The sequence below is a fragment of the Lottia gigantea genome, assembly GCF_000327385.1.
Source record: "Lottia gigantea unplaced genomic scaffold LOTGIsca_64, whole genome shotgun sequence".
NCBI lineage: Eukaryota > Metazoa > Mollusca > Gastropoda > Lottiidae > Lottia > Lottia gigantea.
Genome location: NW_008710179.1, coordinates 1,270,735 through 1,342,823, shown reverse-complemented (window position 1 = coordinate 1,342,823; position 72,089 = coordinate 1,270,735). Strand labels below are relative to the sequence as shown.

General features: G+C 34.7%; 9 protein-coding genes across 9 annotated transcripts in view; 6 read left to right on the top strand and 3 right to left on the bottom strand.

Moving 5' to 3' along the window:
* Positions 1 to 8,172: 8,172 nt before the first annotated feature.
* On the top strand, positions 8,173 to 8,863 carry LOTGIDRAFT_195161 (hypothetical protein; the record flags this gene model as incomplete). Its single annotated transcript, XM_009064719.1, has 2 exons — positions 8,173 to 8,537; positions 8,720 to 8,863. Coding segments are annotated over 2 exons (509 nt in total), but the record flags the coding sequence as incomplete, so codon positions are not given.
* A 14,062-nt stretch (positions 8,864 to 22,925) lies between these two features.
* LOTGIDRAFT_129256 (hypothetical protein) lies at positions 22,926 to 24,933 on the bottom strand (the record flags this gene model as incomplete). The annotated part of the gene is made up of 5 exons (XM_009064718.1): positions 22,926 to 23,156; positions 23,399 to 23,625; positions 23,764 to 24,000; positions 24,473 to 24,619; positions 24,819 to 24,933. Coding segments are annotated over 5 exons (957 nt in total), but the record flags the coding sequence as incomplete, so codon positions are not given.
* Positions 24,934 to 30,474: 5,541 nt separating this feature from the next.
* On the top strand, positions 30,475 to 33,062 carry LOTGIDRAFT_220728 (hypothetical protein). The gene is made up of 6 exons (XM_009064717.1): positions 30,475 to 30,548; positions 30,924 to 31,049; positions 31,303 to 31,495; positions 31,845 to 32,044; positions 32,281 to 32,507; positions 32,794 to 33,062. The coding sequence occupies exons 1-6, from the start codon at positions 30,488 to 30,490 to the stop codon at positions 33,022 to 33,024; spliced, it is 1,038 nt and encodes a 345-aa protein (XP_009062965.1). The 5' UTR covers positions 30,475 to 30,487; the 3' UTR covers positions 33,025 to 33,062.
* Positions 33,063 to 35,385: 2,323 nt separating this feature from the next.
* LOTGIDRAFT_235459 (hypothetical protein) lies at positions 35,386 to 40,231 on the top strand (the record flags this gene model as incomplete). The annotated part of the gene is made up of 9 exons (XM_009064716.1): positions 35,386 to 35,518; positions 35,934 to 36,136; positions 36,541 to 36,698; positions 37,084 to 37,157; positions 37,615 to 37,663; positions 38,027 to 38,092; positions 38,695 to 38,822; positions 39,292 to 39,447; positions 39,642 to 40,231. 9 exons carry the CDS (start codon positions 35,386 to 35,388, stop codon positions 40,229 to 40,231), a joined length of 1,557 nt encoding a protein of 518 aa, XP_009062964.1.
* A 1,133-nt stretch (positions 40,232 to 41,364) lies between these two features.
* LOTGIDRAFT_167242 (hypothetical protein) lies at positions 41,365 to 44,166 on the top strand (the record flags this gene model as incomplete). The annotated part of the gene is made up of 5 exons (XM_009064715.1): positions 41,365 to 41,471; positions 42,043 to 42,643; positions 43,112 to 43,210; positions 43,665 to 43,833; positions 44,075 to 44,166. 5 exons carry the CDS (start codon positions 41,365 to 41,367, stop codon positions 44,164 to 44,166), a joined length of 1,068 nt encoding a protein of 355 aa, XP_009062963.1.
* Positions 44,167 to 44,329: 163 nt separating this feature from the next.
* Positions 44,330 to 45,326, top strand: LOTGIDRAFT_167241 (hypothetical protein; the record flags this gene model as incomplete). Its single annotated transcript, XM_009064714.1, has 4 exons — positions 44,330 to 44,462; positions 44,522 to 44,621; positions 44,856 to 44,950; positions 45,199 to 45,326. The coding sequence occupies 4 exons, from the start codon at positions 44,330 to 44,332 to the stop codon at positions 45,324 to 45,326; spliced, it is 456 nt and encodes a 151-aa protein (XP_009062962.1).
* Positions 45,327 to 47,544: 2,218 nt separating this feature from the next.
* Positions 47,545 to 49,506, bottom strand: LOTGIDRAFT_129214 (hypothetical protein; the record flags this gene model as incomplete). Its single annotated transcript, XM_009064713.1, has 1 exon — positions 47,545 to 49,506. One exon carries the CDS (start codon positions 49,504 to 49,506, stop codon positions 47,545 to 47,547), a length of 1,962 nt encoding a protein of 653 aa, XP_009062961.1.
* A 1,506-nt stretch (positions 49,507 to 51,012) lies between these two features.
* LOTGIDRAFT_129374 (hypothetical protein) lies at positions 51,013 to 51,639 on the top strand (the record flags this gene model as incomplete). Its single annotated transcript, XM_009064712.1, has 1 exon — positions 51,013 to 51,639. A coding segment is annotated over one exon (627 nt), but the record flags the coding sequence as incomplete, so codon positions are not given.
* An 18,402-nt stretch (positions 51,640 to 70,041) lies between these two features.
* Positions 70,042 to 72,089, bottom strand: part of LOTGIDRAFT_235458 (hypothetical protein) — a gene marked incomplete at its 5' end in the record, with an annotated part of 5,183 nt that continues 3,135 nt past the window's right edge. Inside the window, one exon of the mRNA XM_009064711.1 lies at positions 70,042 to 70,456. Coding sequence (XP_009062959.1) covers positions 70,206 to 70,456 — 251 coding nt within the window. The 3' untranslated portion in view covers positions 70,042 to 70,205. The remainder of the gene's footprint in view (positions 70,457 to 72,089) is intronic.

Here is a 72,089-nt window from a genome sequence, read left to right as displayed (position 1 = left end):
AGTATCGCCGTATCCATATAGTTTGTATCCCGGAAACCAACCGTCCGTAATTAGATGTAGCCCGGATAGTACGGACGCTCAAGTTTATCAACATCATCAACAGAGTAAGCAAGTTCATCAATTGCTAAAGCGTACTTCTCTTACACAATCACAATCTGCGACACAGTATCCTCAACAACAGTCATTGCATAATCAAAAGGTTCAATCTCCAAAAGGGCCGGCACGCAATAATAAAGTAGATACACTGCACGCTAACCATCCACATCATAATAGAAATCAGAATTTTCCACACTCGGTTCATAGCAAAGCAATGTCTCTGCCAGGTACAAGTCGAAGTCAACAAGTTACACATCCACCACATTTGGAATCAAAACCAGGTCATGCTGAATTCCGATCTTCAAACAGCAAAACAAGTTCACCCCAAACCAAATTCGAACCACACATGCAACTTTATCCAAGTTACGAAAAACAGTCATTCACGGGACCATTGCCTTCAAATATCAATCCAAATAGGGCCAACTCTGCTAGCACATCCAACATTTACAAAACTCATGTGAAGCCGCCTGAAATAATGGGCATTCCGTCCACAGATACAGAAAAACAAATAATAAACACTATAAAGTCAGTTCGTAACGACGAGAAACCAAAGACTAACGAACCAAAGAACTCTATGGGAGATACAACCCCAAAAGTTACAGAAACAGATTTGGAACAAAGTGACAAGTATATGGAACCATTATCTATTGCCATTCCTTTCGCAAAGGACTCCAATGAAAAATCTCAAAAGGTAATAAGATCAAGTGACGAAAAAATAATTGCTCCTGCCCCGCCAAAGGTGTTGTCTCGGAAGCAAATGATCATGAATGCTGTCATTAAGGATGAAAACCTTAAGAAATATGCAACACCAATGCGAAAACCTAAAGCTGGAAGCGAGTTCAAAGCTCCGAGAAGTTCCCCAGCTAGTCCTCCTTCACCGAAGATGCCGATTCTAAGTCCCCAACAAAAGTCACTACCTTCTGTATCGCCTCTTCACAGCGATCCTCCAACTTTAGATCTGTTAGAAAATCCAGGAAAACAAAGACTGAAAGGGCGAATATCACATACAATTCCGAAACGACCTTTAGACAAAGTGAAAGCTCCGATCGTAAAGATTCCAACAGAAAATCAAGAAACTGTACCTAATATTGTTAAAGAGGAGCTTAAAGATACATCTTATCCGAGACCAGAGGCGCTTCGCCGTAATTCTCTACCAGAAAAAACCTGGATGTACAACAAAAATATTCCTGTGGCAAACGTAGCTCCTTTTGTACATTCGGAAGTCAAAGAGGAGAAATTCCCAGTCGTTCCAAATTCACAACCGACCGTGCCTGGTAGCAACGACCAATCTGATAAAAATAACGTACTCTCATCTCAGGAGGACGAACAGAAAGCAAATACAACAACTGCTGATACATCGTCACCTGTTAATAATGCCAAAAAGAAAGAAAGGTCATCTTTGGAGAAAGTTGTGGTTAAGGCTAAACTGAAAAACATATCCACTCGAAAGAAACTGGCGCTGGAAAAAGTGAAGAATAACATTGCGTCAATGGAGGACTTAGAGGACTCGAAAATATTATCTAAAATAGACCCAAATAGTGCTAGGGTTTCGCGGAAATCCAAGTCAGAAAAGAAAGTGAAAAGTGAACTCCCTGATGGACCATCTCTTGAAGAGGATGTTGCCGCAATCGACGATGCTGAAGCTGCTGGGAATTTAATGACTGATCCTGCTCTTTTAGACCGAGAAGAACGAGCTTTACGAGTAAGTACCTTTAACTCCCCATTGAAAACAATAGCTGTCTGGTTGCAAAATGCAATATTAAGCAAGGGTTTCAAAATTTTTGTGTCTTCCCTTCCGCTTATGATAGCTAATTGGGTACCAAATCACAATGTGACAAAGATACGGTTACGAAAAACCGAAAGATGTTGGCATCATGGCTCTAGACAGTTATCTAACATTTTTTCATGTAAAATATTTGCCTGTTTCCTGTTAATTGTTTTTGAAAATTTTTTCCAGAGAGCTATAGACCAATTCAATAAGATGGAGACTGGAACTAAGTACCCAACTAGTGCTACAACAGTACGACGGCAATCCAATACAAATAAACGAGTGAGTAAACAATTTATAATGGATTGGATATTTATGTTTAAGAAATGTCAATAATAAAACTATTATTCTTATAACATGAAAATAGATCGGCGGCTTAACTATTGTTTTGTTTGATCTTAAGTAAGGTCAACGTGTTTTGTTGTTTTAAGATCTTAAAACAAGTATGTTAAGAAAATAAGGTTCTACGGTTTTGGTCATTAGTTATCGACCTTCAAGAAAGCTTGATAAATTAGACGTTCATATAATTCTGGATTTTATTTTTGGCAGTTTACTGTGGTGCTATTTCAAATGACTCTTTGTGAACCAAACGTCGTATTCGAAAAGATTAGAATTTCAGAAGTAATACGAAAAATAGTAGGGGGAGGGAAGCTTTTTAAATTGCTATACGCGCGTACGGCATAAGAGTATAAGCTTTAATAAATGTTAACGACCAATTTATAACCGCTAATTGAACTATGTCGCAAATTGATCGTATCCTTACATGCCTTCGTGTCAACAGGTACATGCCTATGTGTGATAAATATAACCAAAACGGTATACGATTATCGATTAAACAGGAACTAGAAAAAGAAAAAGAACTGTAAGCGCACTGATCCGGACCGGAACCTCGCCTAGTTTTATTGAGAGTCTCGTACCACAGACTACAACAGACACTCGCTCCTTTTATTATCATACCACGCCCTTAAAAAAAATCCCACTTGACTACCTACTCTTCTCTGGATTTTTGCATTGAATTGGGTGTATAGTGTTCTCAACGTTGTATCAATTTACATTTTCATCATTGGGCGTTTTTAAATGTAACAATGATCATATTACGTAATATGACTACCAAACATGGATTATGCGTAATTATTAAGTTTCGCAATGGAAAAATTAGTCATCTCAGTCTTAAAAAAAATTGTTTTTTTAAAACGACCTAGCAATAAAAAAAAGTAAAAAAGATGTTGATATTTTACATAATAACATGATTTGTTAGAAAAGACAAGACTTATATGTTATTGAGCTAAACTTAAATGGCAAGTCTTAACGATTACTACTAGTTGAAATCAATATTATGTTTTTATATACGATGTACATATTATAATTTGATGACACATTTCAACACGCGAAATAAATAAGAAAGATTAAATATCATGCTGATAGATACAGCTTACGTAATTGTCTAGCTAATAGTTTTATCTTGAGTCATTGATGTCATTTTTATGCCTAAAAATAAACTTGCGAAAGGAGGAGCTGACGCTCAACACGTATACATCCACCATGGTATTAACTGAAACTGTTGATAAGACGTTGTCTATGGTTTCTTACGACATTAATTGACAATGTTCGAAGCGAACTTATTTTGACAGGCCTACATTCCATTTTTGGTCACATATACAGCAACCTTTCAAAGTGGTACCGAGGTGTGTCTTCCAGACCAGGTGTCTGGTGTGGTGTACTAATCGAAGAAGCTAATCGTGTCCATGTCATTTCTAAACAGTACCAGGTGTATTCTATTATTCCATTTTCCACTGTGTCGATAATCAAGCCCCATACACCATCATAGTCGTATATTGGCGCCTTTAATTTATTTTCTTGGACATTTCCGTGTGACTTTCCTTTCGATACACAGCTATGACACACCTATGACGTAATTCGCATTGAGGGCTATATCAATACACGTTATTCAAGCTATTTTCGATGAAAAACATCTATATTGGGATTCAAACTGTAGGCTAATTTCGTGTTATTCTCTTACCCTCCAGTCTTGTTTACTTCAAATGCTATGTTCAGCTGTAACTGATTGGGCGGTAATGTTATCCAATTATTCACAGTTCGTGGTTAGGTTTTTTATATGCACAATCGTGATTCGTATCATAATAAAAGTCAAAAACATTTTATGCTTTTGTATACCGCTCATATCACAGCGTACATTGTCATATCGGCTTCGTTTGTGTTCCATTTAAAAAAAATAGGCAGAATTTCAGAATGTCCGTTCTCAATAGCTAAACCCAAAAATGCTATCACATTGCCCTGCTTTCAGAATAGCTATCACACTATCGTCATTGTTATCATGAACCGATCCTTTTCGACACGCTTTAATTGGTTAAAAATAGCATTATTGAACGTGACTGTTGTAGAAAACGTGTTAGATCACAATAAGGACGAATATTATGAGAAACAAAATCGAAATTGTAATCTAATTTTTTACTTAAATTCCATACTGACGAATTTTGAAAAACAAAATCATTTTATTCCACTGTTTAATTTTAGGCTCAAGAGTTAAAGAAACGGGCAATCAACAGAAATACAAATTCAGGTTCGTATATTATATAGACGTCATCTTTTCAGTCTATTTCAGATTGTTTTTAAGCAGAAATTTTGAATGGTTTGTTTTGGTTAATCAATTATCCTAACATTTTCTATGCTGTTAAAAATTCATATGGATGTATATCGTCATGTTAATCCGCTCACAATTGATTGAGTTTTAGAATTTAATCTGATCTTGATTGATTGGTTGTTCACGATGAACTGTTCTTGTGGTAATCCCTTTGACTTGGTCGGTGACTTTGAGACGCGAAAGATACATCTCCGATACAGAAGCTTACATGATTAAGTCGATGCAGCAGTTTAAATGTTTCATTATCAGCTGCAAGAGTTGATTTTCACAATTAACATCTGTTTCCTGTCCCGGTTCAACTGCTGAAATTTAGATTTTCAAACATTTTCAGGTCAATATTATATTTCTGTAATTATTATTGCTGATATCCTGACGTCATTAATAATAACTTTGTTAGATGCATTCTTTACATTGTTTTTGATTATTTGCATCCAACATATCTGTAAGCTATGTGTGTTAATTTGTGTAAATATTCATCTGCTTTGACAAGTTCCTTCCTGCAATAGACAAGCTGTGGTTGTTGTAAATCTCAATAGATTCGAAAGTCGTTATTGATGTCATATAATGACAGATCTTTTTAGATTTACTCATATCGATTTTTGGTTACACGAGAACCTATTTCCTTATTTCAGGTCGAAACAAGAGTTGTCATATGAAAGGAAGATCCGGACTAAGATCTCGAGGCTTTATCGATTTCAAGCCGGAAGTTTTAAAGTCGAGAACTAGGCCGACTGGTAAGAATTCTGAACATTTTTATGACACTAGTAACGTCATTTTGCCTGCAGGGTTCAAAAATATTTGTTGACATTATTTGAGAATAATTCACCACGTAGGCAGGTTCCCAACGTTGTCTGATTGCCTTATTTATAAATTAACGTACATAAAGTACAGGTCGTAATTATATTTTCGACTTGCAGTTTCTTTTGGCTTTGTAATTCGTTTTGAAATAAAAAGTTCAACATTTATACTGTTAGCCGATATTTTATGTTCTTGACACACTAGACACGCCCAGCATCTTATAAATAAAATACAAACCGTTAACTATTTATCACAATTCAGTTACGATTTTCGAACTTTCAATAATATTGGGGTTCGTTTGAGTGTCAATGTTTTTAACACAATGGCGGGCTATGAAATATTGAAATACATTTCTGAAACTGTAATTTATAAATAATTATCGTATAACGTATCAACTTATTTCAATTACCAAACATTTCCGTAGTGTTTGGGCGTTGATTCTGTGAATATAAGACCAAAGCCTAATGATACCAACCGCAAAACTAAACCCGAAATCCAAAACTACATATGTAGCATGTATCAAAAGCTTTGAAAAAAGTCATAAATTGGGTCAATATTAGGAAAACGTATAAACCAAATAACGTACGATATCCACTAACTTCTCTAACATGCATGAAACCTTTTTCCATACTTCAATGATTTATTTATATCTAAAAATTATTAATTATATATTTGATTGTCAGTATCAAATTGGTCATGGAAATGGAACTAATGTATACAATTTTGATAAAATGATAATGAAATCTATCAGGCGAAATATTATAGAATTATGATGTACTTATTACGAACGCCTATAGACGTAATAGTGTTAGTACACAAATTAGTCGTGGTATACCTATCGTTTAAATTGATACTTTTATTGATTGAATCTAGTCTTAATATGGTACTTATATACAATGGTAACCAGGAAAATTTAAGATGGCCATTCCCTCTAATCCCCCATGTAGGCCTAAATCCATTTCCGATTGCAAGTTTTTTTTAATGTAATGTGAATTTGCATAATTCTTGATAATTTCGCCCACCAGTAAGATAAGCAAAATAGGTCGAATCCGTCATATCACTTCATCAAAACGTTTGGTGAAAACATGATATTGTGCCGCGTAGGCTGTTCATGGGCGTAGTCATATTGTCACAGTAACCTTAATTCACCACTTTATATCTGCTCGAGGACACCACCATACAGATGTATTTAAAGGGACAGTGTGCAAAATTTTGAAAAACGTCGTTAAATATACATGAAAATATGTAATGTACTTCTATGAATCTACTTGATCAAACTGAATTTTTCTTACAAACAGAGTGTACTAATAAGTAAGCATCTCAAACTGGTTTTGTACATTATAAAGACTCGATATCTTTAATTGAAACCTTTAGGATACGTACAAGACATATTTATCTACATTTAAGCGTTTATTTTGTTTAAATCCAAACAGTAGTTTTTTTTAAAACTTAACAAATTTAAAAAGTTTAGGTAAACCTTTTTAAACAGATTTGGCGTTAAGAAATTAACGGAAGGATTTTTTAAGTTAAATCTTTAAGATAAGATCTCAGGATTTTGGTGTATAGTTTTCACAAATATTTTCCGACCAACGAAAAGAAAGAAAAAACAGATAGCCCCTTTAAAATGGTTCTCTTATCTTTAATCCATTTATGTTCGAATCTGGCATTTTGACTGCAAGCAATCTGTAATAAATCAATGGGTCTTTAAAAAGTCATGAAATGAAAGCTTATGTCACTATGACATATTTTGCATAACATTTGCATACCCTGGTTGCAAGTGATACATGAGTGGGTAGCGAACGTGTGATTGTCCATACAGCTTAGCTATATACCCTCTACAAGTAAACAAGGTAGATATAATTTCACGGGTATGAATGCAACTATGATTTAAAATAAAAAATCTAACATTATTTATGGCGATAAGAAGTATAATGCGAAGTAAGGTATCTGATAACGGTTTCTGATAAGCACGACTTTAAATTTTACACACCCTATAAAGGTCAAGGTCTTTGTGAGATTTTGTGATAATCATAAATAGACTTGTCAAAATGGTTCACTGTCTTCCCGACACGTTGCAAAACTGCTGTTACAAACTAATCATGTTCGAACTGACTATATATCGATTTTTTCTGTCATTTTGCACAAAAAATGTTCATTAACAACATTCAACAATAAGTTTTTGATAATGAAAATTTTGCATACTACCTCTTTAAGGCTTTGACCCAGCAATGCCATATTCTTCATTTTCATTGATAAATAGGTCAATTTGGATAATCCAACGTTCACGAGCACGATTCCGCGGATGTCGTCAGTCTGATAGTCCGTAACTGTGAAACCCGATTGCCAGTGGTCAAATTGAGTAATCAAGTACCACAAAGTAGATTAGTAGTCTTTAATGACGAGAATATCGACCAGACTGATCAATGATGAAATGTCGTCCAACTGACTCACACAACCTTGGTGAATTCAGGTGATTGTTGTCAGATATCTTCTGTATCAATATTGCCAACAAAATATAAATTGCAATTGTATAATCATACACATCGTATTTTATTTGGGCAACAGTTTGTTTACCCCTGTGACAAATAACGCATCATCAAAAGAAGATATTTTTACACTGACATATTACTGCGGAAGTAAAAACTGGCACACATCAAGCATCAATGTATATGACGTATGATGTAAGCACAATGATTTTCATGGAACAGTCAGTGCTTTCCAGAGACCTAATGGTCTGGTTATTCTCACCCTTTCATGAATTTAATAATATCTTATCATGTAATTCCGGGTTTAGTCTCACAAACTTACTATTTTCCAGATGAGAAACAGATAAGAAAGAAGGTGTCGTCGTCTTCAAAAAATCACAGGAGTCGATCTCGACCTCGTCACGATTCGGACTTCGAATTCGATAATGCCGAACTCGACTTCCTCGATGATGACGATGACGACGAATATGATGATGATGATGATGAAGATGCAACTGAATACGAATACGACAGTGACGAACTCTCTCAGGATCGAGTGCTACGTCAGAGAGTTTCTTTAAGAACCAGAAAGAGACCAGCTAGACATGTTGATTCTGATGACACGGATACTGAGTTAGACTTGCAAGATGAGGTGGCGGTCAACCACAGTGATAAGTCAGGAAGAACACGGAGACAGCAAAAGGCAAATTCCAGAACAGGGACAAGAACCGATGCTGCCCAAAGTGAGGTAAGTTTGGATGTGCCATTTACAAAATAAATACGTTTATGCATGTGAAATTAAGGAATTTTTGACAATCTGAAAAGACCTAGACTCTCAAAGCTTGTGCCTTGTTATTGGCTAGAATAGAAAGCTTTCGATGCTTCCCTCTAATCCACTCAATCCCAATCTGTAAAATTTGTATTTGACAGGAAACCACTGATGATGACTTTGATGCAGCTTTTTTCCGCCACGAAGAGTCTTCGTTATTGATACCAGCTGAGGTCAAGAAGATTACCATAAATAAAACCACGGGAGAAACTGGGCTACATAAAGCCGTTCGCCTCAATTATCTGGTCAGTTTCATCATTTACGTAAATATTTGTGACTAGCATATCCAATTGTTATAATGCGTACTAACCGATTTCTCATCATTGACAGAAGATTTGAATCAGATAAATTCTTTTAAGAACTTGGGGGTTTTAGAGATTTTAGAGAATGCTTTGGCATCCTCTATCCCGATTTGCCACTTGGCATATTTGGTTCCTATGAGACAGATCGTTAACCGTAGACGTCAAATCACGCAGTCTGAATATATTTGGTTGCGGCCAAACAGAACGTTATTGTCTAGTTATGTGAACGTTATAAGTTATTACTTTACACGTGTACAAGGAAATGCTTTTATGGAAGAATTATTTCGAGGGGGTGAACCCGTTGAATACATATACCACCTGTTTTATGATCTGTCTCTCATCGTCTTGAAAATAGTGATGAAATATCTCAGCCTGTGGTATTTACATTACGTGCCTGTGTACACATTGGGATTATTATCGACACAGGGTCAATGGCATACCCGTTATTTATCCAACCTGCCATAATGAGAGAATTTATTTTTATCAATTTATACCGACCGTTAGATTAAAGTGACTTCATAAGTAAGTTGAAGCTTCTATTCCTGAAGGAAATGGGTCAGACCTCCCCATGGGATTGCTCGATGTACTGATATGTAATTACTAAGAACGAATTGTATTAGTTCGTTTGTGTATATTGCTCTAGAGAAATGGTTTTATATCTGGGTTCAAATGTCCACTTTTTAAATATTTCATCGTATTTCGATTGATGATAACAGGCTGTTATTACTCAGAATTTCACACGGTGCAATGTGCACACTTCAAACAAGCGGACTAGTTCAGCCTGTTACCGAAATTAAGTAGAGCATGGACTGAATGAAGTAAATAATTGATAGTGTTTGATTGCAATTTTAAATTCATATTTTAATGATAAATCAAAATAATTGATTTTTGATTATTGAAATATAATGCAACACGTATATCACAGTATCGCAGACAACGTTTCTGAAACATTTATCACCCACCAATAATCCTTCCGGTTAAATATTCTGATGAAGAAATAAAAATAATCCATTGAAATCCTCAAAGAACAGATACAAGAGATCAATGTTTCCAATCAAAGACCAATTTAACAATGCGATGTACATCTAGATTTAGCAGCGCTGTTTTTTCGGATTGCTTTATTCAGATCTTATAAAGCACTATTGGGGCAAAAGTCATCATTACCCTAGTTCTATAAGCAAGACAGACGCCAGGTTCATCACAGCTTAAGTACTCTCAGTCGGATCCCTTGTGAAAAATAATGTTTGCTATCCATCTCCTACATCATCACTTAGAAACAAGCATTGCCAATATTAGTAACGAACAGCAATGGAGGTCTTCTTTTTCGATTATTGTTTATTTATTAAAACCAGACTTCGCTATTGAGAGACTGAAAGACTGAAATATCTGATATATTAATATTGATTATATAGGCTGCTTAAATTTGTCAATATAATCTATCGATATCAGTTAGCATGAGAGGTATCATAATTATTTAAAATATAGGTCACATTAAAAAAATCATTGATATATTGAACGAATTGACATTGACGAAACCCTCACAACGAAAATATTGAGCTATTGCGATGAAATGGTTGGTCGGAGGTTCAGCTCCAACAGATAGACGGCCAGATCCAAATATAGTTGGAGAGTAGACCATCAGCAACTAATCTGGTGCCAATTGAGATTTTTCAGTCATCGATTAAAGCCAGGGATTGACGTATTGGTAGCACTTGTTAAAAATCCAGTTCTCAGCTCTCAGATTCGGCTATCCGAAAAAACACCCTTCCCATCCCTTGACTGTTTTATCATCCCATATAATTCATCAATATCACATGGATGTCCGTTTCTATCGATTATCGACTAAGGTATAAACCACACAGTATCTCAAATAGTCATCAATAAATTCGTATGACTGTAATTAAAAATGTATTTATTCCAAAGATCCATAGATAAATACCACAGAATCATCAAAACATTTATTCATTTTATGAACTTTTTCAGGAAGCCGTTATATACTATTTAAAGAGCGGTACATTAGATGTGAATGTAAAAGACAATGCAGGGTATTCTCCCTTGCACGAAGCCTGCAGTACTGGAAATTTGCCTGTAGCAAAGATATTATTGAGACACGGCGCTGATGTTAACAGTTCGTCGGTGGATGGCATAAGGTAAGAATAGCTTTCAAGTTTGCCGGAAACGGAGACGTGAAGACGATATGCGATAGTGAGGCTTGGCTACTGTCGAAGGAGAGTCGAATCAACTTGACAGATTATTTATGATGAAGAAAGAAAAATGGATGACGTTGACGTTACCTTGTGGTAAGAAATCTTGATCTCGGAAGTCAATTTTCCCGGCATTATTACCATGTCATGTCATGTGTCTTGTATGAAATAACTGGCGTGTAACGTCCTGTTTATTGGTTGTGTGGAACATTTTTTAACATTTGACCTTAAAAGATTTGCTGTTTTTAAAGCCATTTCTTCCACGTTGTCAGATAAGATTGATAATTTCTTCTGTTTGATCCACCTCGTTATGTCAATGTGGGTTATATTTGGACTTAAAGAGCATTTATAACTAATAGTTTTCGACATCTAACGCTTCTTTAAACCAAACAGGACGTTAAATTTATTCAAATAAAACCACCTACTATGTTGACACACCACTTTCTATTTAGATCTTCTTGTCGTCATCGCATGAAGTTCCCTGTGAGCAATTTAACCCCATTGCTTATAAACGCCCCCGCTCTGTTTCATTAAAAAAAAAACCTTGGTCAATACGTGTACCATTTCCCCACAAATACACCACAGTTTTTGACACTTGCATTGTAAGTAAAAAATATTCAACTTAAACCAAATACAGTGAACTCATATAACCAACGCAATATTATCGAAATAACGAAATACTTATGGTGCACGTGAAAAATACCCGTGGTTACTTAAACGTGCTTAATATTACCATATATTTATTTATATATGATACATAAATCCATACAGTCCACCTCGTTTTTATTAGTCAAAAGGATGCAAAGCTGGAAAAGCAGCAAAATAACGGCTACTTTCTTCACTAAATTTTGTATGAATAGAAATTATGTCAGGAATTGAAATTAACCAATATCCAAACTACTCCGTAGATTTCTTTTGACACACTGAAACTTTCATAATGATAAACTTTATATATTTTTATGAAAAAAACCTCTATGAACTGAATAGATTGTGTAAAATATTGCCATATTCATATATCATATTCAGAGCATCCTTCATCGAGTATACAAATGGTGTCTATTCTGTTTAGAAATTGTTTTGACATAAGTCTTTCCACGGTTTTTAAAAAATTTAATATGCATGTATTCACAACAAAAAACGAATAAATGAAGCCTAGCAATTTTGTTAACGTAAAGTGGCTATAGGCTATATTTGGAAAGTTCTCTATAGTTTGAAAGAAGGGTAAAAAAATTGAAGATTGTGGTGAGAATGTTTTTTAATAAGCTTACTCCCAATATTTTGGTTATAAATACCACTCTTTATCAGATTTTTTGAAATATTAATCTTAGAGGTTTACAGTCTTTCAAGTAAAGGGGTGCTCAAGTACACACTGGCGCGACATGCCATTAATTACACCTCACTAGATCTGTCGCAGTTTAATCGCGCAATTGACAGACTACTCTCAAATGGATGTCTACACGAGCCATTTAGGATCAAAACGCACTTTTACAAGACAAATGTCCACAGCGGCTAACGCGAAACATCGCACCACCACGAAACACTCACCAGAACGTAATTTAACGCGAAATGATCGTGACACCCGAATTTGCAGAGTTTTTTGGTAATGTAAGGATAAGTAGACCACGTGATGAACAATATTGCTCTCTGATTGGATATGTCAGTTTTGCCGCCCAGTGATATTTCGCCGCGACCATGGAAATATCGCATGAATGTTTTTCGCGATCGCACCGCACCGCAGCAAATGCGTGACCTCTTGACTTTTATCATTTCAGACTAACATAGCTTTACAACCACATTGTACTAAAACATCTTTGCAACGACATGAAAATTTGGTTTGAGATTTGTTTTCGACACTAATTCCAACTTTTGATATTCATACACTTTCACAGTTTCGGGTGTCGTATAGTACCTGATTTTGCCATACTTTTTTTTATTTCGGCTTAAGATCGATAATCATGGTGTGCGTTCTTTTCAACATTCATTGCAATACTGCTTCTGAAAATCAACCAGCTGCAGGTGATATTCCGCTCTGTAGCATCATGTCATTTTATGTCCGCTTCATTCTAACCGTTGATTCCACAGATAATTACCATTCTTATCTTGCCACAAAATTAAATGGGAATTTTATCGATCTGAAACTTGGTCGATTAGTCGATGTACTCGTGTCGATGTCATTTAGTAGTGTTTTTGTACTTAAACACAGTCCGTTGTGGTGATATAAAATAATTAAAAGTTTCAACTGATAGATTAGTTTACACTATGTGTCACTGAAATCTTATATTATGTGTTAGAAGATTATTTTGAGATATTTAAATATAAAACGGGCACAATATATATGATCTGATACTTGCGAATCCATTGCTAATGCTAATGATTAAGGGAATTAAAAAAGTTTTTTAGTGTTTATTTGTGTATGCGTAACACTTATAGCTTCAATTTGCACCATGTGAATTTTTTGTCAACTCTTCTGAAACGTCTCTATAATTCCCGAAAGTTTGATTAAATTACAAGAATATAACCATAAATTCCAATGAGCATGATTTGAAGTATTCTATTATGTGGTCTATCTAAAAACCCTCGACGATTTGTTACGCGCATTCGCTAAATCACACAATCTATAATGGATACATCTTGCAACTTGTAATAACCAACATAAGTACTAATTTCATATTGACCCGTACGCTTGCGTTAATAGTATAATTCTGTTCCAAACAAGATTTTGAACAACGGACCTCAAACGATGTTATTGATCTCGTTCTCTGACGACCGAGATGACCTACTTAGAAGCATGTAAAAAGAATCGTTAATAATGGCGATAGATAAAGAACACTGGCACGACGCCAAGTGAATTTCTATTAAGTTAAAGGGGAAATTCTGTAACGTCTACGGCGGTAATTTATTGCTGAAGAATGTTTTTGAATACAGATTTTGGTACTGACCTCTTGCACTTGGTTGCTTTTACACCCACGTTGCGTGTAATTGACTGATTTCCCGACCAGTAACATTTCGGGAATTTTTTGTGTCACTGATTTTAACTCGTATCGCAATTCAGATTGTGAGGAGATAACATTTTCAAATATTTTTTGGGGTGATGAAGGTGTTACCACAACTGACTTAAAGAAGCAATAAGCTTTTTTGTAGGTCGAAAATTCTATGACAACTACACACCAAAAATCCATAACATATCTGAAAGTTTTAATTTAAAAATATTCAGCCGTTATTTTTTTTTACTCAAAACTATTATGAAATATTACGTAAGTTCGTTACGCTTTTTGGTAGGTGTAAGAAAGATATTGTACGGATTTATGCAAAATAAACGCCTAATTGTAGAGAAATATGTCTCCTACTTATTCTGAAGGTTTCAACTAATAATATCGAGCCATTATAAAGGCAAACACCTAAGCTAGGTCAAACTGCTCAATTAATTACCAGTACGCCCCGTTTTTAATTAAACCTTATAAAACAAATTCAGTTTGATCGAGTAGATACATAGACGTAAATAGCATTTTTTAGAAATATATCAGGTATGATTTATGACGTTTTTGAAAATGAAAATTTTGCAAACTGCCCCTTTAAAGCCAGAACCAATTAAAATTTGGAATCCGCCCTTGTTTTTCTGAATAACCAATGAAGTGTCTAATAGCATTTGTATAAGTAAAATCCAATTGAAGGCAATAATGCCTTTGACAAAGTCGAACACCATATGGTAGAAATGCGTCATATGTAGTTCAGTGATTTAATTTTAGGATACGGTTACTCAAAATAGCTCGAAATCTTACTAATTGTCCTTTAAAACTCGCATGTAGTTAGAGCAAAATGCGATTAGTTTTTTACTTTTTGTTAGATAGATCTACCCACTGGGTTCAAAACCTAACCAGCTGTTAGCCATTTATCTGTAAAGTTATTCTTGTGACGCAGCTGCATTAAGTCAAACATTGGTGATTTAGTTCAGGGCTATAGTGACGTTGTTTGTTTATTTGATGACCTTTTTTTTTCAATCATAAGGTAATTGCATAAGTGGAATCAGATTCCCATCCTTGCTCTGACAAAATTGTGATGACACATGTGTTCTAGGTCATTACAGTAATAAACCAATCAATACTGTCATAAACACACGATTTGAACAGGAAACATTAACTTGTATTGTCAGCTTTCTAGTAACATTAAATCACTATTGGGTCACAATGTTCCCGAACAAGATAAAAAAGAAGAATGTCAGATCATTGTAACCTGCAGAAAAAACACAGAACGAAATATCTTGATAACAAAATTGACCTAAGTCGAACTTCCGGTTTAGTTGTTGTATATGTACGATCTTTGCCAAATCTAAGGAAATGTCCAATATTCAATTATTAATCTTTAAATTTCAGACCTCTTCACGATGCCGTCAGGAGTGACCATATAGAGGTAGTTCGACTGTTATTAGCTTTTGGTGCAGATCCAACAATTCCAGATGGCAGTGGAAAGAGTCTAGTGGAAATCTCCGAACTACCTGGAATGATCCGCTTCTTGGAAGGTATGCCATCATTTTTCAGTGTGAGATGCAGCTTTAATAAACGGGATCATCATTTTCTGTTTATCTTAACAGAATCTCCGAGTCTTTACTATCGACATAAAAGTCGTGATACTTCTTTAGGTGTCCTCAATTCCTCGTCCATCGGAAGCAAAGCGGGGTGAATATTTAGTTAAAATGTCGTGCATGTATCGTAAAACAGGAGTTTAAAATGCAAAAGATAGGAAGAAATCCGTTATTGACCAAAGCTCGTTTACGGTTGTCTTGCTCTCGGGCCAATAATAAAACCATCATGTAGCCATGGATTCTGGAACGGATACTTAACTTTCAATAAATACTTGGGTTGATCTGATCATGAACACTAGCCATCCTCTTAATAGGATGAGAATAATTACAACCATTGTCTATATCATTAATTGACGTAAATGGGAAGGTGAAACACATCAATTGTCTGGAGAAAGTAAATTATGTGATATAATTCTTGTCTAACTTATGAGTTCGCTACAGTTTACAGACAGATTTTACGTCAATAGACGATACAAAGGACTACGACATTTTTCTTTACTCGTCTTAACTTAATATGGCAGCTGAAGTCTGGGGCAATCAGCCCTCCGTTCATTGAGTACATATACCACATTGATTAAGGCAGGATCGTCGTTAGAAGAAGACCAGGTACTCCTTACAAAGTCTTCCATCAAACCATGCCTTTATTTCATAAGACGTTCTATCTATTTATAATTTTATTCTCAGTAGAATCGAGTCTTCATCGCATTCAAGACGTTCCGACGATAAAAACGAAATGCCGATTTTATTGGCGCCTCTTAAGAGAATTGTGATTTACAGAATTAAATTGTTGATCTTGATAAATTGAGTTTTCTTGAATCACGACTGGTCGTGCTTTTATTCCATTTGGTAGCTTGTTCGTTGAGGAAGCGATAAAATCTGTCAAATTAAGTCAAACAACGGTATCGACCGCTTTTAGATGGAAGGTATACGATCTTCTTAAAGATTCTTAAATGTCGATAGAAGGTTTTTGTTGAAGCTCATGTGGTGGCCATGTAATGTGTATGAAAATTGGAAACCCACAAAGTGGTGGTACAATGACAATTGAATGATTTTAGCCTGCAACCTGTGAGATCATTTATTGAAATACATGTATTAGAAAAATATCTGAAAAGTAGGATCAAACGCAGACATTTGCTTCATTTCTACATCAGCATGAAATTGACTTTGAAAGTCTAAAGTATAATGTCATGCTGGGTGTTCGGATAAAAGTGCTATGCATTATTTAAAAGTACGTCTGATTATTCAGTGGATGTATTCCTTAGAGTGATATGACATTATCGATTTCTTACTGGTATAAGTCAATGAACCCTTCATTTCGCCATTTGACATTAAGATTTTCAATTACAGTGACACTATATTTGAATTCGTTGAATGACGTTATAACGACTTCCGACGCCAATCACGGAATGGAAATTCTATGGCTATTTCTTTCTCGAGTTCATCTTGAAATATATTTCAGTTTCTTTTATGACGTAAATGTAAGGTTGTGGTGCGGATTAGTTCACAAGCTTCATTCTGATGCAATACTGAATTTAAAAGACTTGCGACATCACCCTACAATTTTACAAAATCCTTAAGAAGATAAAAAAGACTAATGACACTTTTGGTGATAGAAATGATGAATATAAAAATCAGCATCAGGAGCAAATAGAAGAGGAACTGAATAGTTCACTCAAAGTGAAAAACGTTCAAATAGTATCAAACGTATAATCTTTGAAAAAGATCTCTTTCTACATAGGTTTGACGACCCCATGATTGGAATCAATGTTCCAGAAAAACACGTGGAACAACTGAAATAGCTGATGTGTTATTTTTTGCTCGAAGATTAAAAAAATGTCTGAGTTCATTATTAAGAGACTTCGAATACTTTCTGGTGCATATCTGTCTGTTGTTATTTAAGAATTAAATAGATCGTCATATCTCAACTCTATTGGGAGAAATAATATAATGGTATGCGTCTGATGCGTCTTATATTTTTCAAGCAGTCCATATTATTTGTAAATATTAATCAACGTGGAAAATACGTATCTGGTTCAAACTAGCTTACCAATATTGAAATATCCGCCCAAACTTATCCCTGTTATCCATCTACACACTTACGGGAACAAAAACAAAACAAAACATACGCTCACATAACTTCGTGGAACTGACTTCAGCGATGCGTACAAAAACGTTGGATAACGATAAACTCTTCTATCTTTTCTAAATTATCTAAATTTTCTTTTTATCAGCTTCAGATGTAGTGTGTTAACATTTGCAATGATAAATTAAATTGAATTCGCTATTTTCATTACATTTCTTGATTTCTGTAGGTAATGTCTTCACTTCATTTTCCAGGTTATTTGGGAGATCTAAATGGTTTTGATTCTGATGCTGTAGACAATCCTTGGCAGTTTTCTTCTTGTTTCAGCTCTGGTAAGTCCATAGTACATATAGGGATTCTCAAGAGGTTTTATGAATTCAGACCAGCAATATTCGCTTCTGGGTGAAATGAATTCTTGGATTATTATACCTTTATAACCCATTGACAGTATTAATATACATTAATAAAATCGCTATATGAATCTCAGACAGATTCCAAGAAGTCGAAGAATCAGATTAAAGTATTCAATGGCCTAAACCCTTCGTACTTCGTACTTTGGTTTCCAATCTTTCACTGCTTACTAAATACAGATGTTGGCAATTTATGTACAATTCCAATTTGATTTGGCTTATATTTCCTGATATATTTACGAGTAAATTTGTGAGTCTTGCTGAGTTGATATTTTAAAAATGATGAGTATTAAAATCCACGAGTCTATAGTATAATATTGTAATCGCCTTCTTTCCGATATCATGATCGAGGAATTTAAAGTTATCAATAACTTGATCTTCTTAAAACCCCCTATATAGATATTATATTCAATAGATATAGTGCTTGCTAGTTCATAGTATTAATGATTTAATTCATCGTAAATTGTTGAAAGGTAATGTAGCTATCCTTATAGGGATGCTCCGGCGAACTGGCAATTTGCATCACCTTATTCTCACTTACAACTGCGGTCATGACTTCGCAGGCAAAACAGATCCAATATTTTTGCATGGAAGTTTTTTTGGTCTTGGGTACGCTCAGATCAAAAATATCAGATTCTCACAGGTTCTAAGTTGAAGGTAGATGCGTTGTCAAACCCCGGAGTATGAAATGTGTTCGGTTTTCAAGGTTATATTATACCTTCAAGTCAAGGTCGGTCGGACCTCTTGTAGAGAATATATAATTGGTATACAATTTGTTCTCGTTTGACTTATTGTCTTCATTCTATTATTCTGTATTTCAGGACCTGTAGAAAATGGGTGCAATATATTTTCTGATATACCAAGTGATCCTGAACAGGATCTCGAAGATGACCTATTCGACGATGATATCACGTCAGCTATTAGGATATTTGATCTAGACCTATATAATATTGGCAGGTAGGTCTGTTAAAAAAATTCGTCTTATGAAATTGAACCTTTTTTCACCTTGACGAAGAACAGGGAATGGTCTGGGTCAATGCTCGATGAGTAGGGTAAACCCGTGGTTTCATTGTATGCAATGATTCTTGAAGTCGGACCAAACGGGTATTTTATGTATCAAAAATTGTTTTCAATGTTATTTGTTTTCTTTCAGATCTGAAAGTTATGTCTTTGGTGAGGATATACAAAGTCAGTTTAACTGTAATGAAACTAGATTGAGAAAGTTGTGTACACCCGAAATGGACGTGATCAAACTCCAAACAGAGAAATTCAAAAAATTCTTCGACAATACCGTTGTGCGATGTCCTTTGACTAACAATCCAACCATTTGTTTGATAAAATACGCATATTATAAAGATCTTAAGGAAAAACTGACACCAACTACGAAATGTAGCAATGTTTCTGATTTAATTTCCTATAGAAACAAGGCTACAGAAAGGAAAGTACTTAATAGATCTCTTACGCATAATTCAGACTCGTCCACGAAAAATGGAAAAAAGAACACTAAAGGTGAAATGAAATCTACATCTGTTGTCAAAGATGTCAAAAGTGACACCCGTCAAAATAAAGGACAAAATTCTAAATATTCCCTTCAACAGTCTAGTAGCTGTCCAAGTCGTCTGACAGCTGATACGAATGAAGCGTCTTCAAGTCAAAATAATAACAACAATAACAACAACAATCAGGTGAATAATAATATAAACAATATCAAGAAACGTCAATCACATATGTCAGTCCAAGTTGTGCTCAAAAAGGCCATGTTAACAAGTTTAAGTGGAAAAAAATCATCGAAGCTTGAAAGTTTCAAAATCCGAACACCAAGTACTTCTTCGCAGGAGAGTAAAAGTACTAACTCCAAGTCCATTTCAGCGGTAGCTTCATCTAAATATGCTTTCAATGACGGCGATTCCAATTGACCACGGAGGAAAGTATAAAAAATGTGAAATTGTTCTGATGTGTAATTTTGTGTGAGAATTTTCTAGCAGTGGTTGAACACATTAAAATGTGACAAGTTCCTCTGGAGCCGAACGTGAAAGAAGTGTTAGAATCCTGGTTGCCATCTCTTATCTCAGGAAATTTTCACTCATTTGCTAGTCACAATTTCTTGTAAGGTAGTGATAGAAATATTACTGGGAATAAAAGAACTATTGTTATGAAACCTAAGAATGTCTATTGTAGCTTTGTACCAATACCCCTTTCATAATATTGTCAACATAAACATGGGGAAGGCATTATTCCGACAAAATTTCAATAAGCTATTGAGAGTCTATTCAGTCTTGTGTATATTGTACTCAAACTGTATTGTGTGCTGTGATAATTTTGTAAACTGCTTTGCTTACTTGAAGCAGATTTTAAGAAATGTAATGCTAGTATTGTGGAAGTGATGGGATTATTTTGTGTGTGTTATGGAGCTGTTGGTTGATTGTGCGTTCGTGATGATGTCTTGAGTCTGGTAAGACATCATCGTTAATGACCAAAGTATATTGTAGACTCGATGGTGATTGGTGAAATTATTAAGTGTGTTAATATGAAATGCAGTTGACAATGTTGGAACACATTCTGGTGGCGTGTGCTGAAAAATGTTAAGTTGCTTTCGTGATGTATGAAAAACCGCTTGAGAGGTCTGTTCTTTCCGCAAATTCAAAGGGGATTTAAAATTATTGTTATTTTGTTTTTAATCGTTTGTTACTAGTTATTGCAGTTGTTATCTCTTAATTGCCATATTATTTGGCCTGTTATTAGCTGTAATCTGAATTTTGATTACGTGATTCTTTGTGCGTTATTTTGTTCACATGCGTTTTGTTTTAGAGCTAATGGGTGTTATACCCTTTTTATCGAGCTTTCCTAATCGATTATTATTTCAAAGAGCATTATGCTTTGGTGATTAGATAAAAAAAAATTGTGATGGTACGTGAAAATATGAAACTGTGAAATTGTGCTTGTTATTGTTCTTTGTTATCTTTTGTCATTTTATCACTATAAGATATACTATAATAAAGATGACAGATTGTTGAAGGTTTTTGTTGTAAAATGGGTCTTTTCAAACCGTAACCAAGCTGCACTAAGGATATCCAAAATCAATTCAAGCAGTTATTATTAGTTTTTTTACACCGGATATGGATGTATCGACTTTCACGTCCAGCGAAGGCGAAAAGGTTTCCTTTCAACAAGCCGTCGTAGATCACTTTTTACTACTTTGTGTAGATGGAACATATCGTTCAAACATTTATAAAAAATAAAGTTTTATCCTGCTTTTGAGTAGGATGAAACAATAATTCAGACCTTTTGCAGGCATAAATATTTTACGTATTGCAATTTTCACAAGACCTTAGTTTTAAGCAAATCATGCACTCAAATCCTTAAGAAAAACTTTCAATACAATATGTTGTGCTTCCAATGTCACCATAGGTGACTCATCATAGTTATAATCATCTCTTCAATCTCTAGCTCGACTTAATAATTTTTGGAAAGGCTAGAATATTTCAACAAAGCCTTAAAATCATATTTAAATCAATTTCTTCTAAGCCTAAGGAATTAACTGTGGGAAATGTAAGGGTGGCTCGGTTTTCTCCCTTGAAATATACAGTCTTGGGTTGTACTTCCTATTGTTTGCATTCGCTTTCGTCATGTAGCGCATTCAATTTGGTAGCGTAACACTGCTCTCTGAAGCGATTCGTTGCACACTGCGCTATAACCCGGTTGTGGTATAAACCATTGCACCCCCAACAACCTATTCCTACTATTTCAAGATGAATCAACATGACCAAAAGATGACAAACGAAAATGAAGCTTCAATTGTACTTTATGGTAGTGTTATTTCGAAGAATGTGGCAGACGGATGTTGAGAATTCGAAATATGGCTGTGCATCGGCGGGCACGATTCAGAAAGCATCAACACGAACAAAATAAATGTCAATTAATAGCAGTTTTTCCCATATTGTAGACCGGATGCGAGTGTGCAAATTGCTACTGCGCATGCAAGTCACACTCGCTGTCGGAAAGCGCGATGGATAACCCGCTTCCGTTAAAGCGAGCTGAAATTGTGTGAAAAGGGGTTTCGTTAAAGCGATTTGAGATCGGTTCAAAGCCGTTTCAGTATGACGGGTTGATGCGCTCTAAGATTTTAAAGCGCATTCAATCCACTTTAAACCGTCGCTAGTGTGAACCGACTATAGAAACATCAGATGGTACTGACTTACTCTGTTAAAGAAAAAGGCGAATATACAAATATTATGCCCCCATGGGATACAAGAAAGATCAATACATATATAGAAATATAAGAAATAAGCACGTATGTCATTTTCAGTTTATTATTTTATAAGACTTGAGATTTGGAAACCTTTTCCCAATTTTAAAGGGACAGATTCGCCATTTTCGGGTGATGATATGGGTCTTGAATATATATCTTCAGACTTACTAGATATTTCCGAAAATAGCATAATTTTGAAGAAATTATCTCAAACTATCTATATATGTCTTTTCTATATAAGGCAAAGTCTCAAGTCTCTTACAAATGCGGATAATTCTGGACACACATAGATTTGAAGTCTTAAATTGTGAAGCTGAGCTGTGATCAATGTTACTGAATAGTTAGCCAAAAAATTCCAGTTTCTGAAACTCATGTACAATGGCAAACCTTTCCCTTTAACACACAAGTAACAGACAGATCGAGTAATAAATAGTTAAAATATGTTACAAAATACAAAAAAGCGATCTTTCTGGTTGAAGCTCACACTTCAGGATAAGCGGAAGCCACTTGAAGACCATGTATATGAGGAATATCGTAGTTCTGAATTCTGAAATCTTGACCTTCCAAAGTGAATTTACAGGCTCTGTTTGGTTCAGATAAAATACATATTGTAGATAAAGCCATATCAAATTCAGGACTGGTACCGATAAAAAATGAGCTGATCGGTTTCCATTTCCCATCCCAAGTGAAGGTAAACTCTACCAAAAATGGCTACAATTAAAAATATAAAGGATTTAAATGCAGTGTGGTTACCATAATCAATATAGTGAATGGTTATACAGTTATTTGTGCAATTCATAAATAGCCACCAAGTTCGCTTCTTCGGAAACGTTGATCAAGTAGCTCTAACCTCCACCAAAATGTTTTTTTTTTAATTTTAAGACTATTTTCGACTTGGTATTCATAGCTGCAAAGGTTTGGCTTTAAAAAAAAGTCGATTTTAATTAAATTACCTCTTTCTTATTAATGTAGCCTTTGTAGTCAATTCGGCCACTAGATTCTAATTTATGAAATCTGACCCAATTGTGAAAACCAGAAACCGAGGAACCTTTAAATTCTCCAAGAAAAATATGTTCAAAGCCACAGCTATTAGTTATTCCACCACTCTTTCTGGAATATCTATGGAACCAAAGTTCTTGAAGTTTACTTTTAAAAGCAACTTGGCCGGCAGCAATATGGTCTGAAGTAGAATAGTATTTGAAAACAGGATTATAATGGAATAAACTTCTTAAGAGTCCAAAAAAAAAACTGCGATTTTAAAAGAAGTCGATTTTGGCTTGTGTATTGAGAAGGCATATTAGAAGAACAGCCCTATTACTTGGGTACTTACTATTATCCACCAAATATTTATTCGCTATTTGCATAACTGAGGTATTTAATACTGTATTAAGGAAAGCATCAACATCAGTTTGGTAGGCAGCATCGCTGGTTTCTCTGATAGATTCACTAGTGTGGTAATTATCCCATAAATCTAACATGGCCTTATATGTTGGTCCATTTAATTTAGCTTCGTTCACAAAAGTGAAAAACCTGGAAAAGCATTTTGTCAAATATACTACACTACACAATATTTTAGATAGATATTAGGCCAGGCCATTTATTTTCTCGTTTTACGGACTTTTTCTGGAACAAAATTTGTACGGAGGGCAAGAGAAAAAATAAAACCTTTGAAAGCCAGAATTTTCCTAATTTCTCAGTATTTGTTATTTGATCAAAAATCATATATTTTGTTAATAGTGGAAGTTTCTGATTTTCTATTCATCAGGAATGAAGGTCGGATTTTTTTTTCCAGCGGATCTGATTTATTTCTTTTTTATGGAAAATTGAGGTAAGAGTGTCCTTAAAACAAGAAAAAAATTGGTCTGGCCTTATTGACTATATTAATTTAACAGCAATGACTATCGTCAAGGGTAACAGAAGGATGTGATACAAGGGAAACCATAATAGACGGAAATATATGTCAATTGTTCCAAAGATGACAAGAATTTTCAACATTGATACTCACGGTGTAGTAGCATGATCGCCACCTGGTCCCCGAGCTGTATGACCCTGATAGTTAACTTTGAGATCAGCTGGACCGAAGCGATGAATATCAGCATCCCATAGTGTCTGAGCTATACCAGAAAAGCTTCCAGTGTGACCAGGATGATTTGTTATGTGGTTATGGTTTCCGCCTATAACGTAACACGTAATACAATGTATGTAATTTATGACCATTTAATTATCTTCTGAGGTGCGCAGTGTGATGACGGATTTCCAAGGACGGTCTCATCTGGGATAAGACCCGGGTTTCACTCCTTAAAATATCCCTATATTTCAATAAAAATTTCATAAATGAATAATATCAAATGACGTATGAAACTAGGAACTTACCATGACATTCTGTGTTGTAATCCGAGCAACAATCATGGTATTTACTACAAGCATAGTTACATTGACAGTTAAAACTGTTATCTAAATGCTTATTACATCGACCAACACAACTATCTGAAAAATATACCTATAAATATGTATAAAGATTGAAGGTAAAATAACATACTTATACAGCAATTCTCAGATAATGAGACAGCTACACGCAACCTAACTTGCATTCCACAAGTCAAATACTAGTGAGGTGGATGTGGATATGAAACGAGTCAATGCCTGATTCATTGAACAGTATGAACGAAGTCAGGTATCATAGTTTAGTCTCCAGAAATTACAAACAATTTACATTACCACTGATACTTCTAGAACACCTATTCAGAATGATGGTTTTGTTTTTAGAAACTACGAACAAATGTATTGTCCAATAATATTAGTTTTGATACTTGATTTCGTCATATTTTACCTAATGTGATCACTGCTCGCGAGATACATATGATCAATTTGTGTAAAACATCATTAGAATTTCTTTGAAGTGGATGCAATATCTGCAACAGCGACTTGCAAAAAATATTTACATTCTGAACAAACTTATCAGATAATGTTACCTGAAACAACTGCATGAAACAGATATAAACTAACAATTGACAAGACTAGTAGCTTCAACATGGTGGAAGTAAATACTTCTAATTTCTGAAACCTTCACCGTTTTATTCTGTCTTATCATAAATTAACCCACAAGATAAGCACTGGCTTCCTTTGTCCGAGTCACGTTTTTCTGCAAATTTTTAGTACTTTGGTTTTAACTGAACTCAATCCCTGCCATACAAAACTCAGATTAGAGACCCAAACCAGACTTGCTTGATAAGAAAGCAGAAAAGATGAAATTAATGGCTCAGTCAATATCTAAACCTGATTATTATGTAATGTAACGTGTTTAAAACGTCTACCAAATTTAAAATCATAATAATTGTTAGAGAAAGGATATTGTAATCCGGTCTGAAACAACGTTTAGTTTTTTTTTTTGGGTGGGGGGGGGTTTGTTTTTCTGCAGAATGGGATACAAGGCACTTTGTGTGATAAAGAGTTCCTCATCTCCCCACGGTCTTCAAACTATTTTATCCACACTATCAAGGACACAAATTTGTTGTCGTTTGTCGTTTGTTTGAGTGGCCGTCTCACTTAAAGTAAACGTTACCTCGTCATGTTAAGAAGACCCTGGAAGGCCAAATACCACAAATTGGTAAAGTAGGTAAGTCCTGTATTGGAAAGTGAAATTGACTTCAATTCCCAAGAATGGCTGTCCTGTAAAGTCCAAGCTACAAGTCGACAATATGAGATGAGCTTCAGCCAATAAGAAGGACACAACAGCTGGGGATAGTGCTTTAAAATTATGTTCGTATAGAGAAAGGAGAGGGGGGACAGAATACAAAGCATACATAGACACGTGGTAATGCTGTGGTAATTGTGGTAATCATGTCTGTCAGTCACAGTTGGAATAGATTTTTCAGAGTGTATGCTACTTGTATGTTAAATGACCGATGAAGAATATATTATATTAGGCGATTAAGTTAAACCTAACAACCAGTGGGTTAGTATTTGAAGGAGGTCTATGGTCACCGTTATATCAAGGCAGAATACTTAGCGGTCAAGGCTTCTACAGCTGCTCTGTTGCGTGAAACACAAACAAAGCACTGTCAGGAGTTCTGCAACTCATTAAATGAGAAGACCAACCTAAGATCTGTCTGGGGTAAAATAGACTCAATGCTTGGTAAAAAATCTAATTCTTCCATTCCAACTCTTTGTTACAGGGATTCCACAGAATACAGCAATGAAGGAAAAGCCAATTTGTTAGCCAAATGTTATGCTGACGGCAGTGCTGATACCAACCATACCAAAGAATTTCTAAAGAACAAGAAGACCTTCTACACCAACCACACTCCAATTCATCACTCGCCCTTAGAGGACGAACGGGATCTTAACGCTCCCTTCACCCTCGATGAGCTGAAGAAAGCACTGTACAGTAAGAAAGACAGCGCTACTGGTGAAGATAATATCAAGTACAGCATGTTAAAGGAGTAACCAATGGAAGCGTCTACAGTTCTACTAGAATTATTCAACAAATCATGGTATAATGGTACAATTCCGGAAAGTTGGAAAACGGCAATGGTCATTCCTCTACCAAAACCGCAGAAAGATAAAAGTCAATGCAGTTCATACAGGCCTATTTCTCTGACCTCGACTCTATGTAAAACATTTGAAAACGATGGTCAACAATAGACTTAGATACCACTGTGAACTAAATGGTCTTATCGATCCCAACCAAAGCGGCTACAGAGAGAAACGGTCAACAATGGATCAAATCGTTCGACTTCAACACGACATGGCCGCCCAACTCGGAAAGAAGAACTACTTCAGCGCAGTATTCCTGGATCTGTCCAAGGCCTTTGACTTAGTCTGGGTTGATGGTTTGCTTTTTAAACTTAATAAACTTGGCATTCGGGATCGCATGTTCAGGTGGATCCAAGACTTCTTTAGGGATCGCCAGATACAAGTGAACGTCGCCAATTCTCTCAGCGAGAAGCACTCGTTGGAGAATGGCACCCCGCAAGGCTCTGTTATTAGCCCTACCCTCTTCAGAATTATGATCAATGACCTGGCCCTGGATTATGTAAAGCATATAGAGCTCTCGGTTAGCACGGCTCTATATGCAGATTACAGTTCGATATGGACTGGTCACACTGACCTCAATAAAGTTAAATGGCGTATGCAAACTGCTTTGAACCAAGTTGCTAAATGGGCAAACGACTGGGGTTTATTATTTCGGAAGCTAAAACCGTCGGTTTGTTCTGCAGCAGAAAGAAAGATCACGACAGTATTGACCTTAGACTGAATGGTGTGAAGATTAAGCATGAGAATTCAGTAAGGTTCCTGGGAGTACACTTTGACAAGTGTCTGACTTGGAGTAAGCACATTGACTATATCTGTAACCGGTCTACAAAAATCTTAAATGTTATGCGTTATGTTTCAGGTACTGCATGGGGAGCAAACAGAGAAACTCTAATGATGATGTACAGGTCACTGGTTCGTTCAGTTATTGATTATGGTTGTATTGCCTATGGTAAAGCAGGTGATACTCAACTGAAGAAACTCGACGTTCTACACATGAAAGCTATACGTATTGCCACCAGGGCAGCCGTAGGTACGAAGAATGGGGCGCTACTTCAGGAGGTGGGAGAGAAACCCCTCTCTCTTCGGAGGGAGGAACTATCTCTCAAATTCTGGGGGAAACTTCAGTATTTGTCCGAAAGCTGTCCAACGTATTCCAGCATCAGAAGATTTACTCGTGTCGGAAATAACCAGAAGATTTGAGTCATCTATTGAGAGAGCATCAGCTCGATCAAGTAACGATCCTTGAACGACGCCTATCGGTTACTCCGTTTTGGAAGGTTACCAACCCGACAGTCAACACCCAGCTGATCCAGAGTACCAACAAGCACGAGAGCCCAGTTGGAGCAAGAGCTCCCGCTCTTGATCTCATTGATTCCGTGTACGCCGACCATTTGAAGATCTACACCGATGGTTCCAAGAGTAGTACCGCAACAGGTTACGGTTTGTGCATTCCAGCAAAAGGCATCCGCATCAGTAAAAAGAAACCCCCCGCACTGTTCAGTGTTCACAGCAGAACTTCTTGCCATCAGGGACGCGGTAGCATGGCTGTCCGTCAATCACACGGAGCATGCCGCGATTCTATCCGACTCGCTAAGCAGCCTCCAATCTATTTTTCTCACCTCTTCTAATTGCAGGTCAGAAGTTATTTCCGAAATAAGAAGAATGATCCACAACTACCAAACCAACAACGACCAGAAGATTGAATGAGTATGGGTTTCATCGCACGTCTCCATTCCTGGCAATGATCAAGCAGACCGTTGTGCCAATTAGGAAAGTCTGAGTCTGGAGGATATCGAGCCTGTAGAATACTCCTATTCGGAATTCTGCAGATACCAAACCAAACCAAACCAAACCATCCATCTGTAGCCATCTGCAAAGTGGCAACCAGACTCCGGACCAACAACGTACTACGAGACCATCAGTTCAACGCCATTAAATGTCGCTGCGGCCACGTTGCCACAAGGTCGCATGTCCTCATTCAATGCACTGAACTGAAACTCGCTCGTAAGCCACGGCATACCACTCACCATACAGAATGTTTTGGCTCCACCCACGGACCACTGGTATACGATAATGGAACTAGTCTTCCATTTTATAACCAAATCTGTCTTGAACTACCAATCAACAAGAAATACCATGATCAGAACGAACTTGGAAGAATGAAGAAGACCGAGTAACTCACGCTACACCATCCAGAACCGAGTTTCACCACCATGCCATTCGACCCGACCAGATCTAACGAAGAATCAACAACCAAACCAACAATACCGAATCATCCAATTTGATCCAATCCAACTACCAACTACTACGACTACCAACAACTACCTAGTTTGCGATATCAGCATCCGCTGGAAGCGAACGTTAACTTGTCATCTACCATACCTACCTACCTCACCGTTCGAACATTCTTCTTGTCTTTGTGAAATGGTTATTAGGTATTTTCTTAGAATTGCATCAAACAACAACTGGAAATAAATCACAGTTAAATTCTCTGGCTTTTTTATCAACCAATGATCAATGGAAATTACAAACTGAATTAAGGTGTCAAATATTTAACAATACACCATCACATTATTGTGAATAAACCTTTTGAGGTTTGGATAGCAGTTTTGGAAGCCAATGCAGATCAGACTTCTGATGCAGTTGTAGGGCAGAAAATTCATGTAATCAAATAATCGCTATATTATGTAGAAACGAATTCGTTAATTTCACCTTCCGGTGAGCATGTATTGAATATAATGGTCACAACCACGTCACTTGAAGATGTTAAGGTCGTATCTCGGATAGAACTTATGTACAATAAATCGTATCTTACAATGTGAAAACAATTCCTAGGAGAGAGCAATCGCCATAATATATAACAGTGAACAAAATCTCATGATTATAAATCTATTTCCCCTTACAATTAGAAACTTGGGTTTTGTTTTTAATACAATAAACATCGTACACAATGGGTTTTAATTTGGATTCATGACAAAATAACACGTTTGCACGATTTGCCTTTACTTTTTGAGAAAATGGAGGGGAAATGTTCCTAATGATATACAATTAATTCAGCGCATCAAATTACAAATTTAATGAAATGATCTTAGATCATAGGACAATAAAAGCTTTAGACTCTTTTAGAAAATATTTTCATTTATTTTACCAACCAAGGACAATTATTGCAAAGTTGTTGGCCGCTACAATACTTAACCCAAAATAAGATAGTGTTTTCGATAAATCTGATAGTCCACTGATGTAATCAGACGTATATTAGATTCCTTAAGCTATCGTGCAAAATGGAGAAGAATGGGGATTGGTTTTTAAGAATAACTGCATTTTTAATTTGTTAACCTACTTTGTGACCTAAAATTTAAAAAATATTATCTACGGGTCACCATAGTATCACTTGTTAGAAAATTCCATTCATATGGTTCGTTCTCGCGTATCACTGATAGCACTTTATCTATAAAAAAATATATATAGATAAGACATTAAAAAAACAATTGCGGAAAAAGCTAAAGATGGTTAACAGTGCAACTTTCGTGATTTTTTTGGCAACACACTTTATTTTCGGTGAAGGAGGTATGTCAATTTTCAAATAATAGCGAATTTAATTCATTCTATTTTTTCAGGGATTTGTCAGTGGTAATAACCATTAACCCATACTCATATACGTCAGACAATTTGAAAAAAACCGCCCCATTTAACAAAGCCAGAGCTGCATAATCAACAAGAAAGAGTCACTCTTTTATAATGTTTGTGCAATTGTGCACCAATAATGCGAATAAATTTTTTTATCTATTATTTACAAATTGTGACAAATCAAAACGAATATATATATATATAAATATATAGGGAAAATGTCACCCTAGCCATTTAACATGGAACTGAGCATGTGGTGACATCATTTTGATACTTTTTTTTGATATCATGCGACACCTGTGGTTTTGTTTTTAGCTACTCATAAAGATCGATGTATAGATAGGTGTGGTTTTGATTATGATTCCCGATATGATTGTCACTGTAACAGCCAATGTGAGACGTTTGGGAATTGCTGTTCCGACTACTGGACAATATGCAAAGGTAAGATCTAATAATAATCCAATCATAATATATAAACAAAATATTTATCTTTTTCTAATCTAGCAATGATATTTTCATTTTTCAAAATTGGGCATTGCATTTGGTGGTGTTTTTAACTAGTGCAATGGATGACCCTTCTGTCGAATTTGATTTCAATAAACAAATACACATTGGTTATCTACATTTCGAATAAAAAATTATCTGTGTTACTTAACTACTTTTTCATTTTAATCTTGGTACCCTTTCTTTTAAGCTGGTGGCGTGGTTCACACACATCATCCACAAGTCGTGACTGTATTGCCTTTAGGAAAGTACACTGGAAGTGAAACTGGTATAGCTCAACAATTATGGGACGCTGATGTTAACAGATTTGGTCCCGCAGATCTAAAGATAAACCTTCAAGGTCATACCGGAAGAGGTCCTGGAAGTGATCATGCAACCTCTAAGTAAGTTTCCCGATGAGAAAGTTACCAAGATATATATGAATGTTATCTATCTGAGAAGGCAAAAAGGGCTATTTCTTAGACAATTTTGTTTTTCTAATATTATCATTTGCTTTTTGAACTATAAAGAGTTACGTACAGAGGGATTTGTTTTACAATTTACAATATTTCTTCTTAATTTCAATCATGTACCGTACTGTAACAACATACATCAATTGTACTGTTGCAACCGTAATCGTAAATGTATTGAGCAAACCTGATCCAACGACACAACCCACTATATTGAATATTCATACTTATGTTACAGTGTTATTTATCTAAAGTGTTTCACCAAACACTTTGTAAATTTCAGATTATTTACCTATGTAAATGTAAGAAAGCTTCAAAGTCCAACCTATAAAACTTTGTTAGCTCTGTGGGACAACTATCATACTAGTGAATCGCAACACGAATCAACCACCGCTCAACATCAAAATGAAATAAACGCTTTTCTTGATGCTGTCATGAATACTAAAGTTATGCAATTAGCCTACAGTTATCTTACAACTTTCAGTAAGTTCTATACAACCACAATCACCATGCATCTCGCAATATGAGAGGCTGGTATTGCTGCCAGTGATGTTGCAGCTGGGTTTGCCAACTGTGGATCCGCTTTGGAGTCGTCACATATAATCAGTTTGTACTTATAATATAGTCAAGAAGCTCCTGCTCTATACATTCTCTTGATTTATATCATCAATTTATCCTATCAATAACATAATTATAAAATCTTATTACATTTTCTTCAGAGCATTTTATTGGAGATCAACATGCTTTCAAGGCCAAACTTCAACAACTTTGGTTTGCCTTGTACTCTAGATCGAGCAATGGGCCAAAGAATAGCTGTGGATTTGAACACATTTTCCTGGGAGAATTCAAAGGCTCATCTGTGTCAGGCTTTCACAACTGGGTTAGGTTTTATAAATTGGAATCTAGTGGTAGAATTGATTACAAAGGCTACATCAATAAAAAAGAAGTAAGAAAGCTTTTCTCGAAAATAAAAATTGACGTCAAGGCCTTTTCTTAAAGACATAGCAGAAATGTAAAGGAGTTTTATGATGGGTGGTTTTTTTTTTTTGCATGATACCTCAAAATATCCATTTGGTTTTTAGTGTCTGTAATGTTTCACGAGAGTTATCCAAACTTAATATTCAAATGCGACAAATTCATGTCTCAAAAAATGCCTTAGTGTTGACACTGTCGAACAATCTGATCCAGACCATTCGCCACCTGTAACAAAAAGTAACAATTTTCCATTTCAGCCTTTTCTAATTGAGTTTACCTTCACTTGGGATGGAAAATGGAAACCAATCAGTTCATTTTTTATTGGAACCAGTCCTGAATTTGATATGGCTTTATCTACTATATGTATGTTAACTGCGCCCAATAGAGCCTGTAAATATACTATACAGGGACAACATTTTAGAATCCAAACTTATGATAATACTCATGTGAGTGGATTACAAGTTGCATCAGCATACCCCGAAATGTAAATAAAACAGCTTGCTCTACTAAATGGGCCTGCATCGTGATCTTTTTGCAGTTGTAATATTTTCGATCTCTAATGTCTTAGGTTGAAGCTGTCCAATTTAAAAACGAAGCAAAATAGACTGTCTAAGTCATTTAGAAATACAGCTTTTTCTACAGCACCTAAAATCTTTGGATTTTCTTCAATGTCTGCATAACCCGTTTTGAACAAACTGTTTGTTGTCATTCATCTCTGATATTGTAAATAATTTACATGAACATGAACTTGTTCCTTAACAGATAGTATCTATAGACATACCATGCTAACAAGGTAATTTTGATATTTGATCTCTCTGGATTAAACAAGGTGAAAATATGTTGCTACTTTTGCTGGAGATCACAAGAAGAAGCTTCATAAATGTCGCATGGAATTGTGTTGATCGGTGTGTTTCAGTTCATCAGAAATTTAAGATAATAAATCAACTGCTTTCGCCTAAAAACGAACTGTTGATTCTTCAACTATGTCCATACTTCATATGAGCCGCGACCAATTACACAGGCGCAAGTAGTTTAGAAGATTAAGTAGATAAGATTAATTCGTAACGATTGGGGATTTCGATGGGCGGAAATCGCAGAGTATACAATTTCCATTTCAAGAATCTAGAGCCTCCTCCTATTCGCCTTCTCTGACCTCTTTGGATAGCAAGAATTATTCACTGTGTTCATGGTGTGCTGAACATTTCTTCTTGAACGACCTCTCACATCGGGAACTTGACCACCTTCTAGCAACTATGATCAACGTGATGGTAGCATTTTCTGACCGCTCAGGTCAACAGATTCTAATTTTGCACGACATTTGTACGAGCAGGTGGTCCGTGAGCCCAGATAGATGAAATCCAGCGACTAATCGCTGTCCTACACCACCAACACCTCCACCATCTCCTTAATGCAGTATGACTTTGTGACTGTCGTGTTCTGATTTAGCATTAGCTATATTGTAACTTTCCTTATCAATAACACATAACATAACAAAACTATTTGAAAGTAGGCTAGATCTCACAGTGGATCCTTCAAGTACGACTCCGCCATATCTTATTTCAATGAACGACCTCGTCTAGTAGCTATACAAAGCCGACACAATTACACTCAACTTATCTATTGTCCTGATCGAAATAAGATTGATTTTTAAAAGGTTTTTGAGATTAATCCAAATAACTACTCAATACACTCGTTAGAACTTTGATTAAGAAAACAAAAAATACCTTGATCGTTAACGTATATTTTCTATGTCAGCTTTATTTATGCCTTATCTATTTTATTATGATTTATAAAGACTCAAAAATTAACCGAGCGATATTGTGGGTATAATGGCTAAAACATTAATAAATCATAATATCATTAACAATAACATATTATGTTACATTGACAATTGCTTATCATGCATTGATAAAAGCTATCGTTACACTGATATGCACAATAAATACATGGTTGGATTAAACTTCTAGTATGTATGGCGGAGCTGAATTAAAATAACAATTTTCATTCAGTCCACACCTCTATTGCCTTTTGGCTTAGACTTTAATTTTGAGTTTTGGATTAAGATTAAGATGATGAAAGTTGAAATGCTTCCATATATTCCGAGTGAAACATTTCTTGAATTAATATACCTTCACATGCCCATCAAAACAAAGCTCTTCATCACCTTCATCAAATCTCAAGACATTAAAGCTAGACATTCTGATTACAACAGATATGAAGCAAAGTGGAAAGTGACTCTTAACGGGGGTTGGAGGTAAATAATCAGCAAAACAGAAATATACGACGAAAGAGATTATTGTACAAGCTACTTGATAGTGTTTGTCGACGTTAATTCACATGTCATTATAAATACACATATAACAGAGGCTCGGCTCAATGGTATATTATTGGTTTGAATAGAAAAGGGGCCACGGGTCAAAATTTAAGGGTTTGATTTAACATTAAATTTGGCCTTTATTGTTATGAATTAAGGTGTTTCGTGAGAGATTGGAATAATAATGATCCCTGATATTAGACAAAAAGCCAGTGAACATTTTTTAGTTGATTAAAAATCAGATTTTAAGCGTGTCGTTATTTATATATAATTGTTTACCACTAACATGGTAATATGACTGTTAAAACTAGTTGATAAAAAAAACCTCGTAGCAGACGACTCGCAGCATGGACAAAAGGAGCCATTGACAACCAGGTAAACAATATGGCGGGAGGTCTAAAGACGGTGATTTAATACATGACCTGTTCTTTTTGTTCTTAACAAGTTGTGTCGTGTTATTGGATTTATTAAATCACATTCAAAATGGATTATGTCGCCTTACAGTTAAAATTTTGTCTGATAATCATACGACACGATGACAAACAAGACAACTTGTAGCCAAAAAATTAAACCCATGAGTGAAAATGTGCCAATACCAACTGCTGTGAATGTACAAAATGGACTATCGAATACACAAACTGTTGGATATCTGAATTCTACAAAGAGAGGTATGCATTCTTTAACCTTGTGTTTTATATCGTTTTAGAAGAAACAGTTACACGTTATTCGTACAAATTAATGGTAATATTCTATTTGTCTCCTACTTTAAAAATTCAATACAACCCGACTGTATCATTGCTTATAACGGAATAATTAATATAAAGACATTATGGTCGTTGGTAATAAAGTATGGTAGACACAATTTATTTCTTTATATATTATTTCATGAATATGTCAAAGCTAAAAGGAAATCGATGCAGAAAATAACTGGAAATGCATATGCATCACTAGCTACATCAGTTGAAGCACATGCTTATCTCAGAAGGGACTGCTTTGATACATCATGCCGATGAGTGATTTTTCCTTGAAACCTTGTGTTTATTTTAATATTCTTGAGGGAATCGGTTTTAATTTCATTTACAGCAACGAAATATCCACTCAGTATCCATTCGTTCAACAAAAGCGACTCATATCGCCAGAGTCTGTTGGAAGATATCGATACCATCTACAGAAATGAGATACTGGCTGCTCACGGGTCACCAACCTGGGTGGCTGAAATCAGTAAACAGATGACCCATAGTGGAGAGTCTCCTCTTTTCTTACAGAACTTACTGTCACCTCACAAGGTATGCAAAATCACATTTATTATTTCTTATCGAAAATATGTCAGTGTAAACTATTTTGAGCCGAAACTGTGTCTAGCGTTATGTTCGCTAACGTGAACTCTGCTATCGATAAAAGTTACCATCCTCCCTGTTTTAAGGATTTACTTTGGGGGATACTCTTGGAAGTATCTGAAGTCAAGATGTTCTTATGTTAAATGTTTAACATTCTCCAATTCAAAATGATGGTCACTGAGATTTTGCAAATGTTGCATAACTCAAGCGTTTACGAGATTACATTATATTTCTATATTCAGCACATTGAAGCTTCAAAAGGTTGTAATTAATTGTCAATCTCACTCAATTATCTTCACGATCGTGTCCTTAAGCTTAATTTGTACTGTTATAATCTATCATCTTATCTTCAGCCTGATCACAAATCAAAGAGACCCAGTTCAGCTCGATCTGTAGTAGAGGGTAAATATTATCGACCAAATCGTATGCACCAGTATCTGTCTCCTACCGAGCTTCGAGATCACTGGCAAGGTGAAATAGATGTTAAGTATGGTAAACCAACAAGAACCACGTAAGTCATTATACAATTTTAACTCTACCACTATAATGGTTATTTCGTTGTATATTAGGATGCTTTCTAAAATCTAACTGTAAGTATGTATATTTAAAATGACTGATATTAATAAAATATCAGCATAGTTGACCCGTGTATCAACTTGACAAGGATTAATTTTTGACTTTGAATCTTTATAATATGGTTTCAGCTGAAGTGGATTGCATTGAGAAAAATAGTTTTTTACTGCCTTCGATATTCACTAGAAATATGTGTTAAATATTCAATTCATTTGAATAATTTTGAAGAAGCCAAACCATACCTTTAAGGGTATTTAATTTCAACCACGACGATTCTACTTAATCTATCAAATTTATCAAATTTAATCTTTAAATCAATTTAGATTATTGAGAGCTCAACAAAGGGCTGGATCGGTGCCAGTGAACGCATATGATGAGAGACGGAAACAGATCGAAAGTAAGTAATAGAAAAAGGGTTAATTTTTATTATTTGATCATTAATTACACGAAACTCAAATAAAATCGTCTGGAAAATAATCTACTTTTAGGTAAAATCCGTGGTATGTTTTAATATCTATTACCGGCGTTTCGAAAGCAACATGGTGTAAGACAAGTAATATAAGCTTTTGAGGAGGAGTGAAAAAAATGTTAAGTCTTGTCAAAAACTTGAGACTGTCATATATATTACCTCAATTTCTACTTTAAAAAATACTACCGTGCCCTCAAACCATAGCGAATACCAGTTGCGTGAAAGTGGCCATGAAGTCAGAACGCAACTCCAAACTCAGTTGCATGAGAGTTACGTTATAAATTTCTCACCGTTATCCCATTTGCAACCACACGCAACTGGTGATCGTTAAGGTGTGAGGACCACGTAAGTATTATGTTTGACTATTTATTTCACTGTCTTGCAGATGAAAAGAAGCTACAGGCCAGTTGTCAAAGTTTGTTCACACCGAAAGAGTAAGTAGTTCATTGGTTTCTAACCCAAATATACGGAATTATACTTTTGGAGAGGTTTGATAAAAAGTTGATGGTTTGAAGATTTATTATAGGAATTCATTACACCAATCGCTGTTGAAACGTTATCTACGTTACATAATAGAGAATCAACAAGACTTGGTCTTGATTTAATTATATTATCGGCACCCCAATAATCAAGTAATTTTTACCAAGTAATTATTTTACAAGCACGGTGATGTAACATCATCTGCATTCGGCTTCTTTTCCGGGAATCCACATTGCTGAAGTATTGTTTATTTTAATCTATCCCCCGCGAAATTTTCAATGTTTTCCAATTATTTTCTCATTGTTTTTTATTCTTAGATCTTATGATGTAGACACAGACGGCGAGTCACAGCATTCTTTCCTCACAGGCGCAAGATATAATTCGTAAGTATTAGTCTACTTAATATAATGAAGACAATTTAAGAAATAATTGGAATCTCCACAAAGCTGAAAAAGACTAAATAATGTGTGTGTGGAGGGGGGGGGGAGTTTTCAGGAGACACTACCAGGCGGATAACTGATCCACCATAGTTTTTCCTGAGCTTCGTTTTCAACCATCTTCTGTCTGCATTAACTGCGATTACTACATGTAGATAGGCATTATGACAACTCTTAAAGTAGCTTTTATTTTAAAAAAAAAATCACTGTCCATCGGTTTACATATGCCTGTGAAATCGATCATCATGACGATTTTGGAATGCATAGTGATCGTATATCGATTTAGCCAAGTCGGCTACATATAACTGTGTTACATATTAATGTTCTTGACTAAGTCACAATTTCGTAATTGGCAAATTGTTCGAACATTTTTGATGAATTGTAATGATGTTTTAATAAAGGTGGTATGGCGAGTTGTGTTCGATTATCAATAAGAGTTATTGCCCCTTAAAAAAGAATTCGCCTATGCGATAGAGTTTATTTTTAATTGATTTTATTTTCTTTTAGTACGTTGTTGATATTTATATTACTCTGTTTATTATTTGTAGAGCTCATATATTAGACAGTAGAAGTCTATGTCTGTATGGTATTTATATGCCGAGAGAAAATCCTGAAAGATATTTTGTTAATAGAAAGAAACAAGATAGAAAATATCAATGTCCTTCAGCACCACCAGGTTGATATTAGCTGTTCAAATCATTCACTTTTATAATCGGACAAAAAAATCAATACACATTCAACACTCGACCAGTTTACTTTATCTTAAGATAGATCTATTAATGTAGTTTGTTTTTCTGCATCACTTGTACTGCACGTACGTGTCTATATTCCCTCTCTTTGAAATACAATGGGCATGACTCAAATTATCCATATCAGAAGAAAAAACACTTGATTTGGTTATGAGCAAGCCGTGAACTATGAATATCTCTTATTCATACAAAATTCCGCCGTTCTTAAATATGCATTGAAGGACACTAGGGGACCAGTCTGCAAATATTGTCTATCAAGGTCCTCAGTAATCATTAGTCACTGGTGCCTTCTTCGCAATTTGTAGTCACTCGTGTTCAGTACCCGGAAAAAATGCAGATCGAAGTAAAGCTCGTTGATTTCTTGCGTTTTATTTCATGTCTTCATGTCAATTTCAGATTCACCGAGATCAACAACTAATTCAGTATCTTTTGTTAAAAGAATCAGACCGAAAACTGCTCCAAATTATGGTCGAAGGTCATCACCATCACCACGACAAGCCTGGGTTCAAACACCAACCCCAATCCAAACACCAAGACCAGAAAGTTATACAGGTAATCTGGACAATTATGATTTTCATGAATGCTACAATATGGATGAATCCTCCGGGATAATAGAGAATTATTCGACGATAATACACATAGTAGGAGGCCACCATCTTAGTTCATTGGAAATCAATTGTCGAGCATATTCATCTTTGGACCTAGAATTATAGATTTTGCTATTGATTCGTTGTCGTTTTTTTCAGGCATAATGTCCCCTGAACAACAACCAAATATTAAGTCTCTTCTCCCCAGTGTAAAAGGTATCTCTGTTTCCAAAGCCGCTAAAAATATGATGCGTCTTTCAAGCGAGTACTGTACTCAGTCACCTCCGCCTTCACCTTCTGGAAGAGAAGCAAGTAATGTAGATGATGATAATAGATCTAACAAACTGGATGAAAAATCAAACGATGTACCTTATTTCATAACCGAGGGAAAAGTGGAATACACAGGTGAAGCTCAAAATGAAATTTATGGACGTTCTGTAAGCCTTAAACCTATGCAAATTATCGGAGAGGAGGTGCTCGTGGAAAAGCCAGTTACCCCAGAAAGACCTGGTAGGAAAGGATCTGCTCAGAGCAAAAATACAGAATCACAAAATGGACATATTCAAGATGGTATTAAGAAATGTCCAGAATGTGAAAGACTAGAACTTAGTTCTAAAGCTCCTGTTGAACATGACACACATGTAATTTCTCGGAATGTTTCGTCACCACTTTCGTCTCATATTATCACTATCCCATCAGATGCGGTCATAAATCAAAGTACAGCGAAGGAGGTAGATGACATACCATAACTCATGTTATGTAATTAAATAAAAATTTATGATCACTAAGGAAAAATTAATATTTAATTGCAATGAGGGAGAGTGTAAGTGTTATCAAGAAACTCTGACCTACATAACAGCCTTAACAAACAAATAGGTCATTCATAATATAAATTAGAAATTTTCCAAAAAATAAGTTTTATCATTTTCAAACGCAATATTTCTTATTTCATGTACAAACTGGCTAATAACCATTGTGGCCGTCGTTCACCGATTCCATTATATTAAATTTTAAACAGACACCAAGCAGACCAGAACTAAATCATAAAACAGTCAATTAAAAATTAATTGATTTCGTGTTCAAGACAAAACCTCATAAATCCAGATAAAAATATTACCTTCTTTAATGACCAGACCCGCTCAAGGACAACACTTATTCTTAATAATTGTTTCGCCAACGATAAGTTTGGGCATACATGTCGGCACAAATTCCGTTGTTTTTCGGTATGAGGGGTTCTAGTCGCAAGCGGTAGAAATTTGACATGACGTATTTTGCTTGGTTAAGTCGAACAGATGGTGGTCGTGGGTTCTTGTGACCTTGAATAAGTTATCTTTCCTTCAGTCGACTCAGCTGTAAATGGGTATGGATAATGATGAAGATCAAGGAAAAGAGGTTTGGACAAGGAGCAGCAGGTAGAAAGGATCCTCTTGAATCACATTTGTCATCCTTTTTTTACAAAAAAAAAACATAACCCATGGTTGTTTCTTTCTTTCGTTCACATAATTCGATATAGCTTCAATGAACTCCTTATATTTTATAATAAACCATACAAATATATATATTTTATTTCTTGTTGCAGTCTTGTTTTGATTATACAAGGCTATGATCTTCTATATTGCTATTACCTTCATTCGCCAAAATATTCTGGTTGTATTGTTCTCGGTACTTTGTTGTTGTTTAATAGACGTCGACTAAAACAAAGGGTCAAACGATGCTGGCGAATTAACATAATTTAATATTGATGAATTAAGTAGTTTTCGATCATTGACGATCACCTTTATGATCGAAGACTTACAGCTTAATGTTAGGGTCATCAATTATTGAACTATATCAGTCAAGGATGAAACTTCAAATTTTATTTCCAACAATATGATCTAGCAACATGGATGAGAAAAGTGGTGCAAAGGAAATATTGGAGGGATATGCTAAGTCTTCTACTATTCATGGATTTTCTAGAATTGTAGATGTTAAATTGTACAAGGGAAGAAGGTAATAATATATATTTTGTACAGTCTTCAAATGGTCTTGACAGCTGGTAAACTTGATCAAGCCTTTTGGTTCAGTATAACATCTATACCCAACGGTCCTTGTTGCTTAGATCAAAGGGAATTTTCGATATCAGGATAAAATAACTGCTATATTCACTAAGACCAAAATTGTGTTTTTTTGAAATTGCTAAAAAGTAGATTAATGCCAGTGCTCTGGTAAAGTTTCTTTCAATACGTTGTAGATAGGGACATCTGGTGCAAAATAATTACATATTCATATTTTACTTCAATCATGCAAATCAAAGTTAAATACCATAACCAAGTTCTGTAATGTTTATCAAAGCCTATCTCAATAGGAGCAATTGCTCACACTTATGAAAATATTCCTAATGTATATGCTATAAAACAAGAATGAGATAAGTAACGAAAATACCATTTTACTTGAGATTTCCAATTCTGGCCAGGTTTCTGTGGATCTATTTAACTTGGTATGGTACAAATATAAGCTCTTAGTTTCCCCGATACCCACAATAATGCCTGTTTTTGATTTAAATGTTAACATTTAATTTCAGAGTATTATGGACTATTGTTGTTTTAATGATGTGGCTTGCTCTGGTTGTTTTGGTATATGAGGAAGTTACAGGATACATGTCCAATCCAACCTTCACTGAGATTCAATCTAGAATGGTTTCACCTAAAGATTTTCCTGCCATTTCATTTTGTGATCCCAACTACCTCAGGAATACTCTTCTGGAAGACATGGAACAATCAGATAGAATAAGGGTATTGAGAAGCATTGACTTTTTGAAAGAATGGGACCTACAATCCAATGACACTAATTCTGTATCTTACAAGAGCCAAAGTCAGCACACTAGTGAGTCACGAAGCAAACAGACGGACCCAATTGTGACAGCTCTTCTAAATAAATTGAAATCTCACAGAAACCCGGACCTGTTTAACATGAAATGTTCGTGGGGAGAAAAATGGAGGTCGTGCAAAGCAGCTTTTACGACATCGGTATCATTGTATGGTATTTGTCTTACACTGAATCCTCACAGACTCGTAGCTGCACAAAATAGTCACCCCAACCTTTTATCGATTTTACGTGGAATAAGATATATCTACAAGCAACCGAATATTAGCAATGCTAATGTCGAATTCAAAGGAGTTAAGGTATATATGAGCCACTTGTCTCCTTTTGAAACCAGTGATCCTAATGAAAAATTTTTATATCAAAATGCTTAAATATGAACTTTCGCCGATTTAGCACTACTTCGATTACAGAATCTATAATGGATAACCGTTGTTATTTGTTATTTCTCGTTTGATAATGGTAATATAGATTGACCATGTGATGGCACATAACACATTAACAAATTACCAATTTAAAATCAATATTTACAACCTATTAAAGATATACATGTACTACCTCCTAGGATGACCAAAAATTTAAACTAAAATAATCAGTGAACTTGCCCGTATCATTACTATACAACCGAATCCTTCTACAAAAAATCCATAAAACTAAGTCATATTCTATTAACTAAGTCATTTTGAAATACGTTCATGTTAAGAAGTAGTATTCCCTTAATGATGCTCTTGGAAAACAAGGTTTATATATAAATGTGTTTTTTTTTTCAGTTGATTATACATGATGCAAACGAAGACCCTATGTCTTCATTGCGTGGGTATTACGTTCATTCCGGTACTTTTACCGAGATTTCAATTACCAAAACATTGGTAAGGAAGGCATTTATGCTTATTGATATATTTTTATTGTGAATTACATAATTTTGTTATTATATTTTGTTATAATATTATATGCTATTGGTAATTTTTATTTCTTTGAATTGCGTCCTTACTCTTTGCTTGGCGGAAAACTCCATGGCATTACCTATCGATTCTAGTCTTTGACAGTGGTAGCGGGAATCGACATATTAATATTCACTTTTGATTGTTTAATTATTTTACTGTAGGAACGCTTGTGAGTTTAATATTAAGCGTCATTTAAAACAATTTCGAATTTGGTAATGTCTACTTGCAAATATCCCCATCTTAACAAATCTGCTGATTAGCGTATGTTTTATTTTTGTTTCGGATATACCATTTACAACAATATATTATTGAGTATGCCGGGTAACGTGTTTTGTGTTGATAGATCATATTTGTATTTGGCAAATACTTTTTCTTTCAGTCAATAAACTTACCTGTACCATACAAATCATTTGCAGGTTCCGGGTGTTTAATGCCCGGGCCGGACCAAATAAAGAGATTTCTAAAATATTCCAGATCTTCTTGTGAACTTGAATGTTTTATGAATTACACCATTTCACAGTGTGGTTGTCGGCATTTCCTTTTTAGAGGTTCGTTTGTGTTTTTCTGGTCATCGTTTCTGCAATTGGACTAAGTCGAATAAATCCAGGTCTTGTTCTGTTACTGCAAGCTACATTAGACTTCTTACTTCATGGCATTGTTAGCCATTATTGTCCCAAATAGTAAAAGAGGAATTTTCATTTTAATAAAAAAGGTATTTTGAAATGAATTCAGTCCATCTTTCTCTGGGCCTTGCCTCAAGAAAGTTTATTTTGTTCACATTTGTTGTAGGTATTGAAAGACTATGCAGCGTACAAGAGATGGGAGAATGTGTCACGGTGCAAGCTGGTAGTTATGATTTATTATTTTTGCTACTGATATAAGTAACATAATGAAAAACCATCTGGTAAACTAGTGGCTTCTCTGTATATATTAAGAAAATTTTCCCATCGCCACATTCAGAAACCTACAGTATTCAAATAAATGTGAAAATGTAGGAAATATATAATTACACAAAAGGTAGAAGCTCTAGCTCTAGCCACAAAAATGTTAGGAGCTCTAGCTCTAGCCACAAAAATAGGAACTCTTCCATTGGCCTTTCTAATCTTTCAAAGGCTGCATAAAATGAAAACAGCTTCGGATTGTACTCACCTCGACTACTATCCGCCATGTAGCAAAGGTAATTTCGATAAGATTGTATAATACATATAGAAACGAGTTTTAAATATTATATTGTAGATATTTATTTCAATGATTTGGAATTAAGCGGTTGTAATTGTTTACATGCTTGTGTTCAATCAACACATATGGTCACTGTCACTTCTTTAGAGAAACCGAGGTGAGCAAATAATTTTGAATCTTGGTTTTTTTTAAGGATGGATTTATACTTCTAACGCCGTCAACCACCGCAATACGCTAGCATACTCTCGTTGTTCATTGCTGACATTAAATGGAAAAGGAAATTTGAGGAAGGAAATAGATTAGAAGTGATTATTATTCATCTAGTACAATATTCAGCTGATAACTCTGTTATTGAACGTACATTGTTTTAAAATTTGTATATCTATTTCAGTGATGACAAGACAATTTCATTACGTATTTTCTTTGGCAATTCTTTAGTAACAGAAATTGTTCAGAAAAGTTTGCACAATATGGAGGCTTTCTTGGGTAAGGATTTATACAGTCAACACGTATTTTCACTAACTTCGATTTCTATACGATGTTTTTTTAACTCATAAATTTTCTGTTATCTTTTCATGAAATCAATAACCAAAAAATTCTTTTTGATGCACTTTCGAGTATTTTCGAATATCCAACCCAAATTAGTAACGTAATAAAGATAAATATATTTATCTATATTTATCTAATATACTTGTTGATGAAGATGATATGTATATTATTTTTATTAATTTCAGCTAATATTGGTGGAATCATTGGTTTATTTCTTGGGTTCAGTGTGGTTTCTCTGATAGAAATCATTGAACTCTTTGCCCTTTTTATGGCCAAAAAGTGTACCAAATCTCGTATTGGCAATCCCACTTAAAGGGACAGATTCGCCATCTGTTTCACCAATCGTACCTTATTCTCAGAACCGCGATTGTTTGAAGGAATTATGCGATTTTCGTACATTTCTAGTACTTATAACGACTATTTACCTATAATCAAAACCCACACCAACCCTTGAAAACGGCGATATTCCCCTTTAATGCACACGACATGGTTATTGTCAGCACCAATAAACATACCAGCTATCCAGAGAATCTAAATTTTAGGTTCGTAATTCAAATCCAGTATTTAATTTGATTTTAAGTTATGGCATACTTTATTATTGATTACTTCCCTTGAACTATCAGAAAATTTTGAGATTTGTTCGGTGTTAAGAGATGAGTCAGTGTTGTATATAACACTGAGACGAGTAATAGAATTCAAATATTGTCTGATATTACCATGGATTATTTCCCCTTTTATTATCAGATTTTTATTATCAAATATAATTTAAATTTAACCAAATTAATGTTGAAATTTATGTATTGTCAGATTAATGTAAATATCAATAACATAAGTATGAAAATTCAATTTGAATCAAATATTTCATGTTAACGATATTCGCTTAATTTGTTGTGAAATTTTTGAGCTATGTTCAAAAATGAATTTCAAAATATTACAAAATATTGTATATTTAAAATTTTGTATTTAGAAAAGAGCGATGGTTTGTTCATCAATCCTGTAAATATGTTATCATTTGATTTATAAGTACCTCCGTTACACACATTTGTGATATTTATAATACGTTTTTGTCTTACAGGACAGTTGACATTAACCTTCTATTTCAATCTTTGAATATTCATGTTAGTATTCGTAAAATTTCAATTCATTACCAGGATTTTTAATAGATGCATAAGCGTTGTTTTGTGAGCGATTGTGTCCGGTATGAAATAAGCCCCGTCGTAAGAACTGGTTGTGATACAAGACCAACTACTAATATGGAAACTCAACACCACAGTAGATTAGCGTATTGGAATTATTATGTCACGTTTATTCAGTTCGAATTTGACGTACAGTGAGATGAAAGGAAATTCGAGCGACTTCTTATCAAAACCAGAGGATTGAAACGGCTTAAATTAATTTGTATCTTTCAAAGAGTCTTGATTTATTTGTCTGACTACTGCTTGCCTTCGATTTGACCGAACATTTATCTCTGGATACCTCATGAATACCGGCTTTAGAAAATAGAATGCCAGAAATCCAATAAACGTGGTTAAAATTAAATTGTCACTGAGTAAAAATCGTTGGAAAACGCGATTAGACGAATTAAAGGGCAAATTACTATATTGGGGTTTAGTCAGATTCAGATAATAGAATCAACTTGAATGAAGCGAGTAGTCAAATCGATAAAAACTTCTCGACAGAGGGATGGCCCGAGGCAACATTCTTACTAGTTATTGACTAGCTACTTCTTCTTCAAGACTTTTGTTCATTCAAGTGCATACTATCAGGTCATCTTCTGCCTATCACATAGACCATAGTTTCTCACACATAAAAAAAACCATTACGATAGATGTATGTCGCAAGCGTGATTCGTTTTATACACAATATTAACGTATAAATTTTGAGAACTGACGACATTGAAGTAATTTCCCTTTTTATGGTTGACCTATAGTTTCGCATGTTACAAATATAGTATACATTATAATAAACGCATTAATTTGTATGCCGCACCAATATACACACGTCACGATTTAAGACTTAAAGTTAAAAGAATGAAATTTTGAAACATGCTTTAACCTGTTTTCTAGTGACACACGGACTAATAACACCAAAGAGTCTCTCCGTGTCATGCCTTCGACAATTGTAAGGAATGATTTCGACTAATACTGAAAATGAAGACACCAAATCAATGGCGACATTGATAAAATACACCATTGTATAGTTCAAATTGCAAGTTTACATCTCTGATGTTTAACATCATGTTAAAGTTTTGGTCTTAGCCCAAATTTTGCAGCAAGAGGGAATAGACTGATTGCCTACTCCACCTCCATCTTAAAATGGCCAAAAACTGTGCCGATTTTGACCCGAGAGGTTCGTCCTACTGACATATTGAAGCATTTTAAGGATTTCAATTGCTGATGATTCGAAACTACAAATTTTGAGACAAATCATAAGACTGTATTTAGGCAATATTATTTTTTGGTTATTCCTTTTACGTTTTTATTTTTAAGGCAAAAGTGAACAGAAGCAATAAATTATTTTACATACACAACTCACGTTTTGATACAATAACAATAAGGCCTTAAATGAGGGAATTCGTCTTGTATACAAGCTGGATCGGAACCATATCGATTTATCCGACTTATTTCTTTTTCACTCACAACAATTTGACTAGAGTTTAAACAATGTCTTACGGTCATCTCGTATTGACCGTTTCCTGGTGACGTAATGAAAGTTATTTGATAGTAATCCTCGTCGTCTTGGGTGTTACCCGATAAATCCGCGACACGTCCATCATGGTCGGAACTCGATTTAAATTTCAGTATATTTGAATTTGTAGCGTATTTAACGGAACGAGTAACACGAAAGAGTTTTAATTTGCTGCATTGTAACCTATGTGGCTCGGTATATGAGTTAATAGTTTCTATAGCTGTAGTCACTGCCTGTTTTATCACGGGATCGGACTGATCTACTTCCAACCATTGCAGACAAGCACACCAGTGAGGTTGGATTCCAGCATCTGCACAGGAACGTTCTTTGGGAATTTCGCGAAAGAGACTAATGCCTCTTCTTTTTGAATCACCAAGTTTAGCACTACTATAGTTCAGTATGTCATGGAATGTTTCGTGAACGTCAAACGGTGTTGTTAATCTCCGCGAATTTTTCCTAAAATTTTGAATGATTTCTGGATATTGTTTTTCGAACCAAGGTGGAAACCTGTAAGCAAAATATGGCATCCGCTCTTCCTCTTTTCCTTGAGCAGTTTGACGAATATCAGCAAATCTGGCACCGTGATCGCTCATCAAGATTAAAATAGTCCTATTAAGAAGGTTCCGATCTTCGAGTGATTTTAGAAACTCCATTGCGTCTTCGTCAACGATTTGAACTTGATTATTATCATTATGGCTAGTTTCACCGTGAAAACCAAACACAAATTTACTTTTCGAACCATACATGTTGAACACATCTCCCAGCCAATTTATAAACGTCTTGTGTCTCGGCACAGATCCTAAACAGTAAGGTCTATTCCTTCCATACATCCTCTCAGCTGAAAGGTAAAACGGTCGCATATTGTGGTCTGTCGGTGTCTCCTTAAAACCAATCATCCGGTACTGAAAAGTTCCTATGGATGCCATGTCTTCTGCCCATGCTGTGACGTATCCAGCTTTTTTAAAGTCTTTCCAAATCCAAGGATGACCATCAACCGGCTGAGCACCATCATGACCACGCCGTGCTTCTGGTAGCTCCTCTTCAGTTTTCCCTGTGAGTATTGGCAATAAAGCTTGTGGTGTACCATCACCCACTATATTGTATCCCTCTAATTCAATACCTTTTAGAGTGTTAAGGAAATAATTTCGAGTTTTGGGCAATTGTCTTATCCACGACATTCGTGACACTGAATCAAATCCGAACATTAAGACATCCAAACCGAGAGCATTTTTCGGCAGTTTTACCTTAGAATGTCTTTCATGGACTGTCTTATTGAAAGATATGCCTGCGTGGATATTAAAGTACCTTTTAGCATTGATTGACACACATGCCACTTTGAAAAAATCCATTACGAGTGCCGAGCCATCTGGCATTGGTTTTATATGCTCCATATGTCGAGCGGTATAGTCACTGGTTCCACGAACCACTGGTGCATATTCACAAGTTATTTTACCATATTTACGAACAGCTCGACGTGAAATTCTAAAAGTTCCATTGACTACGTAAACCCAGTTTTCTTCGGGACTACATGTCACTTTAGGCACAGTTCGATAAAAGTTCATGACTGATTGGTGAAACGGATCAAGTTGCGGATGAACGCAAGTTTGACCAGATTGTTTTTCTAAGCTTTCTTTAAATCTGGCAATAAAACCAGGATCGACTTCCGAGTCCTTGCTGTGATGATTGGTGTCTCTCGGGATGAGGTTTATGAACAAGAGAATTAACGAGCAAATAAAGCACAGCCATAGAGCTTTTCGTCTCTTAGTTCGGTAAATATAACCGGGACACACGTTATAATTTGACATAGTGTTCAATTCCACATAAATATCATCTTTCTAGAATAATATTAAGAATTCAGAAGCTTAGTTTTTCCAGACGTTAATAATATACAGCTCGAAGCTAATATTATTTCTTCGTGAATTCAATGAATACTGATCACGAGTGAGAGTTGTGACGTAATTGGAAAATGTACACACGTTCTGATACGTAAATGTCCATTAGCACAGAAATTTAGAGAAGAAAACAACGAAGCACCATCTATGAATAGTTAAAGTGGATGTGCTCTGCTTGTGTAAACTGGTCATAAGAAAATTCAGTGTAGACACGTTTGAACCTTCTGTAAAACACAAAGGCGTTGCATTGAACCAAATCAGAAACCCGATAATTGTCACTATTTCACACTGCAAATCGGAAACATCGCATTAGATACAAGCTTTAAACCACTTCACGATGCCACCAAATCAATACACATTGGATATCGATCAAAGGGTTAAAATTAAATTACTGTTTCAGTGAAAGAAACCATCTTCCACTGTTGCATTACTGGAGATTACGAAATAAGCATGTGGCGAATCCATTTGAATTGGTCTAATTAGAATCACGCGGTGAAACACATGTAAACATTATCAGGCAATGGGTATACTGTTTACTCCTGAAGATTTCAAACAGAAAATACTGAACCTATCGTTTAATGACTTTCTGAATACCACTGAGATGTGTATTTTATAAGGATAAAATTTTTATTACGCATCGAAGAGAGAAAGGCAAAAACCATTTGTTAAATGTTTTTCACTCGACAAACTTTAACTATTCCCCAAGGAACACATTTCAAACAAGGTGGAAATATTGAAACCTGAATAATTCTTTTTATACTAGCTGCAACAACTTGGCAATAAAATTTCAAACAATTACTTTGTTAAATCGCTTGAAGACATTACAATATATTTAGATTGTTTGCTATTCGCTATCCTCATAAATCTTGTGAGAGATTGTTCCATAATCTAAGAGGATATAGTTTTCAACAAAACAATATTTTTACTCTTAATTTAAGACGTCGAATGCAACTTCAGTACGATTTTATATAAAATTGTAACAGAATACACTATTGCACGCAATGCAAAGTGGTTTTGTTTTTGTAACAGAATTTATCTGCCTGGGTTAAGTAAACTCGTGCAGATGAACGATTAATATAACATTATAAATGATATTTCTTATCTAGGTGAAAGTATGTTGAATATTCTAAGCGAAATGCCAGTAATACTTATAGTTGCATGTTAAAATTTTATAGGTTAATGCATTTTTTGTAAAACACCTTACCACTATACTTTTTACAAAGCATAATGTCACTACACATGTAAAAGCTGTATACATATGTGATACATTTTCCAGACAGTTAAGTTTCTAAATGCTCTTCGACGTTCTTTTACAATGGCTAATGTAAAATCCATTACCGCTATTTTAGTTCACAGTTACACAACATTCACCTTTGGATCATCGAACGCGACACGATCTGTAATTGGAATACTCTAGTATCTCGCACAATCTGTATTTTGGATACTAAAGTATCTTGCACAATCTGTATTTTAAATACTCTAGTATCTCGCACAATCTGTATTTCAAATGCTATGGTATCTCACACAATCTGTATTTTGAATACTATAGAATCCCGCACAATCTGTATTTTGGATACTAAAGTATCTTGCACAATCTGTATTTTAAATACTATGGTATCTGACACAATCTGTATTTTGGATACTAAAGTATCTCGCACAATCTGTATTTTAAATACTATGGTATCTCACACAATCTGTATTTTGGATACTAAAGTATCTCGCACAATCTGTATTTTGAATACTATAGAATCTCGCACAATCTGTATTTTGGATAATAAAGTATCTCGCACAATCTGTATTTTAAATACTATGGTATCTCACACAATCTGTATTTTGGATACTAAAGTATCTCGCACAATCTGTATTTCAAATGCTATGGTATCTCACACAATCTGTATTTTGAATACTATAGAATCTCGCACAATCTGTATTTGGAATACTCTAGTATTTCACACAATCTGTATTTGGAATACTAAAGTTTCTCGCACAATCTGTATTTGGAATACTCTAGTACTTCACACAGTCTGTATTTTGAATACTCTATAATCTGAAACAGTCTGTATTTGGAATACTATACAATCTCACACAATCTGTATTTGGAATACTCTGATATATCTCTCACAATTCAAATAAGGATGCTTTACAGCTCATTAGTGAATAAAATCTCACCTGAGTTTCGACGTTCCACTATATAACTCACTAGCAGTCATTCACCAATCAAATCCAGAATATAAGCGTATCAACTTTCGTTTCTGTATACCCGCCTAAACAAATATTTTGAAATACCTCACCACAGTTTTAAGGTTGTTTGCTCTGAATCGCTAACAATAAACAAAGTCGATTTCTTTTGTATCGTTTAAACACCCACACTCGCAATAGAAATCTCCCATCTTTTGATGTCGACAAATTCAAAATTTTGAAAATTCGTCCTATTTGGTTTTTTGATACTGTTCTTGCACCTCTAAAACGTGGTTGACATTATCCTTTCATGATTTAAGTGTTAGGTTAGAATTGAACCTTTTCGAACTTGCACATAATTGTTTATACAAACTTTCAATAGACACCTCCGTCACATACATTCACGTTGTATTTAAGGACAGTCTGATTACAGTTTCAATATCAGCGAATTTATTAGGTAACACTGATGTACCTTCAAACATACACATTCCATTCTAAATCACGTTGTATTTCAATAAGAACCAACATCTACTTGTTTTCACAATCCACCTTCTATCATAAGTGAAAATATGTATAGTTGATGTATTGCCGAACCTGCCAAAATAAAAGAAATATGTGGAAATACTCAGACAAGGTACTTCTGGTATTAATCATAGAATATTAGTATGGCAGGGTGTCTTATCTACCATCTGTTTAAAACCTACAGTTCATAACACTGCAGGCGTCGACTTATATAGCTCTAATAATTACTTAGATCTCCTTTTATCCCATCTTATCTCCGAGAAATCAACTCCCCGTACAATCTTCTCGTCGGTAACTTTCCTATATGGATTGCCAGGAAATTTCTTGATGATTTGTAAAGGAAATGTTTCACTTCTTTTATCTGAATATAATCTATTTAGTTTCACTATAATAATTTTACTGGATGTACTTTTTTCGTTCTTACCTTGGTCTCATATGGTTTCCATTCATAGTCCATTTGAAGGTGAGGTCATGTCTTTCAAGTGGAAACAGAGTTTAATACTTAACCTTTTAAACTCGTTTATTTGGGACTGTTGTTTCCCGTTGGTGTAATATCAAATTTAATTTTTAGGCCAGGGCGGACTTTGATGTCTGGATGCTTTTTGTGCAATCAGTGCGTTGGAATGCCTTGTCTGAAATACACAAAACACAAAATATCATTATTAAAACGTGTCTAACAATCAATGTTTCAATTTATAATGGGTTACAATTAGGTCTTTATTTCCTAATAAAAACTATTCAGTAATAGTGTCACAGCTCACCATCGATATTTGAGCATTCAAACCCATGTTTGTCTAGAATTATCCGCATTTGAATGTTAAATGACGACTCATCCTTTCTTGAGTCCTGTGTATACAGAAAAGACATATAGAGATAGAAATGTGAAATTTCTAGATTGAGGTATATCTGAAAGGATTATGCGATTTTCGTGCAGATCTAGTAGTTCTGAAGACTATTTACATATATTCGAGACACAAATCAACCCCAAAAGTGGCAAACCATGGCCTTTAAGATCAGGTAAAGTTCAAACAGCCATAAAATAAAGAAGCCAGCTTCCGCCTTGCTGTTATATCTTGAGGTAATAGATCAAAGATCAATAAGAATCTCCTATATCAATGTTAATGAATATAAACATCTCTATGTACACAATATTTATTGAGCTTAAAGCCAAAGTGTAATAACTGATGCGAAGCTGATACGTTGATATCCTGCGTCTAATAACGAGGAACTAATAATCATTGAATTGGAATAAAGGTCGTCAGAATGGTCAATGATTTGATATACTTAAATTTGTTCTTAAAGGTCGCCAGAACCTTTTCAAGACTGCTATTTAAACTTGGAGCCACGTTTCATCTAATTACGTTTCCTTTAACGAAGCATGAAACATTTGGAAAGCAATAGACTCACAATAGAGCAGGAAAAGGATGATTGGAAGTTGTCTAGACAAGGTGAATTGGGTTGTGGAATCAAATATTTCAAACATGTAAGTATGTGAATGGTATACAGTAACTACGTTTCTTAATTGAAAGGTTTTTCAATTTCTTGTTATTTCTCACAGAGGAGGAAACGGGTATAACCACTAGGGGAAGAAAACGCTCGCTATTAAAATTACGGGCCTTTTTTATAGAACAGAATGTAATATTCTAATCTAACTTTGATTGTTTTCTAACTAGATGTTAGGGACAATTAACCGAGACCATTTATTACATATTAAATCCCGAGACCATCTTGGTGTACCTGCGCACCACATTACATTGTCGGCATTCATTCGGACAGGACGTAAAACTCCATTAATCTAAATTTATTGTTTCGTTCCAGAAAAAGTTTCCGACAGGATTTGCAACTAGATTTTGTACGATATAATAAGCATAGCAGAAATAAATGTTTTCTGTAATTTCCTGCAGCTCTGCTTCATTTCATAATCATAAATTGAGAGTAAAGGAACTTCTATAATTAATTAACAGGTTGTGGTGTTTTCTTACTGTTTGATTATTTCTGTTAGGAAATTGTTTGACTTTATTGTACATTAAATCCAGAATATCTTATGAAACATTATCCAGACCAGATTGCATGTTATATGAATTGAGTCAGTCATTAGGTGGCGCGGTAGTGTAGTAAGAAACCCTAGTTATCAATATGGATTAATACATCTTTCATTGAGTTTTTTTTTTATCATTCTATGCCCAGAAAAGCAGAAATCTAGCTTTTAAATCTATACCTCAGTCGCAACCGAGATGTCGAACTTTGCTACAGCGCCATCAAGCGGATTAATTTTGACGGTACCTCATTGAAAAACTGGCTATCAAAATTGACAGTCTTCAACTGACATTGCGTTGAGAATGCCAGCATAGAAACTGATTAGAATTTTCAGGTTATCATAACGCGACATCTTTAAAGACGACCATATCTATTTTCAAGCTGATCTTCCGATAACCATAAATATAATCGGTAAAATACTAGTTATCTTTTGATAAAAATTAAATTGATATTCCTATCAAAGTCACTTGATGAAACAAAGAATCAATTGTACTAATGGGATTTTGGAAATTACAGGGTTAGACTTGGCTGCATTTCTTTGTACAATGTTTCCAACCAATTGGCAATGTATTGTATAACTTGTGTCAATCGATAACTCCATTCGCGCAGATCATTTTAAACTCATTGCGGTCAATTTGTTGACGTAATCACTTTGATAGACAAGTTATGAAAAATTATATGCTACTTTGAGCATTGTAACCGTTCAATAGGTAGTAAATCGTTTTATATGGTTCTTAATTCTCTGTCTCAATGGTCTGTAAGTGAAACAGGATTATTAAATCCAAAGTACTGTAATAAAATTAAATGAAACAGTGTCTCAAGTGATACGCTTCTGCTCCAGATATAGCAAATGAAGGCAAAGTCATTGAGTGCGCAAGGAAATATTTCAGGTTTACGGCATTGTTCCAATCATTTTTTATTCTCAACCAAAAGGAATACAATTTGTGTAATGCGTTATACGAAAAGTCGACCCATATATCCAAAAATAGCTGTCCTGGTGGGGATCTAATATCTGAAACACGTGTCTGCAACATGAGACGAGCACCAGCCATTAACTACATTCTGTAATGTTTATGACAGAATGTTCTAAAAGGTGCATTTTGAGAACTGTTTCAAAGTATATTTTTCTAATAATGTAATGGAGAAAGAAAACAAATTATTTAGACAAATTAGATGTTAAAATCACGTACACGTATCTCGTTTATATCACATGGTATTGATAATTCATGATATATCTGGTTTCTATAGCGAAACGTTCAAAAATAGACCACTTTATCACACGCGAATTGAAAAACATAACACACTTCTTCCACTACGATATTGAACATAACTCCCTTGTTCAACTAACATTCAATTTGTTCGGCTTCGAGAATGTCAGAGCGATGACTAAAGAGCTCTTTTTAAACGACGAAATCTACACACGTAAATATTTTTGGCATTTGTGTTATTTGCATATGTGAGACCTATTTATATCTGTGCAGTAAAAAACTTATATCACTATAATATATTCTAGAGGTGTATTTGCTACCGTGTTCCAACCAAATCATAACATGCTTTCAATCAGTTTAGTATATAGATAACCATGAAGCAGAAAGGAACAAACATCATCAAATTGGTGTGCTCGGGTTGCCTGGCGAATCATCGGATGTGTCGCAGTCTGCATGAGCAAAACGGTCATAACAGATCAATTTCATTCCAACCCTTCCGGTCGTCTATTGATTTAATTAATAAATCTTTAATTTAATGAAGATACGTGGAACTTCGGAGTTCGACTACCTTCCAGATACCACTATTTGCTAATAGTCTATGTTTCTGTCAGTCACAAGCGTATCTAATTTGAATGACTTGGAGAAAATAACTCTGCCCATATCTGAAATTTCTATCTTCAGTGATACTGCGAGTTAATAATTCTACAAATCCTTCAATGAAACGTAATTCTATCGTGCACTTAATGATGTCTCCAGTAATTTTATGAAGGACACTTCATTGTTAGGTACTGGTTCAACTAATCAACCAAACATCTTAAAAAACCTACTACTCTGACTGGACATTATTGATTATCTTCAGAAATAAATCATATTCACATTTTTCTGTTTCTCACGATCTAAACGTGATAATATATTGTAGATCAAAACGACATACAATGTTTTAGATACGACTGCGAAATATGGACTGCTAAGAAATTTAGTGTAAATGTTAAAGCAGTAGGCGACAATACAACTAAGGGATCAAAATTCTTTGCCATGTGGTAACTTTTGGTAAGAGGTAACAAGATGACTCAGCCGTGGATACCCTTGAGGTGTTCTAAAGACAACACCCTCAGTAATCATTGTAGTGGAAGTAAAGCGAAGATATTCATTCGAATAGACACTTCAAGAAAGACGGATAATGTATATTCTGTAATATTTTCTAGGGACACTACTTTGAGAAATAAAATTCTCCTTCTGGTTTCTTAAACAATAAGGACTGTTAGACTTCCGGGCTGTGACATTCTTGGAAATAACTGCACGTTATTGGGATTGTACGAGAACATTATAGGCACAGCTGCGATATTTTGGGGCGTTGATTTGAGTCTTGAATATATGCAAATAGTCTTCAGAAGTACTAGAAATGTACGAAAATCGCATAATTCCTTTAAAAATATTTCAAACTAAGAATTTTACTCACTACTTCTAAATATGTATGTATATATCACAGAGTATCATAAAAGACGAGTCGTCATTTTAACATTCAAACGCGGATAACTGTGGACACACAGGCTCAAATTACAACGGTGAACTTAACACCATTACCTAAAAAAAAATCCCGTTTCTGAGTATCATTGGTGAAGAAAATGGCGCAACTGTCCCTTTAAGTCAAATCTTCATTTTGAAAGGTTATGGCATGCATAAATGGAGTTCTATTACATAGTTAACTTTTAAGACTTTACACAAAATCAGAGTTATGTGTTGAATAACAGCTTTAAATCCTTTAGCTTTTTTTGTTTTGTTTTTTTATCTTAATGGTATATATTTATTGGTTATGCAAAATACTTTCCCGTCTGTGGACAGTTTATTCATTGAAAATAGGCCATTAATTCTTATAATACAAAGGAAAACAATTAAGTATTCAGACGAGAGACTTGAAATATTTTTTTATTGACAGAAGAACTTAAATTTATGAGAATTTATTTCTCTTGAGTTCAAGTTTTTATTCCTATTGATTATTCTTATTGTTTAATTTAGAGAAAAACTTGGACAAATATTAAATCATTTCCAATAAAACTTTCCTTATACATCGACAGTTAAATTAACTTAAATCTTTTATTATTCTTCTGTCGTTTCCATTTTTTTCTCACATTGGTATATTTTTTTTGTTCATGAACAAATTAGAGGTTATGTCTAAAAAAAAAACCATATCAGAGTTTAAATGAAACTAATTTGTTAAAAATATTTTTGCATAAAGCAGAGTAAATGAAATTGTGATGGGCCATATTCAGAATTACTCCTGCCTTCAAACTGTACATGTTTACTTAGAATCAAAAACCACCAGATTTGTGTTCAATATTCTAAACCTGGCTTACGAAGCACTTTACTTGGATCTCGGCAACATGCTCATGTAATGAAAATAGGCCTGCTAGTAAATATAACCAATGATCAAATCCTACGCGATCAGTGGCCTGGGGTAGATGAGTGGTATCCTGTTGACGTACGTGGGTTGGGGTACATCCCCCGGGAATTATATTTTTTAACACATGCTCTCCTGCATGTTGTTTTGATGGTTGGATTTCGTGGACATTCACCGTGGTAGTTGAGTACACTCTCTAAAGAGTCTAATTTGAAATCTTCAATTATTGCTCCTGTCGTAGTCATATGAATGGATTCTGGTGTAGATTTGAGAACCAATGACAAAGGAAGTCGTGTGATATGACGCGTTTCACGGCGGCAGTGCAGATGAATGATACTAAGAATGTCGACAGCGCAAATTCGCTATCTTATCAATTAAAAACTCACCAAAAAAAACAGCGTATGCCTTTGTTAACAAACCCTTAAACACTTTTCGAATACTAAAAAATCACAAAATGTCAGACGAATATTCAAGCTAAAACCATACGCTCCGACTTTACTCGGAACAACTGTGTCATTTTATTTATAGTAATTACCTTTGAGGGATAAAGATGATGATATCGCCTGGAAACCAATACAAAAATAACATCAAATTCCAAGTTTATTCTTTGGAAACCCAATTCTATTCCTTATTCTTATATGGTGTACAGTTGCGCTATAGTTATAAAAACTAATTTAGTGTTTAACAAATAATGATATAATTACCATAATTATACTTAATTACTTGTGTTCTGGAAACTTGACCTTACAAACAGAACAGAACATACCGACAAATGTGACCATTGGTATTGATTTGTACATTACTTTTATTACAGTAAAAGAAAGCCACATACACGTCATTACTAAACGTCATATTTGACCTTTTGTCAAAATATTTAAGGTAGTCTTTTTCTCGTATTCAACTGGTTTTGTGAAATAAGTTTTGATGTTTAATATAATATCTATTTAGATGTTATTGGTGTAGGCGATTTCGTTACAGTATTCCTGCATCATAAACAGAGTGGTATCTTTAAAAATAACTAATCCAATTTGAGTAGATGAAGCAACGATCTTCTGAGATTCTCTGAAGGCGCAATACAAAAAAAATTAGTCATATTCTGTAATATCAGTATTCTGGAAGTTGTTTGGAATTGAAATTTTGTTGTCATAAATTGTATTCATACCAATTTGCATTAACCATTTACATGGACTGTTTTTATATCAACTGTTCTCTAATTTCCAATCATTACTATTATTACATCTGTTAGATTCTGAAAACAAGATTGAGTCAATTATAAGATTGAAATTAGCCTCATCAAATATTGAAGGATTACGACATCTTACATGACCTCCTAAAATGGATCCGAGGCGAATATTGTGAACATATTAAAGATGGGTTTCCTTATCTTTATTTAAGCAATTTATTTGAAGAATTGGTGTTTCTAATGAATTATCATGTATTCTTAATCATATCATTGTGTTCTCTTTGCATATAATTCAGAGTTTTTACCAATCAGAAATGTCCATGTATGTGCAGTCTGGTATTTGTGGTCCATTAGAACACCTCTACTTTCTATTCAGAAAGTATTAGCATTTTCATTTTCATAAATGAAAACAAGGAAACCCATCTTTAATGGCCTTATTTCTATAGTTTCACGTGGACATACTCCGCACATCAACAAAAACCATTTTATATTTTGATATCATCTGATAATTGAGAAAGACTACTGACCTATATGCTTATTACTTACTCTGTGCTGTAATTTCTCGTATTTCAGAGGTATTAGTTTATTAGGTAGGTTGGGAATGATTTGTAGTAATCAAGTATCCTAGGTTTTAAACCTTCGTGTAATAGTACATAGTACCTCCAAAAGTGCCAGTTGCCTACATCGAAAAACAAATATAGTGTTCTAGTACCTTGGGTTGAGAACCTCCGAAAAGCCATAGTGCCCTACTCTGCGGACCTAATGTAGTGTTCCAGTACCATTGGCCAAGAACCTCCGAGTATACATAGTTTCGCAAGAGCGATCAAGTAATCTGGGTTAAAGTGGCCCCTGGTACCTTCAATGGCAACAAGTACGATATGTGCAGAACTGTACGAGGAAGAAAGATCAGAATTTTGTTAAGTATAGATTTCACTTTTCTTTATATATATTCATATGACCTTAATTAAACACTTTATCCTCGCCATTAACATTATTACATTGCAAACACTACTAATAACACGAATAGACGTGTGAAGACCATTACTATTTCTTATGTCAATACCATTCCAAGATGTCTGATTTTCATTATATTAGCTTTTAGACATTTCTGACAGTGTCATTTATGTTCCTTAACGTGTCTACTATTTTATAGTTATATATTTATTCCAGGTTACTGATGGAATAATCAGGATCTTTCAGAGGTCTAGACCATAGGTTAAAAGTTTCAAGGAAATGTCTTTGCTGGTCTCATCTGTTCTCAGTATTTCCGAAATAAGATTACTGTATTTTGTATTTTGAACAGCAGTCTCTTATCATAATGCCAGATTGATTACGTCATTGCTTACCAAGTTTTCTTGTAAACAAATAATTATGCTTTCTTCCAGAAATAATTCGTAATTTGCTTTATAATGATTTATCTTCAGTAATAAAACTATTCAAATTTTCATCGTAAGCATGTGTATTTAATATCTACAAAATATAAATAAAAGTCTTGTATGTTAAAATTTCAAATTTAATCGTCATATGGAAAATCTAAATTGCAGAATCATGTCTGTCTCACGAGATCAAATCAATTTCCTTAACAACTAGTGTAAAACATTTACCTAATCGTGTGTAATATTTTCAATAAATCTTCTTGAATAATGTGATGTCCTTAGTCATCTTCTAATGCTTGATATTGGCAACACGACATTTTATAATCTCACGTGTAAGGTCTGGTACAATTTATAAGAAAGGTCTACGTTGTTGGATTTTAAATGCTTACTTCTCTGACCTAACGGTAACATAAGACATTTTATACAGCGTGCCATTAAAAGGGAAAGATTCGCCATTTTAAGAGGTTGATTTAGATCTTGGATATATTATGTATTAAAGTTTTAGTCTTTATCAAAAAAAAAATAATAAATAAAAGGCTAGACATGTCTTTTCTTTATGTCTCAGAGTCTCACGAAAAGACGATTCGCCTTTTTAAACTTTAAAAGATAATTAAAGACACACATGGATTTGAAGGCTCAATTATCGACGGTGATTTGTGAACACTGTTACTGATTAGCTTATCTTAAAAATTCACGTTTCTGAGACTAAATGTAAGATTGATCAAACGGATGGCGAATCTGTCCCTTTAAAGGATTCTTGCAAAGACAGCAACGTTGCTCATCTCTTTATACTATTTACAACCTATGACACCTTTTCCTTCCACCAGAACAGCCCTGTAAAAGACAATCTTTTAAGGAAAACTCCAGTGTTACATTTCGCCAAAACACGCCAAAATTGTGTGAATTGCTTGTGAATGCAATGAAGGCTTTAGATTTGATCTGATTTTTATCTGTGTAGGAATAGGAAAAATACAGTTATATAACACAATATACAAATTATTTCTCTGTAAATTGTTGTAGACCAGACTGTTTTTTTTACATATGTATGTGAAATATACGTTTTCAGTGAAAAAAAAACATGGTATACTTTGAACGCAACTTGCACCGACTACAGAGTGCATCATTTTGGTGTACTCAGTCATCCCAGAACACAATATGATATATTATCCAATTTTACATGTAAACTTTATTCATATCCTACGCACGCGTTAATGGTCTTTTGTTGTTGAGAATATTCGCAATGGAGTGTAAAACATAGACAAAGATATTTTAATCTATTCTGTTTAAGGAGGGACCAATGTCTTCTGGTGAAGTTGTATCTCTTAAGAATTTACAATAGTAATTCGATTACGTCTAGGTTAATCTAGTAATTTGATGTACTTTCCCGGTACGGGTTGAAATGATACATACATAACAAAGCATTTGGTGCAGACAAGTAGGGTGTAAAACCTCATTTCATTTATAGACCTATCTGTATACAGCCTCTAACTTTCAGTTGTGTTTAATTTGGTAAATCGGAATGTATCCAAATCGAAAGCATAAGTGATGAATTTCGTCCAAGTTGCTAGTTTTGTTGTCGTCTTTGAAAAAGTAGAAATTTCGAAATACAAATTTTCCAGATGCAAAGTAAAGTTTAATTCAGCACTGAAATTTGTGAGTTATAGTATCACTCTGCGTGTTAATACTTTTCAAGTACTATTTTATGTGCATGTAACCGGTCGCCAATACATTAACCTTATCCATTACAAAAATGAAACACCGTCAATTTAATGGAAGTTTACGATTAAAGTGTTCAGATATAATTTTATTCGGTTGATTTGTCGAGCTAGGGAAGCCCACTGGATTGGGACACAGGGCACAAGAAGACCAATGGGGCTGAATATTCACCATACTGTAGGCATAGCACCCTTTGTTGTCCCGTTCAATACCACCAGTAATAGAGCAAGCAAGATAGTGCATGCCCATTCTGAGAGTCTACAGGGAAATTCCCTTTATATCTATAAATATATTCGAAAAAACAGAACTTAAATGACAACCTTGTTCATAGCAGACTAAAGTCAATTTGTACATAAAAAAAACTAACCTCTAGCCCATTATCTAATTTCAGATCAAAACAAAGAAGAAAAACACCCAACAGTTCCAGACCACTTATTCTATTTTCTTAATGAAATATTTTTTCCACTCTAGACCTGTACATTTGAGAGAATCAATTCCTCCCTTCCCCGAAATCTGAAAACATAGAAACTTTAGACGTCGAGGTTTCTCAAGTTTCATTCATCTCGAAATGTTGTGAGTTGAATATGTCAATGAATTATGTTTAAATTGAGTTAAGAATAAATGCCATTAAAAATTTATAAATTTTAGTCGACTGCAAGGCCCAGACCACTTCAGAAAGTTTAAATAGACCAGTGAGAGTAAAACATAAAACTTTGCCAAAAGCTTGGCGTTGAAAAATAACTTTCAAAGGATGTGCTTGAAATGTCGAATTATGGATTCACCGAAATCCACGAGAGTCTTAGATTAGAATAACGAAATCGAATTAACATAGAAAAATCTAGAAGAAGCAAAACAATACTTCAATATATCGCGGAACGGAACAGAGTCAATATCAGATGATAAGACATATGTTAACACCTGATAAGAATATACTGTTACATAATCTTAATCATAATACGCACCTCGCCCTCACAAGTTCAACACTACTATATCCGCCTTTTGTGTTGGTATGTGCATTTGTAGTGAGTCAGTGCTCACAACAAACTTTTGTCAATTATATTTTCAAACGTTACAGGTCATAGAAAATTGGAGAAACTAAATATGAAGGATATGCTTACTCTTCCGAAACCATCTAATTCAACTGTGTTAATCCTTCTAGAAAAATTCACACAACATATATTTGATAAATATATATTTTATACATGTAACATCAAAAATAGCAGTCTTCTATTCATTTCTAAGATCTCTACACGCTTCTATTGAAATAATTTAATGCTTTTTGTCACGCAAGGATGCAATTTCTCTTCCATCTACCTATCAAAGTAATCCTATTACTTCGCCCCTTGGGAAGGATGTGCATATTATACTATAAAATTTAAAATTAAGAAACAGTCGTGTTGCTTAAACCATATGATAGATAGTCCTTCAAACGTCGTTTCCTTTTACCTCAATCATTTAGTTCCCGTCCTATCTTATAAGTTGTCAATTCATATACCACCGGGGAAGGGAATTTCTCTGAGATATAAATCTCTTCTGTAACATGTAACATAATATAAAGGATATTATTTGGATTCCAAGTTCCAAAGTTGTTCTTATGCTTTATTAACGAATAAGTAGAAACTACATTTTGCATTGAATTGTCTAAGCCTATTTAATACTCATTACGACGCCATCTACAATAAGACAGTTGGCATTTAAAAACAACTGGAGGAAGAGATAATCAGGTGATCTGTAATAATTATTTGAAAAAAAAAACAAATGAAACCTACGATTCACCGTAGAAACAGTTGCTATTAGACACTGATTACGCATAATGAAATGGTATTTTAGTTATTTTAAACACGTTAACTTTCATATCATGTTGCTCTGTTATCTTTCCCCAAGTGTGTTGTAAGCAATAAATAATCGAGTTAAGTCGAAAGATTACCATCTTTCTATGATATGCCATACAAGTGAGCCTCATAATAAACCCAATTCTATTGCTGTGCATGCTTTATTTATATATCCTGTTTTGTATCGCTCCCCAGGCCAAAACAATAATTGCTCTGTCCAATGTTACAAGTTTCTATTCAACAACTAATCAACGTATATGTTTTGTTGTTGTCCGATAAATAATCCAAAGGAATCGAAAGGTCTCTGGTATAATTAAGTCGTTCCAGATTATTGGTGCGAAACATATAACCAATTTATATATGAATGAGGTCTCGGTAGTACCATAATCATTTATACACTTTCCCCTTAGCTTGTCAGGAAGACGACATGTCATATTGCTGAACAGATGCAGAAATACAAAGCTATACAGCATTGAACTCTACTCTTAACTACCCAAATTAATATGTTGCCTGAAGTTCCGAAAGACGTTTTATCACTAACTGTTACCTCACCTTTTGTCATTTGCATATTGGTTAAAACTGAAAACTAAGCACGTGTACTCGGTCAAAGAAAATAACTGGTTTATTTCAAAATAAAAAGTAAAATAACTTACAGTTTTGATTGATTGATCACATCGAAGTTCAAATCCACATCAATCGTAACAAATACAGCTGTATGCAACTAAAGAAGCACTGAAACGAATGCACACTGTAAAATTCGGCACCTGTATTTATGAAGCCACGCTGTAATGTTCAATAATTTGGATTCAGTCCAATGCCCGAATACCAGCGAAGATTTGAAGTATGTAAGCCTGCCATTCTCTAGATTCCAATCAATATTGAACTCGCTCTTGATAATTATTCGTGGAGTCTTATACAGAAGACCGATATTGGCACGAAATACATTCTGTCATTATACCGATGCCGATGCCATTATAAAGAATGATAACGGTCTTCTCTCATCATGAAGGCAATATCAGTTATTACTCATCTGCTTTGGCTATCATTAGACTATGGTATATTTACCTTTCTATATACATCTATCTCGGATTCCAGTTAATATTATTACCACCACACAAGATAAATATAACGATATGCCAACTTCAAGTATTTTGTTTCCACTTGTTAAGTAATGCATGAATGACGAACTTAAGAACCTCTCTCTTGGAACTTCAGTATCTTTTCTCAACAGGCAGATTATCAGAGAAAGAGATAAAATCCACGTGCCAGAAATTAGACTATCATTAGATTTCTTGAGGAACAAGGTCTTATATATATAACAGGATTTTGCATAGTGATCAATGCGATTGTATTTGAGGTATATTTTGTGGAAAAGGTGGTCTGGTAAAGAATCTTTCAATATCCAACTGTTTTGATGTGCGTGATCACCAGCAATTGATTAGTAATGGATAAGTTATATTAGCTGGACATGATAGAACTCATCAAGTATTTTGTCGCTAGATTTGAAAAAGTCTGGTGATGTGCACATTATACGATAAGTAAAGCCTAGATGACGAACACAACTACCCCATTTGGAACTTCATGTTTATTTCTCAAAATATTAAAAACAAACATCTATCGTATTGAGAAAACAGGGTCGTATACATGTATATTACAGGATTATGCATAATATAGTATATTGACCAATGTGACTGTAGCCTATTTGAGGTATATTTTGTTGGAAAAGGGTGATCTGGTAGGCATCTTTCCCTTTCCAGCTGTTTTGATGTGCGTGATCGCCTTCAATTGTACTAATATGCGAGATACCAAATTATTTTAGCTTGACATGATGGAACTCATAAAGTATTTTATCGAAGGATTTGAAACGCTTTCCAGTATACAGTGAGGGAAATTTAGCAATGGGAGCTACGTTAGCCAAATCGTTTATTCTTTGATAAAGAAAAGGTTTAAAAATGCATTATTCGTCTAAAAAACAAATTCCGAGAATTTGATTTATGTATCTCTTCAATTTAAAGGATCAATTTTTATTCATTAGAACGGTTCAAAATTTTCTGACTCAATGCACTCCTTAGCTCTATCTGTCGGCGTTTCCATTTATTACACAGTTAAATGAAATAATCGAGTTGCAGACCTCATCAGCTACTTCGAAGAAAATTTATAGATAGTTGGTTTTATAGCAGTCGTGATAAATATCGAAATTTTCTATTAAGTAATGTATTGGAAAATTCATTGTTAAGATATTAAATTTCATTTTCTTATAATTCTTTAATTATAAATCTAATAATGATAAATCTTTATTATGCATTATGAAGTCATAAAGTTGTGACATTGATAGATAGTTACATTGTTTCCTTGGGAGATTTAATTTAAGCTCTCTTATACAAGTATAATATATGATTAGAACAAAGAACACGCTATGCAGATTGCGTTTACGCACCACAAATCTAATTTTAAATATGCGATGCTTCTTCAGAATTAACTTACCTCCTTGTTGCTTTCCACTTATTTTGCCATTTTCATCTTTCTTTGGATTTGGATGAAAGGACTCAGGAACAGGCGGCAACTGTGAGCATCGCATCGATCACTTGGCTTACGACTGGAAAATCGCAATTACCGTTAGATGCACATGTTGCATTTTTTGAGAAATTTGAATCTTACGACCATGGCAATTATCATGAGCGCTTGCAACAGAACGGATGATATGCTTCGAATCGTCTACCTTAGCCCTCTTTCAGGATACGAGACAAAACCCGAATATCTTCGTATCTTTCAGCATGTGACTTGAATTATCTAAATGAGTCCGATTCAATGATATAATTTCTATTCTGAAAAATCTCATTTCACTATAATGAAGTCATCAAATTTTGTCATTGATGTATATATAATTGCTGTGAATTTGGTTATATATTATTCTTAATTGTTTCCGCGAGTGGTGAATGCATCCTTGTTAACCTCGTAATTGAAGGCAATGAATGCAATATTTCAAATTACGCTTTATAAAACTCAATATGTGATTTGCCAATAGTAGATGAGTAAGACATTGATCAGCCCCTCTTACCTGCATCACTGACAGGGTGAAACCGGGTTGAAAAATCCGAAGGTATTATCTCGACCTATGCCGGGATTGAACCCTGGACCTAGATAGGTTAGTTAGCGATCAAAGGTCTAACACCGGCTTCCAATTGTTTTCATAGCTGCAATCGAACCATGAATGGCAAAATGAAATCGTATTGCACATCAAAACCATATCAACATTTCTATGAAAGATTCGTTTTTAAAATATTTTCTCTTTACTCTCCATAAAAGAAGCACTCAACAATGTCAACTTCTAGAATAATGTACCCCAACCCGCATCCAAGCTTATCTGCCAGTTTCATTCAGGACAGGTCTTAAATCTAGTAGATTGAGAAGTTAAAGATTATACCCACGTTTTGTAAACTTACAACTTATACCCAATGAATATTTGTGTTAATCATATCATAATGTTCTGGTCTATTTCTATTTTATTTTGTCTGTAGGTATATCAGAATCTACAGTCTGTGGGCAATGATTCGGTCGTTGTTTATGATGTGTTTGAATATCTTGCAAAAAGTATTCATTACACACATGAGTCTCTGTTCATAGAAATATTATCGATTTAATATTTCAATATGACAGATTTAAATCGTCACAGCTCGTCACATTATATATTTACAAATATTTTCCTCAAGGCGATTCTTTATAATCTTCAAACTACTAACGATAGTTCTAAGACTGTACACCACATGTTCCAATCTTTCTGTTGACACACTCGTCGAGCATTCATCTAGATCGATAGAAGGCCAGATACGGATCATTAGAACCATGCCTCTATTCTGAGACCACTTGTTATCCTCAACCTTGGATGGTACCAATTTTCTCATCTTTATTTGCAGAAAACGACTCACATTAATTACGATTTGACAGTAAATCAGTAAGCCACTATCAGAGGCTCTATTTGGGATTATTGAACATGACAGGTCTAGTTTTCTACGATCATGTTATACGATAAATCTCACACCGTCGTAAGATAAATCACTTTGATGTGTGTATCTTTATGAATGAATCTAGCCAGTTGATAATTTAGAAGTCTTTGGTTGTGGTTTATGGTATGGAAAAATAATAAAACATCTAAATTGACTTGAAATTTTTCTCTGGAATATGAAAAGTGCTGTAAATTGCAAGTGTATATGGCTGGTAACTTTGTTAAAGGTATACTACCTCTTAAGATGACCAAAACACAACAAATTGAAATTTTTTATCAGTGGACTTGCCTGGTGTCAAAACTATACGACAGAATCCATTTCTAATCCAATAAATCCATAAAACTTAACAATAATTCATTAAACTAAGTAGTTTTTTGGGTTTAATTTTTATATCGTCTTATATAGAGATTCTATTCTTTAGTCATGGCACCTGGTTAGTCCAGCTGATGAATATATACTTTATTGACGAAGTTTAAGACCTTCACTTTTATGTGCATTTTATGTCCATTATGTTGCATTTAATACCCATTACCCACTATAGTAAAACTTTTAATGCAAATGATTGTATATGTAGTCCGTGTTATTTTTAGAAATCCTCTTTTTCCCTCCCTGTTGGAGTTTTTGCATGCCTATTTTTGACTAATTTGTGGTCTAGATTTGATGCCTGAAATTACAGATATTGTGAGATGATGAGAGATTTCCATGCGGAAGGATAATTCTAAAAATAGTCGTTCTGTGTGTAGTGTCAGTCAAGCGGATGTTGATAAATGTAGTGGTCTACTTTCAGTTTGGCTAGCTCAAGTATTCATGATCATGATATATTGAATTTTTGTCTAGAAACTAAGCATTGGCCAGACTTTCATGTTGGCTTTATTTCAACAAAATTATAAACCACGAAATATTTAAATAAAGTATCACTATTATTGAAACAAAGTTCACATTATATAATTTATTAGTATATATACATGTTTATAACGATACATACCCAGAAAAAGTTCACAGAGCATTTTCTTTATTAACACAGCTTTAAAAAGAGTATACGCTTTACAATATGTATCTTTCTTTTAATATCAATCAATTTGAATTATACGATACGCTTTTCTTATATACAGTAGCAATTTTAAAGAATTATACAATACGTTCTCCTATAAATACTGATAAAGATACATTATGTATTAGATTTTCGTTACATACATTGATTTATTAACGTATAAATTATATATAAAAATATACATTATATCCTACATAAAAACTCTAAAATAGAATGCAAAAGAAGACTGAAAAAACTAAAATGGAATCATCTTATGCAATACATAATCCAAATAGATTCATACTTCAAACAGAGAACATCTTAAAGTATCGCTTTCCATACTTGGATCAAAGTACCTCTGTGTAATTGTACTCCAAATTCACAATATGAATAATTGTTTATTTTTGGTCTTAACGAAACTACTAAATCTTCTTCAGAAAACATTTGATTGCAAGAACCAAATTGCGATGGAATTCAATTTTAGGATTAATTATCTGAGGCCAGGCATTTGATGGAGTGCAATTACCAGAAATCGATTGAAACTATCTCTCCAAGGAACAGGTTTTTGTAGAAAGTTTCGATTTTATACTCAAAATACAACACGTGCACCAGTATAAGTTTGTAAAACACTAGACTGGTTTTCCATTGATAGCTTTTTAATGTTCGCTATTCCAAATGTGCTGCTATCTTAATTAGTAACATGGGAATTGTATTCTACAAGTGTGAGCTCAATTTGATCTACGCGATTATTATCAGTTCATAGTGTCGTCGAAAACTAGTTCATTACTGCTTATTATTTCCTTTATCCTATCTTTTGCCAAAGCCAAGTTTTAAGCCATAGTTTAAATCATGCAAGTACTGAACGATGCTTTTATACAATTAATAACATAAAGATATTTCAACCCGAAGGATGTAATATTCTAACACATACTCGAGGTTGATAAATCTCAAACAAACTTAAAAAGCAAAAGTCACGATTGTATTATTTAATGACAAGATTTTTTCGTCCCTCCCTCTGTACCTGCTTATAGCCCTTATATGAGATGCATTGCAAATAACTTCTTAAATATTGAAAGAAGAGTTAATATAGAAAATGCCAACAACAGTACTAAATATATATCATTAAAATTAAGGACTTTCTGTCGATTGTATTCCACTGCGTTTACAATATGCATTGTCTATTCCTCTATCACATACTATGTTCTGGTTTTTAGGTGTAGCAACAAAATACGTATCACCTGCGCAGACTTCTGTTTTTTTCTCTCCATGAACGCAACGGGTATAATTTTTGCATGATCCCTCAACTGGAATGTAGGCGTAGTTTGGTTTGCCTTCACAGCTATAGGGGTCGTCTACAAAGTTAGGATCTGTTGTGGTAGCTGTAAATCATAAAGGTAAATATTAATTACGTATATAAATAAAAACATAACATATGATAATATTTGAACATGAACTTCTCCGGAAATTTTTTATTTTTCGAAAAGTATGCCTCTCACTCCTGGAAATTGTTTCTTCCTGTGTAAAAACGCCACAGGAAAAAAAGAAATGAAATATATCAATATTTAGGGGTAGCTGAAGTCTGCGGAAGTTTTGCCATTCTTTACAATACGCCAGTATAGACATCATATATTCTTGTCGGTTATATCAGAAAAAATGCTCACACAGATCAGGTGGATTTGCTATAGACTCTCAATGATGACATAACAGGATCTAAATTGCCCTCTGTTCGTCGTCTTTGGATTTTTCCTACATCTGCATCTTGACTTAAAGAAACTGAAGAGATAGGCCTCTACATTTACTTTTGACAGATAATTGACCTTCTGGTCAAAAGCCCAATAGACAATACTGCCGAACAAAGGTTGACAAACTGTTTGAGACGTGGCGTGTTATGAAAATCATTGAGTATGATCAACAAGGATATATCCAAGGCTGCATATACGAAGCTGACCGCTGATGCGATACCTGTCTGAGGAATTAATTGGTCTGGCTTTATTCGACAAGAACGTTCCTTCTTCAATGACACGGGGGTTCAATCCCGGCATAGGTCTAGCTGTCCTGGCAAAATTTCCCTCATGGCACCCTGCATGGCGTTGCCCGTCTTCATTAGCCCACAAGGTGCAGAAAAGTAGGACGTAAAACTCATTTCATTTCATTTCATTTCAATGACACGGGGAAATGGTACAGTCTCTGGTGATTGAAGGTGAAGACGACCCAAATGAATTTATCGACAATTTTAGCCAGTGAATTGAAGGACTTCACAACAGCGTCTAGTTGTTCCAGAAGATGAAACTGCCAGATGAATTCCTCGTCACAGATACCTGCAGGGCAGAAAAGGAGCACTTCAAACACGCCTTGCCAATCGTAGTTCAAATGAAGATTGTCAACGATCATGCGGAACGTGGCGTGGCACTCATTCAAAAGTATTATGGAATACTGACAAAGGATGAAGATCAACTATAGTATATTTTGCAAGTAGTTCAAGAGCACAGGAAAATGTACCCAGGCAGTAAAAAGGCGACTCTTCTGAATAAGCAGGAAAAGACTAGAGACAGAACTAGGATTTATGCTTGAAACTTCTATTTCTGATGTAAAGTCTATGAGTGTTTCTGTGTCACTTTCACCGATAACAAAACTGGATGTTTCTAAAGTCGAATCTAACGATTCAAGCAAATTGCCATATAACATTGATGTCGAATGTATTACATCATTAAGGTCTTGTGATGTAACATGCCCCCCCCTCTCTCTCTCTTTATTCATTTGTCATTTAGGCAAGAAATACGAGAGTTTCATTGAAATTTAAATATCAACAACATGACCACTATCCTGCCATTTGTAATTTTGTTTAGTGTCATCTGCAGAAAGTCAAAATGCGTTTACAAAACTAGCTTTGATTGGTTAAGTTTTTATCCATTCGAAACAGTTATCTGATATACATCTGAACCCCACACCCCCACCCCACACCACACCACTTGTACAGGATTAAAGACCTTATATGCGATGTGTCTACCGCTC

What these genes read in the sequence shown, in the direction of transcription:
- LOTGIDRAFT_220728 (XM_009064717.1), top strand. Translation starts at nt 30,488, where the DNA reads ATGGTTAACAGTGCAACTTTCGTGATTTTTTTGGCAACACACTTTATT. An exon ending in AGTGATCATGCAACCTCTAA is followed by an intron (nt 31,496 to 31,844) that starts GTAAGTTTCCCG and finishes TGTAAATTTCAG; the next exon opens with ATTATTTACCTATGTAAATG. An exon ending in GCTACATCAATAAAAAAGAA is followed by an intron (nt 32,508 to 32,793) that starts GTAAGAAAGCTT and finishes TTTCCATTTCAG; the next exon opens with CCTTTTCTAATTGAGTTTAC.